Source organism: Mercurialis annua, linkage group LG2, assembly GCF_937616625.2.
Source record: "Mercurialis annua linkage group LG2, ddMerAnnu1.2, whole genome shotgun sequence".
Classification (NCBI taxonomy): domain Eukaryota; kingdom Viridiplantae; phylum Streptophyta; class Magnoliopsida; order Malpighiales; family Euphorbiaceae; genus Mercurialis; species Mercurialis annua.
Window position 1 is genome coordinate 7606200 of NC_065571.1, and position 63477 is coordinate 7669676.

Sequence of the window (63477 nt, forward strand, 5' to 3'; positions counted from 1 at the left end):
GACCCTCCAAGCTTCCGATCATCGGAAACATTCATCAACTCATCGGCTCTCTACCGCATCACCGGTTAACAGATTTAGCCAAGAAATATGGAAGCATTATGCATCTTCAGCTCGGTGAAATTTCGAATATCGTAATTTCATCGCCCGAAGCTGCGAAACAAGTGTTCAAAACTCACGACCTTGCTTTTGCTCAGAGACCATTTCTATTAGCTACGAGTATTTTTACTTACAACCTCACAGATATCGCGTTCTCTCCATATTCAGATTACTGGAGACAGCTACGTAAAATCTGCGTACTCGAATTGCTCAGCGCGAAACGAGTTCAATCTTTCAGATCAATCAGAGAACACGAGGTGTCGAATCTGATAGCTGCAATCTCCTCCATTTCTGGGGAGCCATTCAATTTGAGCAGGAAGTTATTGTCTTTAGGCTTTGGCATTTCTGCTCGAGCGAGTTTCGGTAAAAAATGTAAAGATCAAGAGGAGTTTATACCTCTTGCTGAAGAAATGACAAATGCAGCCGGAGGATTTGGTATAGCGGATCTGTTTCCTTCCATTAAACTATTACAGTTCGCTAGCGGAACGAAATCTAAACTTATGAGGGTACGAAATGCAGCAGATAAAATATTGGGTAATTGACATAAATGGTACCAAACCTTTGGGTCTTGTATCAAAATGGTACCAAACCTTTATTTTGTATCTTTTTGGTACCCAACTTTCTATCATTTGTTTCAGATTGGTTTTTCTTTACAAATTCACGCCATTTTTAATGACGTCGTGACCGGAAAAATATTTTATTTATTTATTTTAACCACATCAGATGCCATATCACATGACACATACCATAGTTTAGTGGTTCGGCTCTTCTCTTTCGCCTCTCCAATCATTAAAAATGGCCGGAATTTGTAGAAAAAACCAATTTGAAACAAATGATAAAAAGTTTGGTATCAAAAAGATACAAATTAAAGGTTTGGTACCATTTTGATACAAGGTCCAAAGGTTTGGTACCATTTATGTCAATAACCCTAAAATATTTGATAGCATTATCGAGGATCATAAAAGTAGAAGAAATAGAGGAGAGGTAAGAGGTAAAGGTGAAGAAGATGATCTTGTTGATGTTCTTTTGAGGCTTCAAGAAAATGGAAACTCTGAATTTTCATTGACGACCGACAACATTAAAGCAGTTATTCTGGTTAGTAATTTATTCATAAATATACTAATTTATCATATAAATAACTTTAGATGTTGAATTTTAAGTTAGTTTATCAATTGGATCCCTCCATCTTGATAATTTATTATTTTTAAATAATTGATCCATGGATTAAATTGATAAAATATTTTGTTCAAGATATATAACAATCCATTTTACTTCACAAAACTTTCATCGAATCAACGCGTTTTTGTGTTTCGACTCTACAAACTTTGGCCAGGCTTTGTTTTCTGTAAGTAACACATGATCTATTAATAAGTTGCAATGTTAATTCCATTCCATGAAACAGGACGTTTTCATAGGTGGCAGTGAGTCATCGGCAACAACAGTAGAATGGGCAATGTCTGAAATGCTGAGAGCTCCAAGAATTATGAAAAAGGCACAAGAAGAGGTAAGAAAATTGGTCGGCAAGAAAGAATTTGTCAATGAAACAGACATTCAAGAATTGAAATATTTAAAATTAATAATCAAAGAAACTTTGCGGTTACACCCTCCATCTCCGATATTCTCTAGAGAGGCTATAGAGAAATGTGAAATTAACGGATATAATATACCGGCTAAGTCTAACATCATCATTAATACGTATGCAATCGGAAGAGATCCAAATTACTGGGCAGACGCCGAGATATTTTATCCTGAAAGATTTCTTGAAAGTTCAATTGATTATAAAGGAAATAATTTCGAGTTTATACCATTTGGTTCTGGAAGAAGAATATGTCCTGGATTGTTGTTCGCCATAGCGAATGTTGAACTTATACTCGCAAGCTTTCTGTTCCATTTCGATTGGAAACTTCCTGAAGGATTGAAACCAGAAGATCTTGATATGACTGAAGCTTTTGGTGCTACGGTTAGAAGAAAAAATGATCTGAATTTAGTTGCCATGCCGCGCCAATATTAATTAATATCCTCATCCTGTTCATCATTCAGGTTTATTGATTAATTAATTATTAAGAAAAATTGTAGTATCAGCTAAAGCCTTTATATTTTTATGGATTGTTGTAATTTTATTCAAAGTTTTTAATTTATATAATAATATCCCGATTCTATAATTTTGTTGCAATTCTAGCCAATTTTTTTCTAATTAATTTAATCGATCAAATTTTTAGTTGAATTAATAAATTAACTCCGTAATTAGTAGAATCCATTTAATGTTTTAAAAATCAAATATAATGTTAGCAGCTAATTCTGAATTCTTTAACTTTTTCAGCAGTTGAAGAAAAACAAAAACAAATTTGAAGGTAGAAAGATTCAGAAAAGGCAAATAAAACTAATAGGTATTGTATTAAGGTGAAAACTTTTAAAAAATTAAGTGATTAAAAAAAGGCTAAAATTACAATGAAATGTCGAAATTATGATATTATTATAAAAAGGGCAATTCTTTTTTAATATAAAACCTTTTAGGATGTCCTCGCTTATAACCAAATCTTTCAAAATCGGTTAGATTGGCCATTTTGAGATATTCAAAACCTTATATAGTCAATCGCATACTAAACCAAAAAAATTGTCTGTAGGCGAGTGATATGACAATTTTTTCGGTTCGCTTCGCCGGTGACTACAAAAGATTTCGAATATCTTAAAATAGGCTAAGCCAGCCGATTTTGAAATATTTGGCTAAAACTGACGATACGAGCAAAGGTTTGATATTTAAAAAAGAATTGCCCTTATAAAAATTAAAATTGAATAAAATTACAACCCATATTTATTTTGCTAATGATAAAAAAATAGCAAATAACGTTTAATAATTTTAATCATATGGTTTTTTTTTTCATTTTGTATGTATATTATAAGTTTGATGAAGTGAAAATAAAAAACAATGGCCTAATGACCAAGAACATCCCGAATTTTGATGGTTGCTTGAATTTTGGTATAATACTTTAAATATTTTTAAATCTATGCCGCATATTGAAAAGTGAATTTATTCATCGAACAAAGGGTCAACGCGCCCTCTGAATTTATAACACGGGGTCATCTAATCCGATTTATACTTTTTTGCACAACTAACCCCAAAACTCTTCATTTTTGGGTCAAATAACCCCATAATTTATATTTTTATTCAAAAAATAGAATTAGAATAATTATATTGCAACAATTAGGGAAGTATCTAATTATTTTTTTGCATCCCTCACCTCCGATTTGTATTTTACGCGTTTTAAAATACAATTACGGGGTTATTTGACCCAAATATGAAGAGTTTTTGGGTTAGTTGGTCAAAAAAATATAAATTGGATTAGATGACCCCGTGTCACAAGTTTAGGGGGCGTGTTGACCCTTTATTCTTTATTCATCCTCAGCTTTGGTAAAGTAGGACAGTTTGGTCAAGAATAAAATCATTTGACGTCAATTATCTCCAATTGCCAAGTAAAAGATCTATAAAAATAATAAACTGAACAAAGGAACAGTTTACCCCCTCAACTTGATACAAAATATCAAATAAATACAAATTCGTGAAATCAGATTGATCTTATTCTATATTAGACAAAATCAGACCGGTTTAACCTTTTTGAAAAAAAAAGAGTAAAATTACCAAACTAAAAAAATTAATCATAATTAATCTTAATTAATTCTAATTATAATAATTAATAAATAGTTAGGGGCTTTTTCTACCTTCTTTTCCCCAATTATGTCGAACTTCTACGAGAATTCTTGTCAGTTTCCTTCTTTTTCTCCATCCATCTATAGCCTCCGTCCAGCCTCAGTCAACAACAATTTTGTTCGTCTGCAATCGACATTGATCTCTCATCGGTAGAGACGAACGGTAGCTGCATAAATTATGCACAGCTACAACGAGAAAAGGCAGCGGAGGAGCAACGGGCAATATCGGCGGAGGGGCAACGGTTATTAAGAGAATGAGGAGTTTCAGATCATAGATTTGGTTCATTTTGTTCGATTTGGAATTTAATTTTTTTTTTTTTTTGAATTTCATTTTGTTGGTGTTAATGGATGTTCTGCAATTTATAAAGAAGATGATTTTTGGGTGATGTGGGCGGTAAAAAATAAAAAAGATGAATTATAAGGATTTTAATTGGACTAGTTTCGTGTTACGCGCTATGCACGTGGCGCGTAATGTGACTCGTCAATTTATATATTAAGTAAATTTATTATAGTTATAGCAATTTATTTATTTTTATAATATTAATTAACGTCAATAATATTTAATTATAATTTGTATATATTAATTAAATTTATTATACTTATACTAATATATTTAATATTAAATATAATATTAAATTAGTTATAATTTTTTTTGATTGGAAAATATCGATATGAGTTGGTTTAAAACTATTAATTATACTAATAATGTATAGGATTATATTAATTAAATTTGTTATAATTATACTAATATATTTTAATATTATAATCGATGTTAAATTAGTCAGTGTTTTTTGCTGGATTATAGATATTTTATGACTTGAATTAAATTCATTATATTAATTAAATTTATTATATTAATTAAATGTATTTATTATAATAATATTAATGTTATTTATTTATAATTGATATTAATAATGTGTTCATTGATTTAAAAGAAACACATTATTTGTTTTCTAAGAACTCACAATTTGTTTTCGGAGACGGTAAATTTTATAGTGATAATTTTGCTCCAAAAGCTCTCCAATAGCACCGCGATGGCTGCAAACAGTACTTCAGCACAACAAATTGAACAAAAACATAACACATCGTACTTGAGTTACTACTGTCATCAATACCTAGGTTCACTAAATTCAAAATTTAGGTTCACTGAATTCAAGATTCCTAGAAGATTAGGGCAAAAAAATAGAGGAACTAGTGGCTTGAAAATAATGGGACGGTAAATTTTATAGCGATGGATATGATAGAGACTATAAAATAGATGAGATGTATTAAAAGTAATTTAAGTTAGCTAAAATTTAGTTAGAAAAATTATTGTTCAATGATAATTAAAATAGCAATAAGGACAATTCCGTAAAAGTGCCTGCCCCCCTCCCCCCAACCAATCCGTGCTTTTATATATAGTATAGATATAGAGATGATGAAATAGAAAGGAAAAAGTATATGAAGGTCCCTGAATTTTTTAATAAAAATATATATGATATATGAAGTTTTAAAATTAGAAGGATTAAATGATATTTTAAAATCATTAACCGGTCCTTTAAAGAATAAGAAAAATATTGAGGACCATCCAGACGTTTTACTATTTAATACCGAAGAGTGTGTTTAAGTCCTTGGATGAAGGTCGGGAAAGGGCGATTTAATATGATTTGGCCAAATTCAGCGTAAAAGTGATCCACATTTACGAATTTGGGTCTTTTTGATATTTCGTGCCAAGTTGAGAGGGTGAAGTGATCCTATGTTCAAAATAAAATAAAATTTCACCCTCTTAATTTATATTTTGATAAATCATAAGCAAAAACAACCGCAAGCATATATACAAATACGCACACATTCGCATACGCACACGCGCGTAGGGCTGTGCAAAAACCGAACCAAACCGAACCGTTTCACCGAACCAAACCGAAATTATAATTACGGTTCGGTTTTTTGGTGAATATGGTTTGGTTCGGTTTGTAATTAGGTGAAAGTTTGGTGTTCGGTTTTCGGTTCGGTTTGAGCATTTTAAAAACCGAAAAAACCGAAAAACCGAACAATTGAAATAAAAAATAAAAAAAATATTTAAATAAATGTAAATTTATATTTTTTGGTTTTAATATTTTAATTATAGTTGATATATAGGTTAATAAATTTCATACAACATATAATTATGTTAATAAATATATAAAACTATTTATTAGACATTTATTATTTAATATTAGAATTTATTTTACGATAACAAAATTTAAAAATGGAAAAATAAAAAAATTCGGTTTTTCACCGAACCGAACCAAACCGAACTTTTCGGTTCGGTTTGGTGTAATCCAAAATTAAAATTCGGTCCGGTTCGGTTTGTGATTTTTACCAAACTTCGATGTTCGGTTTATTCGGTTCGGTGACCGAACCGACCGAACTAACCGAACGCACAGCCCTACACGCGCGTACGCGCACACACGCCTGATTAGTAAGGGTATCCATATATACATCCACATTTCATTAGTATAACACATACACTCATATAGATCGCTAAGGGTGTTCATATATATATTATATAGAGTAAGAATCGACGTTAACAAGCTCTTAGCTCGGTGGAAGAGCACATTATGACTTAATAAAAGGTCACGCGATAGAAATAAAATGACATCTTAATAAATTATTTTAAAGTCCTACCATCACCGTCGGCCAACTCTGACAACTGTCGACCACCTCCAGCCAGCGCTGACCTGCTTCGTCTACATATGCAGTGGCGGAGCTTCACTATAATTTTTTTTTTGGGGGGGGGGGGAATTAATTGTTTAAGAATATAATCTAAACACAAATAAATAAAATTATAAATGCAAAAATTAAATGGATTTTTAGCATAAATTTTAATCTTTATTTTTTTTAAAAGACAAATAAAAATACAAACTTGCTCGTTTATATTGGTTCTGGATGGTAATTAGACTCAGTGTCAATAAAAGATTTTGGATGAATTAGGGCTAGTGAGAATGGAAGGTTTAGATTGTTTAGGTGTTTTATTAAGAGTTAAAAAGATAAGTCAAGTCCTTTTGCCAAGTGCACAAAGGTTTGATAAGACGGTACGAAGGACCTCTTCCCATCATAAGGCGGGTTGGCAAGGCTGCTTATCAAGTGCAACTCCCTCCTAAACTCAAGATTCATCCAGTTTTTCATGTGAGTCTTTTAAAGCCTTATCATGAAGACAAAGATGATCCGCAGAGAGGGGAGTCGAGGAGAGCTCCAACTGCTGTTGTCACAGAGTTTGATAAGGAGATTGATAGCATCCTAGCTGATCGTGTGATAAGAAGACGTGGAGTCCCTAACTACACCGAATACTTGGTGAAATGGAAAAATATGCCTGATAGTGAGATCAGTTGGGAACGAGAAGATCTATTATGGCAATTCCGTGACCATGTTCGACGTTACAAGAAAGAAGGCGCAACGAGGGCGTTGCGAGATTAAGTGGGGGAGAATGTCACGCGCTATATAATTTTTCGCACGTGATAGAGGTTATTGTCCCGAACCTCTCTAAAACACTCTAATCTAATGTTCCGGAATTCTCCAGAACGTTCTAGAAACTTTATATTCCGGAATTCTCTAGAACGTTCTAGAAACCTCTAGAACATTCTAGAATCATCTAGAACACTCTGGATCATTCTAGAATCCTCCAGAATATTCTAGAACCCTCTAGAACACCCTAGAATTCTCATGAATACTCTAGAATGTTCCAGAACATTCTAGAAGCTTCTTCACGAGACTATTCTGGAATTATCTAGAATCCTCTAGACTAATCCGGAATACTCTAGAACTCTCTAGAAGGTACTAGATGTATATAGTAGCTTCTTACATTGTATAGAATAATATAGATAGTTCTAGAATGTAGAATATAAACCATTGGATCAAATAGATCCTAACCATTCATTGAGGAGGTGGAAACCTTATAAATAGGCAATCCCCCTCATTTGTAACATACATGAATCATTGTAAAGCTCTCTATTTACTATCAATATAAAGTTGTATTTTTCAAGCTCTTATTGTCCCTATTTGCTACTAAGTTACTTTCGTACTAAAATTCAAGGCTTACTTAGCATCTTCACAAGCAAGATCGCCTAAGTGCCGCGCGGGTTAGTGTGTGAAATTCCTAACTCCGTGACAGGTGGTATCAGAGCAAAGGTTTATCCTAGGTACTCCTGTTTTTGCAAACTAGCAAACATGGCAAGTGAGGAAGCCGTTAATGTTAGTGTGGGTGTGCAACAAGAGCAAACTAGTGGGCAATCTGACCTTCGTGGACGACCTACTCAACGTATCAACACCAAACGTAGCAAATCTAAGGTTCCAACAGGTGATGCCACTGGGTTGACCCTTGAACCTAGAATTGTTATGTTGGAGAAACACGTTGAGGATGTTCAACATGTTGTTGGCAATATCTCGGATGACCTTGAAAACTTGGTCGAAGAGAATGCAGAAATTACTAGAGCTGCAAAATCCATGATGGATGAACTTGGTAAGACCCTAAGGGGTGAAATACAATCTTTTGCAAGAGAACTCACAAATCTTCGTGGATTTGTTGAGAGAGAGCTTCGCGGACTAAGAATGGAGGTGGATGAGATTCGTACGGATTTTGATTCTCATCGTAGAGCAAGTAGCCCTTGCTCAACCAATAATGTCCCTACTGCGCACAGTCTCAAGCTGCCTAAGCCAGCGATGTACAATGGTACTCGCAATGCGACTATGGTGGAAAACTTCCTTTTTGGCCTCGAACAATACTTTGATGCCATGGGAGTGTTGGATGATGCAACTAAGCTTAGCAATGCCCCTACATTCCTACGTGATGCTGCCCAACTTTGGTGGCGAAGGAAGTATTCTGACAAGGAAAAGGGCTTATGTGTTCTTAATACGTGGGAACAATTCAAAGTAGAGTTACGGAAGCATTTTATGCCGCATAATGCTGACAGTGAAGCAAGGGGAAAGTTGCGACGGTTGAGACAATCAGGTACCGTTTCTGACTATATTAAAGAATTTACTACTCTCATGCTTGAAATCGAGGATTTGTCCGATAAGGACTCCCTCTTCTACTTCAAAGACGGGTTAAAAGATTGGGCAAGAGTTGAGTTAGACCGACGCGGTGTTCAGTCTCTCGATGATGCTATCGCTGCGGCTGAATCTCTCGTTGACTACTCTTCCCAATTCAAAAGCAAGAAGCCTAATTTGTATATGAATGGGGGAGATAGAGATGGACAAAAAGGGGATAACTCCCACAAGGATGACAAGCACAAGCCTTCGAGTAGCTATAAAAATGATAAGCAATTCGGTACTAAACGCGATGCCTCGAAGCCGCCTAAACCCTGCTTCATATGTGATGGGCCGCATTGGACTCGAGATTGTCCTAACAAGAAAGCCATCAATGCTATGGCCGCAGAGTTCCAAAAGGACAAGCAACAAGAGGAATCCCAAGCTGGCATGGGATCTCTCCAACAATTGAATGCTATTAGCAAACTTTTCTCCTCAAAACCCTCGAAGGAGGAAGGCCTCTTATACGTCGACGCTGCGATTGAAGGAAAACATGTGAGTGTGATGCTCGACACGGGAGCCACTCACAACTTCATCGATGAAAAAGAAGCCAAACGATTGGGCCTAAAGATTAAAAAAGGGAATGGCACTATGAAGGCTGTAAACTCCGATGCGAAACCACTAATTGGCATTGCCGAAGGAGTAACTACTCAAATTGGCGATTGGAAAGGTACGCTAGACTTCTCTATTGTTCCTATGGACGATTTCAAAGTTGTGTTGGGTCTAGCTTTCTTCTACAAGGCATTGGCTTTCCCCGTTCCTGCATCATGCTCCCTTGTAATTTTGGATAACTCCAAAATACGGGTGGTCCCAACAAAATGCATGGAGAAATCATGCTTAAAAATGATTTATGCCTTACAATTTAAGAGGGCTGCCAAGAAGGAGCCATGTTATCTTGCCACCGTAAGGGAACTTAGCGACGGAGAAAGTCAATCTGGCCCCAAAGAAGTTCACCCATCTATCCAAGGTATCCTTGATGAATATAAGGATGTAATGCCTTCGGAGCTGCCTAAGAAACTTCCACCCAGACGTGAGGTGGACCATCAGATTGAGCTAGAGCCCGGTGCAAAACCCCCTGCCATGGCCCCTTATCGCATGGCACCACCGGAATTGGCAGAGTTAAGAAGGCAACTGCATGACCTTCTAGATTCTGGCTATATTCAACCTTCGAAAGCCCCGTATGGTGCACCTGTCCTCTTCCAAAAGAAGAAAGACGGCTCGTTGCGCATGTGCATCGACTATAGAGCATTGAATAAGATCACTATCAAGAATAAGTACCCCATTCCCTTGATAGCGGATCTCTTTGATCAATTGGGCAAAGCAAGATACTTCACCAAGCTCGATTTGCGGTCAGGCAACTATCAAGTTCGTATTGCTGCCGGAGATGAGCCAAAGACCACTTGTGTGACGCGTTATGGTGCATTTGAGTTCCTCGTTATGCCATTTGGTCTAACAAATGCACCCGCAACTTTTTGCACACTCATGAACAAGTTGTTCCATCCGTTCTTGGATCAATTCGTGGTTGTTTACTTGGACGACATTGTGGTGTATAGCCAGACGTTAGATGAACATGTGCAACACCTCAAGCAAGTCTTTCAAGTCCTCCGCGAAAACGAGCTATACATCAAAGTGGAGAAGTGTTCTTTTGCACAACAAGAGGTAGAATTCCTTGGTCACAAGATTAAGGAAGGAAAGCTCATGATGGACCCGACAAAAGTGCAAGCAATCCAAGAATGGAAACCTCCAACAAAAGTTCCCGAATTGAGATCTTTTCTCGGGTTGGTTAATTACTATCGTCGGTTCATCCAAGGGTACTCAAATCTAGCAGCCCCGTTGACTGACTTGCTTAAGAAAAATAAAGCATGGGACTGGTCTCAAGAGTGCTCAAAAGCTTTCGAGAAGTTGAAGCGAGCAATCTCTGAAGAACCTGTGATGGCATTGCCCGATTACTCAAAACCATTCGAGGTACACACAGACGCTTCTGATTTTGCGATTGGAGGTGTCCTAATGCAAGATCACCATGCCATCGCTTATGAGAGTCGCAAGCTAAACGACACAGAGCGGCGGTATACTGTGCAAGAAAAAGAAATGACTGCTATCATCCATTGTCTGCGTACATGGAGGCATTACTTGCTCGGGACCAAGTTCGTGGTGATGACAGATAACATTGCCACCAGTTATTTTCAAACGCAAAAGAAGCTAAGCCCGAAGCAGGCTCGTTGGCAAGACTTTCTTGCTGAGTTTGACTACAAGCTAGAGTATAAACCAGGGAAAGCAAACGTAGTAGCTGACGCACTAAGTAGAAAGGCCGAATTATCTTCCATAAGCATGAGCAGTCCCCACAGTGACCTCCTTGGTCGCATCAAAGAAGGTCTTGAACAAGATCCGATGGCCAAGAACTTGGTGAGATTAGCCAATGAAGGTAAAACACGACGCTTCTGGTTGGAGGATGGCACACTCCGTACGGTTGGAAACAGGTTATTCATTCCAAAATATGGGAGTCTACGGAAAGATATCCTCAAGGAGTGCCATGATTCATTATGGGCCGGGCACCCAGGTATGGCACGAACGCTAGCTCTCGTACAAAATTCTTATTTCTGGCCGCGAATGCAAGATGATGTTGAGGCATATGTTCGTACCTGCCTTGTTTGTCAACAAGACAAGGTAGAACAACAACACCCACCTGGCTTATTGGAACCCTTGCCCATTGCCGAAAGACCATGGGAGAGTGTTTCCATGGACTTTATTGTTGCGCTACCAAAATCTGAAGGTTGCGGTAGCATCATGGTGGTGGTTGATAGATTTAGCAAGTATGCTACTTTCATTGCATGTTCCCCAGACGTGAAAGTTGATGAAGCAGCACGCTTATTCTTCAAAAATGTTGTTAAATATTGGGGTATTCCACGAAGCATCATCAGCGATCGAGATCCCCGCTTCACCGGCAAGTTTTGGAGAGAACTATTCAAACTGATGGGGACAGACTTAAACTTTTCAACAAGTTTCCATCCGTAAAGTGATGTTCAGACGGAGCGCATCAATGCATTATTGGAGTTATATTTAAGGCACTATGTTAGTGCGCATCAACGAGACTGGGCTAAATTGCTTGATATCGCCCAATTCTCCTATAATCTCCAACGCAGCGAATCGACCGGCAAAAGTCCATTTGAGATTGTTATGGGACAACAACCCATAACTCCGAATGCCATTGCCACTAATTATGAAGGAAATAATCCTACAGCATATAAATTTGCTAAGGAGTGGCAAGAAGAAGCCGATATCACTCGAAGCTGCCTTGACAAAGCTGCTCGTAAAATGAAGAAGTGGGCCGATAATAAACGAAGACCATTAGAGTTTGCCGAGGGTGATCTAGTAATGGTAAAACTGCTGCCCAATCAATTCAAGTCCTTTCGCCAAGTGCACAAAGGTTTGATAAGACGGTACGAAGGACCTCTTCCCATCATAAGGCGGGTTGGCAAGGCTGCTTATCAAGTGCAACTCCCTCCTAAACTCAAGATTCACCCAGTTTTTCATGTGAGTCTTTTAAAGCCTTATCATGAAGACAAAGATGATCCGCAGAGAGGGGAGTCGAGGAGAGCTCCAACTGATGTTGTCACAGAGTTTGATAAGGAGATTGATAGCATCCTAGCTGATCGTGTGATAAGAAGACGTGGAGTCCCTAACTACACCGAATACTTGGTGAAATGGAAAAATATGCCTGATAGTGAGATCAGTTGGGAACGAGAAGATCTACTATGGCAATTCCGTGACCATGTTCGACGTTACAAGAAAGAAGGCGCAACGAGGGCGTTGCGAGATTAAGTGGGGGAGAATGTCACGCGCTATATAATTTTTCGCACGTGATAGAGGTTATTGTCCCGAACCTCTCTAAAACACTCTAATCTAATGTTCCAGAATTCTCCAGAACGTTCTAGAAAATTTATATTCCGGAATTCTCTAGAACGTTCTAGAAACCTCTAGAACATTCTAGAATCATCTAGAACACTCTAGATCATTCTAGAATCCTCCAGAATATTCTAGAACCCTCTAGAACACCCTAGAATTCTCATGAATACTCTAGAATGTTCCAGAACATTTTAGAAGCTTCTTCACGAGACTATTCTGGAATTATCTAGAATCCTCTAGACTAATCCGGAATACTCTAGAACTCTCTAGAAGGTACTAGATGTATATAGTAGCTTCTTACATTGTATAGAATAATATAGATAGTTCTAGAATGTAGAATATAAACCATTGGATCAAATAGATCCTAACCATTCATTGAGGAGGTGGAAACCTTATAAATAGGCAATTCCCCCTCATTTGTAACATACATGAATCATTGTAAAGCTCTCTATTTACTATCAATATAAAGTTGTATTTTTCAAGCTCTTATTGTCCCTATTTGCTACTAAGTTACTTTCGTACTAAAATTCAAGGCTTACTTAGCATCTTCACAAGTAAGATCGCCTAAGTGCCGCGCGGGTTAGTGTGTGAAATTCTCAACTCTGTGACATTTTGGTGGCTTTTTTTAGCTTTTGCAATATAGGTGCAGCCTTTTGATTTTCGAACAAAAAAAATAGTTAAGTACAGCACGTCAACTACACTGAATTAAAATCTAATTTAAATTTAAATTTTCATTTTTTTATAAATTACGACCAAATATTTTAATTTTACAATTATATTTAATTTGAAAACTTTTTTTTGCAATTGCAACCAAAATTTTTGAGTTTTATTATTTAAATTCAAATCTTTTAATATTTTTATCAATTACGATCAAGTTTTAAAAAAATTATCTAACTTTTAAAAAAAGTTAATACAAATATTTGGTCGCAATTAATAAAAAATTAAAAGTTTTGGATTTAAAAAAATAAAATTTTAGTCATAATTGCAAAAACAAAAAATTAAATTAGACATAATTATAAAAATTAAAAAAATATCATAATTAATAAAAAAATATAAAAGTTTAGATTTAAAAATTGTTAGAACTTGAATTAATACAGAAAAGGACTTAGAAATTAATTGTCGGAATATATCTTGTTAACTGTTAAGTAATTGACTTGTGCATAATTGCATATCATCATATAGATTGATCCTATATATCGTTATTTCTTTATTTTAATTCAATTGGTCCTATTCACATATTTTTCTTGAATATATTTCAACTAAATTATCCCTAAAATATGAAATTGACATCAAGCTAATTAATATTTTGCTCTCTCAATTGTGAAATAGTTACGTCCATCTACATTGAATTAATTATTTTTCTGATCAACTCATCCAAAACAATATTGAATTTACTTATTTTTATATCCGTGAAATAAAAAAAATTATGAATAAATATATATATTAAAACCATAAAAAATAGCAAAAACCGCCACACAAAAAGTGGCACACTAAAAGCTTAGACTTTGGACAGCTGATAAAACACAAAGTCACTGATCCGAAAATAAAATACAGTAAGAATTTTGGAAAAAAATTTAAATCCGAAAAATAAAAACTCCTATTAAAGTACAAATTTATTTTAATTTTCAGACTCAGTTTTTATTTAGAAGAGAAGAATTTCCAACTTAAAAATTTGAATTTGTACACAAATATTTACATTATACTAAAATAGTTATTAAAAGTTTATATTTTGCTGTCACTTTAATATATTTTTTAATATCTAAATTATATTATATTTTAATGAATTTAAGCCAGAACAATTCATAAGTGATGGATACCGAATCCTACAATAAATACAGTGGAGCCGAATCATAGGAGATCCACTCTCTGGTGATACCGGACTCCCCACGAAGACCTGAATGTATGAAGAAGACACCGAATCCCTTGAGATTCGGTAATATACCGACATAGACCGAATCCCATAAGATCCGCCTAAAGCGCGTTAATCCGGGATTCGGGTAGATCGTCATATCTAGAAGTATCTTCCTATTTGGACACAAACTCCGAATATGGAAGGATAATCTCTATCTGAGGAAGATGAGACTATTTAGGAAAACGTTCCTAATTAGGACTCATGTCTGAATAAGGTAGATCTCGACAAATCAGGGTGAATCCCTACAACGTAGCCTGATCCCTACAAAGTAGGATTGACTTACCTATTACGACTCTACAAGGTATATTCGGCTACTATAAAAGGAGCATGAGGTATGCCTAGAATCAGAATTACATTCATATACTCTAAACGCTGCTCAAAGCTCTAAACTGACTTTAGCATCGGAGAGTTAATCGGACAACCACCGTCCGGTTAGCTTCTACCTTGTTTTGCAGGTCTTACTCACCGGTTCAGAAGACAGACTCCATCAATAAGTATTAAATATTAATTTTTTATGAATATAAATATTTTTAAAAACTTACGCACAGAATATAGCGCATTTAAAGTGGCTCACTTGAGGTTACGGAACTAAAAAGAAAGAAAAACAAACAAGGATTTTAAAATTTTTTAATGGGAGAAAAAGTTGAAGTTAATAAAAGATAAAAAATTAAATGAAAGTCAATATTAATATTTTAAATTAACTAACCAATGAGTTATACTCCAAATGTTATAAATTTAGTTAACAAATTGTTAGGTTGTTTTTTATTTTTCCTATAAATATTTTTCTTTTTTAATTATCAAAAGAAAAAAAGTAACTACACAAACTAAAACAATAATATGTATAAAAATTTGGAAGTCCAAAATAGAATATTTTCTAATTTTATAGAATAAAAAGAATATATAATAAATTTGTTCATTAATTTATATTTATTAACAACACTTGCAATGTAAAATTGATTTAATACGATTTCATATGAATGTTTTTTTTAATAGAGATAGAGATAAGAATACTACTCTACAAATAAAGCTACAAACAAATTACATATATACTACTGTTTATAAAGGAGTAATATTAAATAAACTCATAAATTATACATATTTTTTTAATTTAATCACGAACTTTAAAATGTCTCAATTGTATGCATAAACTTTTATTTTTTTCTCAATTTGGTGCATATGTTGACGTGACGCTCATTTATTGGTGTAATTTTATTGAGGTGGACATCAGTTTTGGCAGTCACATCAACATATTATGACCCCGTGTATAGAATTGAGAAAAAAAATGAAAGTTCATAATTGAGACAATTTAAAGTTCGTGATTAAATTGAAAAACATGTATAGTTTATGCATTTTTATAATGATACCCCATTTATAAATATGTGCAAATTTAAACGTCAAACACGCCATCTAGACCGTTTATGTTGAATGCATCGCTATTACGAATCGCCAACATATGAGAAACGATGCCGCATTCGCTGTTTCTGACACATCTGACGCTGTGAGCCTTCCCCAAACGAGATTTCAGATGAATTGAGACGCAAAAGACTTTGAAAGGAAGAAAATGCAAGGAAAAACCAGGTCAATGCAATAAATGTTTTCCTCATCATATAAATTTTTGTCGTAAGTCAAATTCTCTTCTATTGACTTATATAATCTCTTCTTAACATAACCAAAAAAAAGTGATATTATTGCTAAAGTAATAAATGATAATGTCGCGACTTCCTCTTCTTCTTTGCCTTTGCATTTTTCATTTCTCATTTTTCTGCCGTACTATATGTTTTTGGTTGAACTAATATATCTATCGCTTGTCAAAAACAATATATATCAAATTAAATTAAATGTGACGATTTTAAAAATATTAGTTATAGTTGATTCATCCGTAAAAATTTACCCTTTTTAGGATATAGCCTTTATTTTTACGACTATCATCCCCTATTGTTATTTTTAATTTTTAACGCATATTTTAACTACTATTTAGGTTTATTAATTTCTAAAAAACTCGGAGTTCCTTTTCTCCACATTTACATTAGTAAATTCCGAGCTATGGTGCTCTATGGCACATGCCACATGGTCAAAAGAATTAATGCTCTATGGTCCCTTTCCTTTGTAGTAGGGCAGTGCTATTTAGCCCCAATTTATATGGACACAAAATGGCCCGAAATAAATTTTAATTGCAAATCTGTCTCTTGTTTGTTCCATAATTGCCTTTTCTTTTTATAGAAACAGTGAATGAAGCTAATAAATACTAGTAAAGTAAATGCTCCAGTTTAATAGCACTTTAATTTGGTTAAATAATATTTATCCAAAAAAAATTGGTTAAATAATATTCCGGCATACCTATGTTAGGATTCGTCCAAGAAAGACGAACAAACCCACCGCCACCAGCTTATTCGCCAGCGGTGGCCGAAAAAAAAAGGCGGCGGCAGTGGAAAAGTTAAAAAAATTAAAATGGATTTTATCTCCGGACAAATATAAAATTTTGAGATAAATTTATAAATTTATTTTTCATCAATATATATTACAGTTTTTTAATTTATTTAATTTTTAATGAAATTTAAAATTAATTATATATTTATCAAATATATTTAAGATAAATTTATTAGATTTAAGATTAAATTAATTAGTATAATTTTACATTAGTTTAAGTTAATATTAATTAGAAAATATTTATTATTTTAAATATACATATTTTATAATAATATAATATATATTTTTTTATGAATAAAAATATATTAAAAGCCACAAGGAGTGGCAAAATACCCTTTCTCAAAGTTTTCGCACAAGAAGTGGACACATTAGGTGACACACTAGAAGCTACGACTAAGAAAAAAAGTCAAAGATACAAAGTTATACGCCGGGAAACAAGATACAATAAGGATTCCGAAAGAAATCCAAACCCGAATAAGAAAACTCCCTATTACATAATCTGAAAAGAAAAACAGCCTTCGAGAAGTAATTATAGATCACAAACTCTGTGATTTGACAATGTTAGCTAGCTATTCGTTAAGCAGGCAATGACATAGCACACATGTTGGGGAAAAAAATTAATTCAAACAAATGACGACAGAAGACACTTGAAATGCTAAAATGGGCTAATTTTACGGAGTTTTAAAAATGAGAAAATTAAGAAAAATACTCCAATTTTTAAAATATTTATAAATTTTACCTCACGCTGAAAAAGTTAAAGAAAATACTTTCCGTTTCCTAACGTTTTATGTTTCTACTCTAATATTTATTTTATTTATTTATTTACCTCTTTAAATAAAAACAAATACCTTGTGTCTATTAAAACTATCTTTTTTACTCTGTTTCTGTTTTACCTATCTCCTCTCTCTTTCTTCTTTATTTGCTTTAATGTCAAAGAGAAGGAGAGGCTCACTGTTGCCAAATCGTTGGAAGCATTAGTCCGATCTTTGGCGGCGGAGGCGATCTTCAAAGGCGGTAGTGGTACGGGAAGCGGTGGATGGATGGTAGATTCAGTTACGTTGGCAGTAGGATTCTTTTTTAGGTTTTATTGTGTGGGTTTGTGATTTCCAATTAATTTCATGTAAAATTGATGGAGAATGGAAATTGAGATTCAATGACCAAAAAATGAATAGATATTGGTTTGCAGGTTAGTCTTTTCATATTTCTCCAAGTTAATATTTTATCACATTTGCATCTTCTTGTTTTTTAAAATCGGTAATCATAATTATAGCAGGTCAAGTCTCTTTTTCATGAAAGAGTTATTTTATTTTAGTTATTTTTATATGTAAAGATGTAAGCTTTTTGCCTTGATTTGTTAGATTTGTGATGAATTAATTTCTCTCGTTTTTAAATTTTAAATCTAGTAAATTTTTTAAATGATTGTAGAAGTGATTAACTACTAGTTGTATTGTTCATCGTTTATATTGCCTTCGGAGATGAGGATATTAAAGCCAAAGTGGATTTGAGAGGTTCATGAGCAGCATCAGTGCATCACAAATTCATTTGTAATACTTTTCCTTATTTCTTTTTTTATTTCAATTGATATTTTAATTTTTTTTTAAACCAATGCTATGTTGGTTGCTGTATGTTGAAATGAATGTGCATATATGCCTTTGAAGAGAGAGTTGTGTCCGCTTGATTTGGCTCCTGTAACTTCTACTTCTATTCAAATGGTTCTTGGTGACACAGTCGTTATTGCGCTTATTGATGATAGGAATTTGAGTAAAGATGAGTATGCAGCTAATCACCATGCTGCTAGAATTGGTAAAAGCTTGATTTTAAAAGTACAAATTCAGTTTGATAGATGTAATTTTCAATTGCATTTAAAGGGACTAATTACAGTTAAAATTTCAGTATATTCATAAAGAGGATATGCAAGACTTGCCTTTGCATTATTCTCAAGCAGCCAAAGAGAACATTATGGGTTTGGTAGTTTTATAAGTATATTTTAGTGCAAGAATTTGGGTTTATTCGTGCGTGTGTATTGGGACAATTTCAGATATTTGTATAGAAAGAGTATTGTTGTACCAGAAATGTAATTGTTTTATTTTTTATTATTGTAATTGTGACTTATATAAATCTTTGTGAAAAAAATAAAATACCGTTATGAAAATATTAATCTAATTTATAGTAAATTACGTAAAATAATTTATACAAAAAAGTTATGAGAAAGGTTATGTAAAAATTATAATAAGATTATCATGATAATATTATGATAAATCTATGATAATAATATGATAATACCATGATAAACCTATGATAATATTATGATAACACTATGATAATATTATGATAAATCTATGGATAAGACTGTGATAATACTATAGTAAGACTATGATATTATTGATCAGGCTATGATAATTTTATGATAATATTATGGTAAGACTATGATAATACTATGATAAGTATATGATAATATTATGATAAGCATATGATAATATTATGACATTGTTATGAAAATATTATTTAATTCTGCATAAATTCTATAAAAAAACTATCATAAAGTTATGATAATATTATAATAAAAATATGCTAAGATTATGATAAAGCTTTTTTCTTCTTTTCAATCCGAAGCATACGTTCTCCTTAAACACCGTAAAATAATTTTGCGTAATAAATTTACAATAATTTTATGACAAAATTATGATTTTATCGTGAATATGTTATGTAATTTAACATAAATTATGTAAAATAATTTATGCAAAAATTATGATAATACTATGATAATATTACGATAAGACTATAATTATATTATGATAACCTTATGATAATATTTAAGATAAGATAATATTATCAATGATAGTGGCATGATAACCAGATGATAATTAAATAATAAAATTATGATAACAATATGATAATATGATAACAAGATGATAATGTGAAGAAATTAATATGATAAGGTTCTTATTGATAACAAGATGATAATAATATGCTACAATACTGATAGTGGCATGATAATAAGATGCCAATGCAATATTATACACTGATAATTACATGATAAGGTGAAGCTGTGATAATCATATGACAAGGGTGATACAGTGATAATCATATGATAATGTGTCACTGTGATTTTGTCTAATATTATCCAGCAGTATCATCACATTATCATATAATAATTTGTTACATACGATACTGATAATGACATGATAACATAATAATAATATTATGATAATGTGATAATATGTATGATAAGTTTATGATAATATTTATGATCAATTTGAGTCTAATATATAAGTTGAGGGATTACAATGATCATTTGCTCAATGAATAATATCAACAACATAAAAAACGGCGTCGTCTCAATGAATAATATCAACAACACAATTTTTAATATTTGGAACTGAAATAAATTAATTTTAAGTTGAAATTGATATTAAATCACGATTTATTTATAGAAAAACTATTCATTATAATAATAGTTTTAATATTTTTTATTACTTATACACTGTTAAAGCAAAATAAAACAAATTTATATTGTTAAATTAATTTATTGTTAACCATGCTTGATGCACTATTTAAGCAAAATAAATTTAATTTGTTTAATTGATTTATTGTCAACCATAAAATTAAATGAGCTGTCATCCATAAAGCAAAATGAGCAAGAGTTATGGAATGGTAGTTGTCAGGGTGTAGGTCTTATGCGCGTGAAAGAAAAAGAGAGAGTGGGAAAAAAGTGACATTTGGAGTGTGTGTCAAATTGCATGTGTTATGCGGTGGAGTAAAATTATAAATATCTAAATGCGGAGAGTAAAAAAATAAAAAAGGTAAAATCTTGATGTATTTTTTATATCTTTTCTATGTTGACGTAATATATCCTATTATTTTACTATATTAGGTAAATACCTAATTTTCCCTTTAAAAATCTGGCTATAATTAACTTGATCCGGAAAAAAAAAACAAAATTTGAGATTAAGCCTATAATTTCTTATTCATAAAAAATGTTCTCATCTATTTTATAAAGTAAAATTTTGTGAACGAGATTAATTCTAAGTATTATAATCATTATTACATGTAGCATAATTCCATTTAGGGTGGCGATTTTCGCACTCCCTCTGTTGATAAATGGGCTCCAAATCTTTTATTTTGAATGGCTATTGACTTATGTGTCCTCCATTAATAATTGTCACTTTCTTTATATTTTAACATCCCGTAAATCTATTTTTATCAACATGGACAAATTTGATCAACTCTTCAGATGAATTATTGTTTAACCAAACTTGGCAGCAATTTAAATTACTACATGAAAGGTATGTCTAATTTTTTTATTTGTTAGCACAACATGAAAAATTAGTTTATTTATCTTTAATAAAAGTGTCATTTAAGACTTATAAAATAATACATATGATATAAATACATTAATATATATTTTTTAACTGTAATAGGTATGTTCCAATTCTCAATTATATAAGAGGAACTTGGCTTCCATACAAAGAGTACTTTGTTGATGCATGGACAGAAAAGTATCCACATTTTGGAAATCGTGTTAGTTCAAGAGCTGAAAGTGCACATGCCATGCTAAAGAGGTATCTTCAAGTCTCTACAGGTGATTTTCGTAGTGTGAAAGATAAAATGTGTCATGCCATCGACAATCAATTTCAAGAGATTAAAGCAAAACTTCATAGTGAAAAGATTCGTATATCACGTCAATTTTGCATCCCTTTCTTTAAAGAACTTGTCAATCATATTTCTATGTTTGCGCTAGAGAAGCTTCTTCAACAATATAATTTAGTTGCATCCAACTCTTTATCACCTGTATGTAAGGGGCACTTCATGAAGACAATGGGTCTTCCTTGTGCACATAAGATGAAAGGCATGAAAGATGGAGTGTTACAACTTCATGACATACATACACAATGGAGAATTGATAATGTAGTATTTTCTATTGCTGCTAGAGCTGATGGTGAGAAAGATTCGATTGACAAAATGTTACAAGGATTACAAACCAAATATCAACAGTTACCCCTCAATAAAAAGGAAAATGTTCAAAGACAGATCTCTCATTTTATGAATGATTCAACTCCTTTAATTCTTGAGCCTACAGTTATATCTCATAAAGGTCATCCTTTAAGTTCAAGTAAGAGAAGAAAAACATCATCTACGCAACGTGATTCTTCATTATTTGAAATAGTTACAAAGGTGAGAAAATGTAGCATTTGTCAAAATGGAGGCCATGACTGCCGCACGTGTCCGAAAAAATCCGAAGAGATTAATCCAAGTTCTAATATTGTATATCATAGTCAAGTAGAAGATGAAAACGCAACGCTTGCGATTGACTTGAATATGCCATATTGCTCTTCTGACTCTTTTATGAATTGAACTTTTGGTATGATATTTTCTTTTATATATTAATTAGTTTTTCGTTTAATTTTTCTATGGCCATATTATTTAAATAATCAATCTGTTTCAATATCTTTTTTCAGGCTATTGGGTGAATCTTGGTGTTCTTGTTTCCAGGACAAGTTAGGCATGGATTGTCCACGGTTCAAGATTGCCGAATTTTAGTTTGGTTAAAGATTGTAGAATTTTAGTTTTTTTTAATTGTTAATTTATACTTATATAAGATTTATAATACTTATGGGTTAAGAATTTGTTAGGATTTATGTTTTTTTTATAATGTTTGTGATTTTTATAATTTTTTTATTTTTCTATTTTGTTAGTTTTTTATTTTTTTTCAATTTACAGTTTGTCTAAAATTATCAATACACAGTAGAAAAAATATATTGTTTTTGAAAAAAGTAATGAAGTAATACATAGTATAAAAATGAATATTTGTACAAAATTGTTGCTATAGAATTTTTAATATGTTTAATTAAATTTATATAATTAGGATTTAAGATACCACTTAATAAGATCAAAAAATAACAATTGAATTATTTGGAATAAATAATTAGCCTTTTATTAAAATGATGAAGTCTTTGATTTTAAGCTGCAATATACAAAAATAAAAAGTTTAGTTAGAGTAGAGGAGGGTACTTACGGGATGTCAAAATATAAAAAAAGAGGCAATTATTAATGGAGGACACATAAGTCAATAGCCATTTAAAATAAAAGATTTGGAGCCCATTTATCAACAGAGGGAGTGCGAAAATCGCCACCCATTTAATATTTATCATGTTAATTATAGTTATTTTTAAATGAAACTCGCGTTGGTATGTCACTTAAATGAACTGAACCATTTCTCACCTTTAGTCCAAAACAAATCTGACCAAATCGAATTTTTCTTTACACAGCGCAAAATGTTGAGTTAAATGACATGTCAGTATATTTGATTAAAAAAGGAAAAATATTTTTATATCTACAATTTAATTATTTTATTAAATATATTTTTAAAAAATAATTTGTATATTATGATCCGTCAATTTTGTAAATTGAACAAATTAATATGTCCAACCTTCAATTTAAACCTATTTTCGTACACATATTTTTCATTTTTTTAATCAAAATGACTCTTTTTAAACTGAAATTAAATGTCAATTGTGTATAATAATCATTCATAAAATCAAAAACTTACAAAAATAAATATAAAAAATTGTATAATTTTTTTGAGGTTTCAATATATTTGTCCCAATCTAAAAAATTGACGGATTAGAATATCTGAATTATATTTTAGAGATATATTTGAGAAAATAATTAAGGTTATGTATATAAAAATATTTTCATTAAAAGATATGCAATCATATGTGATATGGCTGACATGTTCTGAAATTTTAAATTATTTTTAAAAATGGTTATAATGGACACAGCAAATATTATATTGATATTAAATGAGATGATTTTGAAAGTATTAGTTACTATTAACTTTACCGAAAAGTTTTAACTTTTTTAAGATATTAAGCCTATAAACAATAAACTTTTATCTATTTGGATGAAGTAATTATTCTATATACCGGTTGTGTCATATTGTTTTTATAACAATTCAATGAGTATGATATCAAAATAGTTAATTATTTTTTATTATTAAATATCCTGACACTGCAAATATCTCATAGTTTATTGCAAGAATGACGTCATGATAGAGCTATTCCGTTGATTAATTATTCATATAGATGAATGTAATTATCTATAGACTCTAACTCGAGACCTCTATAACTCTCACAAAACATAAATACCTATGAGTGTGTGATATTAAAATGTAATTATCATTTATTTAATAACATTGCAAATATATCATTAGTTTGTTAGAATAATGATGTAGTACGACTATTGCGTTCAATAGTTATTCATATAGATGAATATAATTATTTATAAACTCTAACTGGAGACCTCCATAATTTTCACAAAATGTAAATACCAATCAATGTCTAATTTATTGTTGATATCTTTTTCTTAATATGTTTAACTTTACAAAGAATGATTATTTTTTCAAAAAGAAAATAAACAAGTGGAAATTTCCAACATATTTGCATAGAAAATAAGTAAGTTTGAAATTTCCAACATAACATTATTAGCAATAACCTTTAGGCTTATCCCCTTAAAAACCCCTCACCTTTTACCCCCAATTCGTTTGCACCCTCACGTTGCAAAACCACCAAATATACCCAAATTATGACCTTTCACTTTCAATTGCACCCTCAAGCATTAAATTGATCTCTTTTCACTTGAAAAAATAGATTTATTTTTGTTTTAAATAAATTATTAAGTCCTATTTTAAAATATATGCTAAAATTTAAAGTATTGATTTGAACATTTTTCAAATAAAAAGAGGTCAATTTAATGCTTGAGGGTACAATTGAAAGTGAAAGGTCGTAATTTGGGTATATTTGGTGGTTTTACAACGTGAGGGTGCAAATGAAATGGGGGTAAAAGGTGGGGGGATTTTAAGGGGATAAGCCTAACCTTTATAAAAACCAAAGACGCAAGCTTTCCATTTAGCATAAAAAAAACAACAATGGATCTTCAATTCTCTTCATTTCTTCTTCTTCCTCCATTCCTCCTTACCTCCATGATAATTCTATTCTTGATGATCATGAAAACATCAAGAATCACAAAAAAATTGCCACCAGGTCCATGGAAATTACCCATAATAGGAAACATTCACAACTTACTCGGTTCTCTACCGCACCATCGTCTCCATGCCCTAGCTCAGCAATTCGGACCGATCATGCATCTTCAACTCGGTGAAGTTACCACCATCGTCGTTTCTTCTCCGAAACTCGCGAAAGAAATCATGAAAATCCATGACGTTAATTTCGCCAGCAGACCCTTTAACGTCGCAGCGAATATCATCTCTTATAACTCTTCAGACATTGCTTTCGCCCCGTATGGCGCGGTTTGGAGACAGATGAGGAAAATTTGCGTTATGGAGCTGTTTACTGCTAAACGAGTTCAATCGTTCCAACTCATTAGACAAGAAGAGATTCTGAATGTTATGAAATCAATTTCTTGGTCCGAAGGGCTTAAGGTTAATCTGAGTACGTTGTTGTTTGGTTACACGTATAAGGTTGTCTCGAGGGCAGCTTTTGGTAAGATGAGAAAAGAACAGGAAGAATTTATTCCGTATGTAAAGGACATAATTGAAGTTATTTCAAGTTTTAGTGTTGCTAATTTGTTTCCTTCTGTTAAATTGCTGCATAATATTGGTGGTTTGAGAGCTAAAATGGAAATGTTACATCAAGAATCTGATAAGATACTTGAAAGTATCATTAATGATCATAAATTAAAACGAAAAGGTTTGCGGAAAACGATGAACGATGAAGAAGAAGGTGATGATCTTGTCGATGTTCTTTTGAATCTTCAGGAGAAAGAAAATTTTGATTTCACTTTGACAACAGAAAACATCAAGGGAGTCATCTTGGTAAGTTTCTCTTCAATTTACGATATTCTTTGGGGGTTTGTGGGGTTTGGTTAAATTCCTAAATGGTACTTAAACTTTAAGGTATGTTTTAAATTGATACCTAAACTTCAGTTTATATCTTTTTAATCAGATTTTTGATTTCTAGTTTAGATGAAATATCTTATTAACTTGACAACAGATGCGATAGTGTATTCAAAAATATATATACTTCCTCTATTTTCACACATCAAAATTAATTTGTTCAAAAAATATTGAAGTACTTTCTTGAAATACAAATTAAAGATCAGATATATAATACTAGAAAGATACAAATTAAAGGATTTTGATACTAATTTGAAATATGTGATAAAATTTAGATACTATTGAAATATTTAACTTTATGAATTCGGACTCAAAACCTAATGGTCTCTTTATAAAATTGTTAATTGTAACTTAAATGATATTCAATTTTATATTTTTCAGGACATGTTCATTGCGGGGAGTGAAACTTCATCGACGGCTACAGAATGGGCAATGTCGGAACTGATGAGAAATCCAATAGTGATGGAAAAAGCACAAGAAGAAATAAGAAAAGTGTTTGGCAAGAAAGGATATGTAGACGAAGAAGATCTTGGAGAACTAAAGTACCTAAAATTAGTAATTAAAGAAACTCTAAGACTACACCCTCCACTTCCATTAGGGCTACCAAAAGAATCCCATGAAGAATGTGAACTCAATGGATATTGCATACCAAATAAATCTAAAGTGATTATTAATACATGGGCAATCGGAAGAGATCCAAATTATTGGAGTGAAGCTGAACGTTTTATTCCCGAAAGATTTATAGATAGCAAAATAGATTTCAAAGGAACTAATTTCGAGTTCATACCATTTGGCGGTGGAAGAAGAATGTGTCCGGGCATGACGTTTGGGATAGCTAATGTAGAGCTTCCCCTGGCGAATTTACTATACTATTTTGATTGGAAACTTCCTCATGAAATTAAGCCAAATGATTTGGACATGACTGAGGCTATTGGGGCTTCACTTAGAAGGAAAATTGATTTGAGTTTAATTCCTATTGTACATCATCCTCTGCCTATTGTACCATAAAAATCTCAATTTTTTTATAAGATATGTAATGATACTATAGTGATATTTATGTAATATATTTATGATTTTATAAAGATGGGTGAATTAAAAAAGAATTAAAATATATACAATTACAATATTAAATTATTACATTTTATAACTATAGTTATTTAAAAATGTGTCCATGAGTTTAGTTATGTGGGAAAACATAAGTCATCACGGACCAGATATTTTGAGTATTTAAGAAATTTAAAAGTATGTATATATATTTATGGTCCCAGGAGATGTATTGTTTATGAGCTTGTCATCGCAACATTGGTCATTCAAAATCTTAATAAATATATATGTTTGGTTGTGAATTTGAATTTAAGCATAAAATTTTCGAAAAATATCTTATCATTGTATTATGGTATTTTTATTTACTGATGTATCTCGTGACTAGTTTATATTTATTTCAACAAAATATTACTATTATATTTTTGGTTTGATGATAAAAATATACGAGTTATGAGAGTAGAACTAAAAAAACTCACAGAAATGAGTCCATTCGAATTTAAAATTTCTCAATTTTTCAAATCTATTTAAGTTAATGTTATTTAAATAAATTTTAATTTACTGTAAGAAATTTTTTATCACTTTACTTGGATGTCATTCATCTAAAAAGGGAATTTTAAACATGATAAGTTAGGATTTATCATATACTAGCAACTGTCATTCATTTTTTTTTTTTTTTGATAATTTGAAGAAGGGGGAACACTTGTAGGAGGGTAGCAATTTGATGCTTAGCGCTTATACCTTTGAGCTATAGCTCATTGGTACTGTAATTCATTTTTATATACTGATGAGTCTAGTTATATTTATTTCTACTGTCGTCATATTTATTTTTGGGTCATTTGAAACGTGACGGAATGATAGACAAGTCAAAAATAATCTAATATAAAACCGTATTAGTAAATCCATAGGTGAGACCACATTTCTAATATGTACACGTCATTGACAATATAAGGTGAGACCATATTTCTAATGATACAAAATTATATAAAATATGATATCACACGCCACATTATTCTTATATATATATAACATAAATAATCAACCTAACAATTTAATTTTTCATATTTTTACATTGCATAACTATTACACACGGGAATAAAAAGTTCATTTAGTCTCTCTATGTTAATTATTTCTTCTTCCTCATCTCTGATTTCAATTTCTCTCTCTAAAATCATCAATGTCTTCTTCCTCCGTTGTTTTACCTCTGTCTCGCTGTCAAAGCCATTATTTTTATTCATTATTACCGTGATCTTTGTGATCGTTATTATCTCCATTCGTCTTTAACATCGGCGCCGTCGTCTTTTCGTTATCGTTAATCTATTTTAATTTCAGATATGAAATTAATTGTCACGCCGCCGCATCCATGATCACTATTCGTTATTATCGATGATATCGTTGTCATCCGAGCCCTTGGATAATAGCTAAAAAAGGCTTGTTACTATCTGAATCTGAATGACTAAACATTCTCGTATTGTCACTGTTTGTTATCGTTCTTCTTCTTCTTCTTAGTTTTCATATCTATAATTCATTTTATTTGTTTTATTATTTTTACATAACATCAATTTTCCCCATCAAACATGTATAAAAACATCTTTAAAAATAATAATACTAGTTTTTCATATTACATATAACAATTTCGTGATTTTATAGAGTTATATTGTGTTAGTTTTGCATTTTTACTGTGTTTATTTGTATTTTTACATTTTTTTTAACTTGCAACACGATTTGTTGAGGATGGTTGATCGTAAAATTATTGTAATGTTACAGCATTGATCTTGAGTTGATACTTGGTAGACTTTAGCATTAGTGAAGAAGACGATATTGTAGGTGAAATAAACTAAAAATAAATAAATTAAATTGAGACAGAACAACGATATATTAATTTTCAGTTGATATTTGGTTAATTTTTAATTGATCTTAAATTTGATTTTTGGTTGATCTTGAAATTGACAAAAAAGATAACGTCGTACATGAAAGAAATTTAAAACTAAATATATGGTAAATAACTTGTGTAGATTAATTATGAGCAAAAGATAATAAAAAAATATAAAAAAAATAAAAATTAGTGTAAAAAAAAGATTTAAAATTATAAATTACCCAGTTTATTACATGTTGTTGATTTTTAGTTAATATTGGATTAATTTTTTATTGATTTTAAAACTGATGAAAAACGTTAAAAAATAAAAAAAAAGTCAAAGTCAAAAATATTAAAAATTAAATATGTAATAAATAATAAGTGTAAGAATACAATGATAAAAAAATTAAAAAAAATCAAAAAATGCTGAAAAATGAAAAGTTAATATGTAAATTAAAATTTTAAAAAGAATAATCCAAAACATAAAAATAGTAAATTCTGTAAAATACCCTTGTTTTTTTTCCTTATATCTTGTTCTTTCTTCACATCGAGAAATTCTTACGTGAATCTAGTTCATCATGTAGGATTATGAACCATCCATTAAATACATGACATGTGGTGTAATTAAATGTTATAGCCAATTAATAGATAGCATTTAATTCTAATTAAAAGATCACTAATGAATATATTAATTGATTGGATATGACATTTAATTACGCCACGTGTCATGTATTAAATGGATGGTTCATAATCCTACGTGGCGAATTAGGTTCACACAAGTATTTCTCATCGACATCTCTAACCCAAAACAGAATAGAGGTTTAATTTATCTAAAAGTAGTCTATTTTTTTGACCGTTTTATTTATATTTTAAGCTTTTAAATTTTTAAATTTTATTTAATTTTTAAATTTTTCATTATTTTTTATACTCATCTTTTCAACTTATTTTTTTTTTTTACTTTTAACAATATTCAAATATGTCCTCACATGTACTCTTGTTAAGTTTTTAATATTTTAAATAGTAATGAAACTTGAGATTGTATGTTATGATGGACAAAACTGTTTCAATCTTTCAAATTGTTTATTTTATTTTTCAATTTTTAATAACATTTGTATCCATTTATTTAAATTATGGTTTTATTTATTTTATAAAAAAGTTTAAATATATCTTTCATATTTGACAAGTAGTCTAAATAAGATTTAATATTTTTAACAGTATTAAAAATTGAAATTGTATGTTAAATATGAAGGACATAACTAAAAAAATATAATTAAAATTAAAAAATAAAACATAAAATAAAATAAAATAAATTGATGAATAAAAATTTGAAATTTAAAAAAAAAATTAACAAGGATGATTAAGCTTATAAAAAAAACAGAAATCAAAATTTTTAATCACTGAGGAGACCAACCAACAACCATCACAAAGCTATCCGCAACAACCAGGAAAGGGACCGAGAGCACATTTTTCTCTCAGCCTCTCCTCCTCTATGTCTTTGCAACAACCCACCATCATTATCACAAAATTATGTTGCATAATCTCTTCTTTTTATTGAGCCGGCTATTCATATATGTAGTAGAATTATGAATAGAAATTATTTGATTAATTGAAAGTAGGATTGATTAATTGGAATAATGAGAATATTTACAATATAAAATGATAAATTACTCAGTATCAAATTGTTGCTTAAAGGTAAAGAAAAAACAAATGTCAAAGAAACACTACAAGTGTTTTCTGATTGTTAATAAATGATCGGATCGTCCATAACGGATTGACGCGAACCCAATTATATATTTGGCTTTGCATGGAAAAGTGCTGCAACTTTTAATAAAACACTCATTATATGTTTATATATATGTGTAGTTTTTTTGGTACATGATACATGAGGTTTTCTTAACGGATTCCAACTATAAGATGGCACCTTTAAACCTTTCACATTCAGATGAATCCCTACTCGAGCCGGGTAGATTTTTGCGTTAGTCAAAACTCCAGTCTCAAATTTTAAACGGCTGCATACATGAGTATGTTTCGAATAACCTCGCTTAAATTAATAGAACGCCTTATCAAGGGTTATATATATATATATATATATATATATATATATATATATATATATATATATATATATGTGTATTGATACGCATAAAACTAACTTTTGAATCATAAGTAAATCTTCCTCAAAATATGCACAATTAAGAGTATATTATTAGGTAGTGGATATAGATATTTTCATTGTGAAAATACTTGAAACTTAATTCGATCACACTTGTGTAATCAACAAGAGATATGTGTAAAACGATTCTATTTATTTTCCGCATATTCCAACATTGGTATCAAATTGCAAAAATAAGAAAGGTTTGCATTTGTTTTGTAACGTTTTAAACGTTAGAATTAAATTGCTACAAAAGTGAAATTTTGAGATTTGTTTTGCCAATACCTAAAATAAACTGTGGCTTTTCATGTACACAGGGGCCAGAAGTTCCTGGACTGTTTGGACTGCCAAGACCACGACATTCCAACTTAGGTTTGTCATAAGGAAAAGTTGAATTGCAAAAGGCAGTGTCAGCTAGGAATTTCATCAAACACCCCTGTAGTGCAATTTCCTTTGGTCAAACTTATAATGCAAAAAGTAGCTGAGACCCAACCTTTTGAACTAAAAAATAATCTGTAGTGCAATTTCCATTACAAAATTTTACAGCATTAACATACACTACAATTTACTGCAACTGGTAACTTAGCTACTCTATTGATGTTTGCGTGGTCATCAAGAAACTTATCCGGGCGAATTGCTTGGTCTATGAAGGTTTCTCATTCAATTCGTTTAACTTGTCAAAACTGGTGTTTGACCTTGATGTGTATTCTGCTACAAGTTGTGCAAATGCAGATGACTTGTTTTCTAATAATCTTGTTGGAGAATCATACTCTTTGATTAGCCCTGCATTATGATTATAAATCATCAAGAACAATGTGTTAAAAACAGAATTTGATCGGATACTCTCTGCAGTAATATGCTCACCATGATCCAGAAGCAGAACCATGTCACTGTCGAGAACAGAAGTAATTCGATGTGCAATGGTTATATCAGTACAGTCGGAGAAATGTTGCCGAATGGTTTGCTGAATTAAATTGTCTGTAGCTGTATCGACCGAGGCTGTAGCTTCATCTAGGACTAAGATCTTACTCTTCTTGAGTAGCACGCGCCCAAGACACACCAGTTGCCTTTGACCCATACTCCAGTTCTCTCCATTTTCAGTTACTGCACAATCAGGATGATCATCGAGTCTAAAATTTGCATAGTTTACTATTGTAATAGAGAACAACAACAAAAAAACCTGTAGAGTCTAGTTTTTTCTCCTTCTTCCTAACTTCATCTCCAAGCTGGCATTTATCAAGAGCCTGAGTCCATCAAAAAATTTGTTAGCATGGTCCTTTTATAGAAGTTAACAGTCATAGAAGCATTGCATGTCAAATGCGAACGGAAAAGAAACTACCCACCTCCCAGATTTGTTCGTGGGTGAACTCTTCAAGAGGGTCCAGGTTACTCTTTATAGTTCCTTCAAACATGGTGGGATCCTGAGGAATAATGCTAAGTTTTGACCGCAGATCATGCAAACCAATCGATGAAATATTAATGCCATCAATCACAATCTGGCCGGCTGCAGGATCAACAATGCGGAAAAGAGTTTGTACAAGAGTAGTCTTTCCACTGCCTGTTCTCCCAACAATACCAGTTCTCTTCCCACCTTGGAAAGTACATGTAATACCTTGTAACACGAGTGGCGAGTGAGGGGTATATCGAACCTACATTCATGTCATTATCGTTAATGACATCTATACCTTGTAAGAAACAAGTGTCAAACAACCAAATAAATAAAACAAATTACCTGCAGGTTATCAATAAGAACCTCTCCATGTGAAGGCCAAGAATGGTCTGGCTTGTTTTCTGCAATTACAAGTGGAGGCTCACTGGGAATAGACATGTATTGAAGTATTCTCTCTACTGATATAATTTTGTCCTCCAGATCGCTGATACTCCATATCACCCAAGATTGTAGCGAGCTTAGATTGAGTCCATATGCCACAGCTAAACCAGCAATGGCTAAAGAAAAACAAGGAATAGATGTATGTTAGGCTACAAAATTAGTGAAACGGAACTGTAACCAGTAATAGACAAGAAAAAAGAAACAACAAACCTGGATTGATTTCTTCAGGAAAAGAGATCACAAAGAACAAAAAGAAGCCGAAAGTAATAGTTGAGAACATATCTATCCGGATGTGAAGCCATTGTATTGCAGCAGTAATATGGAACTTGGGCCGAGAATACGCATCCACTAGTTTCACCATTGTTTCTAGGAATCTTGACTGATGATCAAAGCTCCTGATTATTGTTGTTCCTGAGATAGTTTCAGTTAAATGTTGAATAATTGGAGATTTGCAAAGTCCAACCAATCGTGAAAGTTCTCTAGCAGAAGGGGTGTAAAATTGCTGCATAAGCAACAAAATTGTGAGCGCGCTTTTATTTATTGTAAATAAAGTAAGTGTTTGAAGATTGTGAGGAATACCTGATGCCAAACGGAGGCTACAATCATAGGAATAAAAACTTGCCATGCCACCCGAGACATCACTGCAATGATTCCCAGAAGCTGGATCAATGAGAATGCAACTGCCTTGAGCAAATTTGGAATTTGAGTATCAAGTGCACTTTGGTCTGCAGAAGCCTATTAGAGAAGAAAACATATCCATGAAATGTAAACAAGATTTTAAAGACTCTTGTAAGAACCATAAGAAGAGAAAAAAGGGATGGAGATGTATACAGACCTAACTGAAGAGCCTAAAGACTCTGCTTCAAATTCCTCCACTTGGGTTTGCATATTTCTCCAGTTTTGGAATATTAACCCTCCCTCTTTTGGTTCCATCAATTAAGGACACTCTCACACTTACTCAAAGCAATTTTGGTTCACATTTGGAACCAAAACTTCTTTGAGGAAGAGTGAGAGTCTCCTTAGTTTTTTTTTATGGAACCAGTATTTCAAACTGGAGGATGCAAATGAGGCTGGAACAAAGCATAGTTACCAGATTCGCTCCACCCCCTAGTACCGCGTATTGGTTCGTACGTATCAATTCGCGGTTCTCCGGCGATTTGATTACACTTGGAACGCGAATTGATTCGCCGGAGAAATGGTCAGATTCGGCGCCATTGTTTTGTTGGAATTGCAGGTTTTAGGGTTTACAGTGGAAGAAGAAGAAGAAAGTTGTTGACGTACTAAAAAGAATTTTGGACTTCAATTTTATAAAATGGGAAGCTTTTGGGCCCATTACTTTAAAAGATAAAATGGGCTTTCTAAATAAGAAAAAGAGTAAATAACAAAACTATACACAAAACTACAAAACATTCTCTATTTCCTCTCCCCTCTCTCTCAAATAGAAAACCCTAGCCGTCAAGCGTTTTTCCTTTGCTTTTCGCTTCGGCTGCCGTCAATGGTTTATTTTTGCCGTTGGCGGTAGCCATTTCTTTTTTATTACTTTAGAATAAAATAAATGACCGACTCCTTTTCATCTTTTTCATTTTGGTTGGTAAATCTATCGACGAGGCGCATCAATTTCAATAGATATACAAATAAAAAAAATCAGAGATGGATCAAGCCCTTTCAAGATTGAAGATGAAATCGTTATAGGTTATATTAATTTTTTTTTTTTTTTGATAACTATTTTACAGCGATTGTCTTTCTTTTTTGAAAGTTTTGCTGTTCTTTCTATATGAAAGATTTGTTGTTTTTTATGAAGAGTTTGTGAGTCTTCTGTTAGACAGAAAAGGATTGGATCTTATTGTGTTAGAGCGGTTATGTAATTTTGATTTTGTTTTGTAAGGCGATCTGCGAATTAAGGTTTATATCTTGTTCCATGTCAGGTCATTAGAAACGGTTATACCTTTTCTGAATTCTTACACCTGTAACTGCTCTTTATTATTTATGAAAGATTATTCGATTGTCAAAAAAAAAAACAAAACTATACACAAAAGAAACGATATTACAAAAATGCTAAGTCATCTCTATTATTACATCACCATTTAAAAAAGCTAAAACTTTACATTTAATACCTTCTCAATGAGAATGCAACACATGGCACACATAAACTAATAAAAAAAAAGTCAAAAACGCGTCAGAATGGGTCAAAAACGCGGCAGAAAACGCGTCTAACTTGCGTCAGTCACGCGTCAGTTTGTCAAAATTATTCAGATGTATCATTTATGTATCCCCCGATTTATCAGTAATGTATCAGAAACATATTTAATTATCATTTTCTCTTATTTTTAAAACAAATATATATGTATACATATACACCGAAACACACATACCATTTATATTTATTATTTATATCCCTATAAAGTGTATGTATAGCATATTTTAAATTGAAAGATACATGTATCACATACTTTAAAAATACATAAATTATGTTACAAAAAAAGTATCCATAAAAAATGTTCTTGCTACATGTTTGATGCGTGCCTTGTTCTTTTATTAATTACGAATATATATATATATATATATATTCATACACACACTATCATATATATATATTGATAATGTGTCTTTAATGTGTATGTATAACATATTTTAAATTAAAACTACATGTATGATATATTTTAATTAAAATTTACGCATCAATAACATTTTAATTTGTTACTCGATATAAACATCTTTATAATTTGGTTGCATTTTTTTAGCTCAGTTGCCTAACATTTAAAAATTATGTGTATCTTGTATGTATGTACAAGATATTTCTAACATATTTTAAGCATTATTGTTTCCGATATATCTATCAAAATATATGACGTGTATCTGAAATGTATTTATAACATATATCATATTAAAAAAATATGTGTTCCATATATATATATATATATATATATATATATATATATATATATATATATATATATATATATATAAAAATTAAATATTAGAGATTTATCTAACAAATACAAGTAAGAAACATGTCAAAATACGTTTAATTAATTAATATATATTTAAAATGTATACATTTGAACTGTTTTTTGATATGTATAATTTATATATTAAATAGAAAAACACAAATATATCTAAAATACATTTCAGATACGTCATATATACATCTCATTTTTTTAAGGTGCGACTGAATAAACTTAGTTTATAAATTCATAAAATGGCCGAGAAAAAAGTGATGCTAAAAAGTTCTAACTATCGCTCAGATAAGCATTTCCTTATATCTTCAATTATTGTAAACCATATACCAACAATTACTCTACAATTATAATGATTCACTAGTTTAAAAATCGATCAATGTATCGGTAATGTATTATTGATGTATCTGTAATGTATCTACAATGTATTAGTGGTACATCTATAACGTATCATGTGATGTATCTATAATGTATCATTGATGTATCCAATATGTATATACATGATATATAAATAAAAAAAGATGAACTAGTAACAATATAATGTCGTCATAAAATTTTATTCAATAATTATTTAAATATTTTTTTAGTTTTGTGAGATATATATTTTAATTTATATAAAATATTTCTTTTTTTCTTTTGTAAGTTCCTTTTTTTTCAAATGTACTTCATTTGCTATTTTACACAAAAAATAAGAAAAGAGAAGGGTTGAATTTACTAAAAATATATAATTATAGTTATATAATTAAATTTGACATATTCTATTATTATTTTTCTGTAAAATTAATATGTCATGTAATATTTGTGTAAAATAATTATTTAATTTTGTAAACACTATTTCCACTTTATTTTTTAACTAATTTACGCTTCATAATTTTATATTTGTTTTCCTATCAACTATTTCGATTAATTTTGTAGAGACAACTATTGTGCTATTTATATAGTGCTATACTTTATTTATACAAAGCGAATTTAACAGTTAAGAGTAAGAAAATAATAAAAAAAATTCAAAATTTTAAAGTAAAAGTAGTGAAAAATAAAAAAAACAATGATAGTTTGTGAAAAATTAAAAAAAATAAAAGTACTCTCTGTTTCTGTCCACCGCTCAGATTGATACCCCTCTCGCCTATAAGAGTTTGGTCCCCATATGACAGCATTTCCAGGTGCTTTTTTAACGAGCAGGCGCCCAGAATCCTGTCATACCGTTCTCTATCCATCTCTTTACCAAACCGTATGTTCTCTTCAATGGTGCAGCACTGTATCCATGGAATCTGTGCAACATAGGCCTTTACACCGCACAGCTTAATTGTCCCTGAGATTTTGGGGACCTCTCCCAAAATGCAAGAAAGTAAGCTCGACTTGCCTGAACCAACTGTACCACATACAGCGACGCTCATACCATGAAATGCATTGAAATTTATGTCTTTTAATGTAGGGATAGGGGCAGACAAATCCCAAGAGAAATTACCATCTAGTATCTCAATTGCTGTATCTGAACTACCCTTTGGAATTTTCTCTATGATATCAGATTTTAAGTCATCAAATTGAAGAAAAGATGCAATTCTATCAAGGGAAACCTTGGTCTGAACCATCATAGAAACTGTTTCAGGAAGCTTACAAATTGGTTCTTTAAGAATCTCGAATGTTGCTAGAGCAGATAAGACCTTTCCCGACTCAAATGAGATTCCTATAAACATACATGTAGCGAAGGTAATCACAGACACAAAAATTGGAGCAGCAGAGGAGAAAAAACTAACTACTGATGAAGTGTAAACAAATTTTTTCAACCATCCTGTTTCTATCTCTCGCACTCAACAATCTTGGACAAAAACTTCATCTCCCATGCCTGAAGCTTGAGAATTCTCATGTTCCTTAAGATTTCAGATGTTGTTTTCATTCTTTCATCTTTAGACTTCATCAACTTCTGCTGAAAGATTTTCTGGAGTCTTCCTAATGGGTAGTTCAGAGACATGAAAGTAATGATTGCCATAAAAGTAGCAAGCGATGCAAGCCCAAGAGTTTTGTAAAATATGAACAAGGCCAAACCAACTTGGAAGATGACTAGCCATGGATCAAGCATGCTCAAGGTATAATCACTAATACGCTTTGCATCAAGGGATAATAAATTGATGATCTCCCCACTAGTGTTTCCCTGTTTCGACTGGCATGAAAGTGTCATACACTTGCAGTAAATCATCGTCACAAGTACTGCATGTATCCTAATACCCATTGCTCTCAACTGAAAATACCAGTGTATCTCAGACAAGCAAGCTAAAAGCTTTCCGACCAAAAAGGCAGTAACCAAAAGATATCCCTGCTGTTTAAACTCTCCTTGCCCATTCAGGCATTGGACAAATGAATTTATAAGGTATGGACCGACAAAAGAAGCTGATACATACACTAGTGCAAGAAAGAAAGTCAGCATAATTTCTTTCCAAGCTGAGAGGAACAATGCCTTCACGAGCATAACTGTGGTAACATCTCTAGAAGCAACACTATCTGACTTAAGCCTACTGCAGAAGACAGGATATCCTGCCAAAACACTATCCCCGCCGTAAAGTTGAGGGACATCCTCAAGGTCTAAAGTTCTCTTGTTGCCATCGGCAATTAGAGAACTTATCCAAGAGAAGGTTAGAGTACTAAAAAGACCAGCATTTGAATAAGGAGTTATAGTGTTACTTCCTATTGACTTAGTTGACTCTACATTATCAATTGAATTACCATCCAAGAGAGGTTCTTTGAGAATGGTATCTTCACTATTGGTTTTCAAGAACCCGACATAACAGAGAAACAAAGCATTGATCACAGAGATTGCATCCATTACCAAATACTGAACCTCTGCGGACAATTGTTTTCCATAAGAAACAAGGTCTGCAACAAGACAATAACATGAAATTATAATATAAAATCCCCAGAAAACTCTCAATAAAATTGGGAACTTGGTTTTAGTTGAATTACAAAATTGGATGTGTAAATAAAAAGCTCCCCAAGATAGTGTTCTAAGCAATGAATCTAGAAGGCTAACCAGTTCATTGTCAGAATAGTACCAATAAAAGTAACTCAACAAACACAAAACAAGATTAAACACTGAAACAGTCAAACAACGTAACACAGTTTGTTTATAGCACAAGAGCCTCTTGTTAATATGCAACCGCTCTTTTGAATCATCGCTATTACCTCCCGCACAAAATATGTTATAGACAAACAAGACAAGCAATACAAATGACAAAAGTACGTGTAATGTTTGTGCCTAATCAATAAAAGAAGATGCTACCAATTGCAGCCATGTTTCTTATTGATTTCAAAAAAATCTGCACATCCACCAAATAAAATGACAAATTTATATTAATGCAATACCATGACAGTAAAAAGGTCAAATACCCAATAACACAAGTTTACGAAAATAACTTCAATTATTGTAATGCCAAAAGCACAGGGTAATTACAACCAGTGTTTTAACAATTAAATCGAACTGGATAGTTCAACCGATTCGACTGCAAAGAGATCCACCAATCTGTTTTGGTGCTTTTTTAAAACTCAGGAAAATATAATTCAACCTTTTGAACCGGAGAAACCTTAAATATCAAAAATTATTGAACCAGATAAATCTTTAAAAACCCTTTGGTTCTTTAATTACTTATTAGAGTGTTAAACCTTAAAAAAATGTGTGGTTCAAGGAAGCTCAAAGGAAACATAGATCGCCATTTAATTAGCTAAGCTTCAATTCTTAGTCCATTTCAAAATTTTACATCATTAACATACACTACAACTGACTGCAACTGGTAACTTAGTTACCTTATTGATGTTATCGTCCTCATCAAGAAACTTATCCCGGCGAATTGTCTGGTTTATGAAGGTTTCTCTTTCAATTCGTTTAACTAGTCAAAACTGGTATTTGACCTAGCGGTGTATTCTGCTACAAGTTGCGAAAATGATGATGACTTATTTTCTAGTAATCTTGTGGGAGAGTCGTATTCGTCAATGAGCCCTGCATCACGGTTATAAATATCAAGAAAATTGCATATCAATAACATTTGCTAAGGTACTACTGGATTTAAATAACACCCTCACCGTGACTTAAAAGCAGAACCATGTCGCTGTCAAGAACAGAAGTTATTCGATGGGCGATGGTTATAACAGTACAGTTGGTGAAATGTTGCTTAATGGTTTGCTGAATTAAACTGTCTGTAGCTGTATCAACTGAAGCTGTAGCTTCATCAAGGACTAAGACCTTACTCTTCTTCAGTAGTACTCGTCCGAGGCATACTAGTTGCCTCTGACCCATACTCCAGTTATCTCCATTTTCAGCCACTGCAGCAACAGGATCATTGTTCATAGTTCATACCATGAACTATATGCCATAAAGTGTTAAAATTTGCATACAACTAGGGATAGGCAAAAACTGAGCCAAACTGAACCGACAAATTCAGTTTGGTTTAGTTTGACAATATAAAAAAAATTGGTTGTTTAGCTCAGTTTTGGACGTAAAAGATTTTCAGTTCAGTTTAAATTTAAACCGAAATTGAGAATCAAATGGACCGACTGATTTGATTTGGTTCAGATTGAACAAAGTTACATACAAAAATTATGCTCGGTTTTGAGAGAAAAAAGAAAGAGTACATTTTTAATTTGATTTGAACTATAAAACAAGAGTGGAAAAACAAACCAGTGGAGTCTAGCTTTTTCTCCTTCTTTCTAACTTCATCTCCAAGTTGACACTTATCAAGAGCCTGGAACCGTTAAAATATATGTTAGTATGCACCTTCAATGAAATTAACAATCCTAAAAACGCTCCATTTCAAGTGAAAGGATAATTCTATCAATAAACAGAACAAAGACGACAGAGACAGACCTCCCAGATTTGCTTGTCTGTGTATTCTTCAAGAGGGTCCAGGTTACTCCGTACAGTCCCTTCAAACATGGTGGGATCCTGAGGAATAATGCTAATTCTTGACCGCAAATCGTGCAAACCAATTGATGCTATATTGATGTCGTCAATCATGATCTGACCAACTGCAGGATCGACAATGCGGAAAAGAGTTTGTATGAGGGTCGATTTCCCACTGCCTGTTCTTCCTACTATACCAGTTTTGTTGCCTCCTCGGAAAGTGCAAGTCAGACCTTGCAACACAAGCGGCATGTGAGGGGCATACCGGACCTGCATCATGTCATATTGTCATTGTCATCAATCTCACGTATGCCAGTAAGAAAGAAAAAAACTGGAGCTGTGAGTCGAGCAAAACAAGTAAACTACCTGCAGATGATCAATATCAACTTCACCATGTGCTGGCCAAGAACGGTCTGGCCTATTTTCTTCGATTACAAGAGGAGGCTCATTAGGAATAGACATGTATTGATGTATTCTTTCTACTGATATGATTGAATTCTCTGCTTTGCAGATATGCAATATGACCACAGCTTGTAAAGTGTTCAGGTTCAGTCCATATATCACAGCTAAACCAGCAATGGCTATAAAATGTAAAAAGAATAAGCACAGGCTTGTTTTAGTCTTACAAACAACAGCAAAAAGGAGATAGCTATCGTCCACGACAGGAATAAATCATTAATGGCAGCTTACTAGACAAAAAAATTAAGCCTACTTTCTTATGCAACTAAAAACTCGATTCCAATTTTGAATATTCATGGTATTGCCAAGTTAGAGAATAAATTCTTGTTGTTTGACTAAAGATTAGAATTCTATCCGTTGATCTTGTTAAATAAATCTACATTATTCTTACAAACTAACTAAAATCACTGTTCTTATCAAAAAAAAAAAAAAACTAAAATCATTGTGAAAAATTTAAACTACATTTCATATTGTTAGGACAGAAGTAGATTCAGAAAATAAGAACTGTCATGTTCAATCAGACTCAATCATTTGAAGAATAATGAAGCAGGTCTAGCATATTACTTACAAGAAGATCAGCAAATTTATAGCTAAATTCAAATTATTTATAGCTTAAAAGCTAGATAGATTGTCAACAAAATTGGATGAAGCCATGAAGGAAATTATCGATTTAAATTTAATTTCGATAAAAGATCTTTCTTGATAAAATAATTCCACATTCTCCACTGATCCTAAATTAGAAAGAAGATCCATAACTAACTCTCGATCAATATTTGATATTTCCATACCATGACATTGGCAGATTAAGGAAACCTACAGAGTTCCATATAAAGATTAATCATAGAGTAGCTCTAATATTTTTTCATAACGTAGCAGCCTTAAGAATAAGTATCAGAGTTAAATGATACTCAATATTTAGCCTATATATGTGTGTGTGTATATATATATTAATTTAATACCAAATCATTAATTTGTTTTAAAGTACAATAAAAATTTAATCTCAAAACTTTAAATTCTTCAATAAAATTAGCTATGTATGTACATGTGCATTAACAATACGTGTAGCTTTAGATTCATGTGAAGCAAACTGCTTGCAGCCATTATCTATTATTTCTAACAAAAACATAAGTTGGAGTATGGGTCAGGACAGGAACAACTAACCTGGATCAATTCCTTCCGGAAAGGAGATTAAGAAAAACAAAGAGAAGGCAAACATAATAGCAGAGAACATATCCAGGCGGAAGCAAAGCCATTCCATTGCAGCAGCACTATGAAACTTGGGCCGAGAATGTGCATCTGTCAGCTTCATGATTATTTCCTGGAATCGTTGTTCATGATCAAAGCTCCTGATAGTTGTCGCTCCTGATATACTTTCAGCAAAATGCTGGATGACAGGGGCTTTGCAAACTCCAATCAGCCGTGAAAGTTCTCTTGCAGAAGCAATGTAGTATCGCTGCATAACAAAAGAACAATTGCGAAGAAGCGAAAAAAGAGTTAATGATGTACAATTGTGAAGCATGTGGTGAAGCATTGTTTCAAGAATACAAGTGTTTGAAGATCTGAAAGATTACCTGGTACCAGATGCAGGCAGCGATCACAGGAATAAAAACAATAAACACTTGCCATGCTACTTGAGACATTACTGCCACGATTCCCAGTAGCTGGATCATTGAGAATGCAACTAACCCGACTTGATTTGGAATCTGCATGTCAACTTCACTTTGGTCCGTAGAAGCCTATCAGAGTAAAAATAGATCCACTAAGAGAGAATGAGGTTCAGATTATCTCTCACGGGAATAAAGAAGAAAAAACATAAAACCACAGGCAATGAAAATATTAATAGACACAAGGAAGAGCATAAAAAAGACGTAAACTTACTCTGTTCAGAATCCGTCCACTTGGAGTTGCATCAAAGAAGGACATAGGTGCTCGGAAAATGCACAAATGCATTTTATCGAACAGCAGAGTTGCTGTCTTATACCCTGCTGTTACAAGAAGAGTGGAACGAATGAGGATGCAAAATGAACTTCCAATTGCCAAAGCTACATAAACGAGTATTAGTGTGGATCCGCTCACAAGAGGTTTCACATCCACTGATACAGGAGTAGCCCAAGTCATCCAGTAGTTGCTACCAATTTGAAGAACCTGAAAAAGAATCTGCGCCACCAAAATAAAGGGCACCAGAGCTCCTCCATATGCCATGGTAAGATATTTCCAGTAGACCAGATATCCAACTCGACCTTTTTGTCTTTCTTCTTCTTGAACAAGCTGTGCCTTTGGATCAGCTATCTCGTCAGCTTTACTATCTTTTATATCCTTGTTTCCTTCTTTCAAGGAAACCTCGTTGGTACTACTCGTGCCATCACCATCTTTTTTGGTACTTATATTTTCAGAATCTGGTCCTACTTGATTTGATTTAAGACCTGATAAAGCTGACTCATGTGCACCTACAAGTTCCATAAAATCAGAGCCCGAACTGAGAATGTCGTTATACTTTCCAGCTTGTGTAATCCTTCCTTCTTTCATGACCTAACCCGAGCATACAAAATAAATGCATTGATTCGATAGTCGAGATAATAAATTCCAAAAAGCACAAAAGAAAAGAAATGTACTCTCACCAATATTAGATCAGCTGCAGGTAAGAACTCAACCTGATGAGTAACAAAAATAACCGTTTTCGAACTCAAGAAGCCTAGCAAAACTTCCTATCAATGATCAAACAAATCAGCTTAAGAGAAACATCAGGTTTTCTGCTATACATAAAACAAGTTGTAATTTAAATTAAATTATCTGAACACAAGTTAAATAAATGAGATAACCAAAACATTCAACAAATGATATTGAGAAATACAAATTGACTCGCCTTAAATAAATGAGATCCAGTATGTGCATCAACAGCGCTAAAAGGATCATCAAAAAGATAGATATCAGCATCTTGGTAGAGAGCTCGAGCAATTTGTATTCTTTGTTTTTGTCCGCCACTCAGATTGATGCCCCGTTCACCTATAATAGTCTGGTCGCCAAATGACAGGATTTCAAGGTCCTTCTTCAGGGAACAATCCTCCAAAATTCTCTCATACATTTCCCTGTCCATTTCCTTACCAAATAAAATATTCTCTTCAATTCTGCCACTTTGTATCCATGGTGACTGTGCAACATAGGCCTTTGAACCGCACAGTTTAAGTGTCCCTGATATCTTAGGTACCTCGCCCAAGATGCAGGAAAGTAAGCTCGACTTGCCAGAACCAGCTGTACCACATACCGCAACTCGCATACCATGGAATACTTTCAAGTTTATATCCTTCAATGTCGGGTTAGGAGTTGATAATTCCCAAGAGAAAATGCCATCTGCTATCTCAATTGCTGTATCAGAACTGCCTCTTGTTAACCTCTCAACAGCATTAGACTGTAAATCGTCAAGTCGAAGAAAAGACGAAATTCTATCAAGGGAAACCTTGGTTTGAACGATCATAGAAACTGTATCAGGAAGATTATAGATTGCCTTTTGAAGGATCCCGAATGTAGCCAGTGCAGATAATATCTTCCCCGAGTCGAGGGGAATTCCCATAAGCATACAAGAACCAAATGTGACCACAGATACAAAAGTAGGGGAACCCCAGAAGACAAAACTTACAATTGCTGAAGTATAAACAAATTTCCTCAACCATCCTGTTTCTGTCTTCCGAAGCTTGACAATCTTAGACAAAAACTTCATTTCCCACGCCTGAAGCTTGAGAATTCTCATATTCCTTAAAACCTCAGATGTTGCTTTCATTCGTTTATCTTTAGATTCCATCAACCTTTCTTGAAAGTTCTCCATTAGCCTTCCCAATGGATAGTTCAATAACATGACAACAATAGTTGAAAGCAAAGTAGCAACAGCTGCGAGCCCAAGATTTTTATATAAAATGAACAAGGCCAGACCAACTTGGATTATAACTAGCCAAGGATCATGCATATACCAGCTAAATTCACGGATTCGCTCTACATCAACAGTCATAATATTGATGATCTCCCCACTAGTCTGGCCCTGCTTCGACTGGCAAGAAAGTGTCAACCCTTTGTTGTAGATCATTGCCACAAGTATGGCACACATCCTAATTCCTACTTGCTGCAACATAAAGTACCAATGCCTTTTCGAAAGACATTCTACAAGCTTTCCAACCAGGAAGGCAGAAGCTAAAACATAGCCCTGATTTTTGAATGTTCCTTGTCCATTTAGACACTGAACAAATGAATCTATAAGGTATGGACCAACATAAGAAGCAGTTGTGCATAGTACTGCAAGAAAGGCTGTCCATAATATTTCTTTCCGGGCTGAAAAGAACAATGCCTTCACAAGCTTTAATGTCGTAACTCCACCATCACCGCTACCTAACTCGAGTCGATTCCTAAACACCGTAAATGCACCAACTACACTATTCCCACTATCAAGTTGAGGAACATCCTCAAGGTCTAAAGCTTTCTTATTGCCATCAGAAATTAGAGAACCAACCCAAGAAAATGTAAGAATACTAAAAAGACTAGCATATGAATAAGGAGTGACAGAATCACTCCCTCTTAACTTAGTTACCTCTAAATCAATTGAATTACCATTCAAAAGGGGTTCCTCCAATAGAGTATCTTCACTCCTAATTCTCAAGAAACCAACATAACACAGAAACAAACCAGTAAAGACAGAGAAACCATCCCAAACTACATACTGAACTTGAGAAGGCAAATGTTTTCCATAAAGAAGAACATCCACTACAAGACCATAACAAGAAATGAAAAAATAAAATCCCCACCAAACTCTCAACAAAAATGGGAACTTAATTCGAGCTGAATTTAAAAACTGAGTGTGCAAATAGAAAGAAAGTGCAGCCCAAGAGAGTGTTCTAAGAGCAAAATCCAAAAGGGTTACCAGTTCATCATCAGACCAACGATTTGTATACCAGTAAAAGTAACTCAACAGACATAACACAAGATTAAGAAGTGAAACACTCAAGCAACAGAACACGGTCAGTTTAAACCACAAGACCCTAGTATACTTCTCTTTGGAACCTTCAGTACTGCTGACTCTGAGTTTGTTATACACAAAGAATACCAATAATACGAGAATTAAAAGTAAGTGCAATGAAGCAGAAACCCCACGAAGAAAAATGGGTTTAAGAATAACAAGAGTACCTGTTAAAACATTACCGAGTTCCATTCTTGAGGAGGTTTTTTTGGAGGTTTAGAAGTTGAGTGAAATGTTAGATTTTATATCTTGTGATTTTATATCTTGTGATTTTATATCTGTTGCCATAATGTATTTGATTGAGCAATAATGAAGACGTACATGAGTATTTGTTCTTCTTCTTTGGTTTATATACATACAGGCCACACAAATCGATCATAAGTCAGCAGCCTAAAGATTTCAATGAAAAATGTGATCTCTTATGAGGTACTCATAACTAAATAAAATCTTTCCTTTACATAAAAAAAACGGCTTAATGGCGTAAAAAATTATAAACTTTACCGTGTTTTGCAAATTTAACATAAACTTTCAATTTTGGTAAATTAATACACAAACTTTTGATTTTTTGCAATTTTAGCACCGATCAATTTTCCTTCAATAAAATAGAGAAAAATGCTGATGTGGACGCCGGAATAGTGGTTATTCCGGTGTACACATTAGCATTTTTTTTCACAAAAAATTGATCGGTGCTAAAATTGCTATTAATTTGCCCAAATTGAAAGTTTATGTTAAATTTGCAAAACACGCTAAAGTTTGTGATTTTTTAAGCAATTAAGCCTAAAAAAAGTGGTAATTTCCCAAAATACATGTTTCGGCATTTTAATTATAACTTTATATTGCAAGTTTTGACTTTTCTTTTCTGAATTTTTTTATTTACAAAAGGCTTATTCCCTTAAAAAACCCTCACCTTTTATCCCCAATTCGTTTGCACCCTCACGTTGCAAAACCACCAAATATACCCAAATTACGACCTTTCACTTTCAATTGCACCCTCAAGCATTAAATTGATCTCTTTTCACTTGAAAAAATAGGTTTATTTTTGTTTTAAATAAAATATTAAGTCCTATTTTAAAATATATGCTAAAATTTAAAGTATTGATTTGAATATTTTTCAAGTGAAAAGAGGTCAATTTAATGCTTAAGGGTACAATTGAAAGTGAAAGGTCGTAATTTGGGTATATTTGGTGGTTTTACAACGTGAGGGTGCAAACGAATTGGGGGTAAAAGGTGGGGGATTTTAAGGGAATAAGCCTTTACAAAAAATATCTTTTTTTCTTTTTAATTTCAAAAATACCTTTTTCGGTTTTCAATTTCGGTTTTTGGTTTTTTCGGTTCGGTCGACCGAACTGATCAAACCGACCCGCAGTTTTTTATATAGTGTATATATAGTGTTAATTTTTATTTTTTATAAAAAAAAATAATTTTTTTATTTATTTTTTATAGTGTAACAGTAGTGTATATATAGTGTTTTTATGGTGTTTATATAGTGTAAAATTAGTGTATAAGTAGTGTATAAGTAGTGTATTTATGGCATTTTGTAGTGTTTTTTGTGGTTTATACCATGAAACACTGCAAATAAATCATAAACACTGCAAATACACCTTAAACACTGCAAATACACCATAAACAATGTAAATGCACCATAAATATACTAAAAACGGTAGAAATACACTATAAATACACCAAAAATACACTAAAACGTAAAGATATTATAAAGTACTACAAATGCACCATAAATCAATTTTTTCTTTACAAAATCAGTAGCAATAAACAAATCTATGAATAAGAGAAGACAAAATAGATAATTATATGAATAATAGAAGAATTTTATAAACAAAAAATTATAGATCTACAATAATTTATTTACAAAATATTTAAATCATTACAAAAACCTAAAAATTACATAAATTTAAAAACGAGTTGAGAAATCCATAGCGCGAACGGAATAGACGAACGAACTAGTGCGAACGGAAAAGACGAACAGAAAAACGACCGGAAACGACGAGAAATCCATCGGAAGTAGACGAACGGAAGCGCGACCGGAAAGACAAACGGAAAAGACGAACAAAAAAGTAAACGGAGGAGATAAACTGAAAATTAAATGAAAAAGAAGAAGAAAAGAATAAAGAACTTTGAGAGAGAAGAGAGAAAAAAAAGTGGTTATGAAAAAGTTTAACGTAAAATGAGATAAGACTTCTTTATATAGTGGGTATTTTGGTAAATAAGTTGGCGAATTAGGTAGCCTTGGATAAGAGGAAAAGATGGGCAAAAATGGTGTAAATATTTTGCCAAAAATAGATATTTAGAAAATAATTCTTAAAAAAAACTCTAGCTGTCCGGAGTTATTTTTTATTTTTCGCTTTATTTGTCCTCCATAATTTTATTTTACTATTAATGGTAAGCTTTTTTTTTCCCTTTTTATTATGGTTTTTTTTCATAAAATAAAATAAATAGCTGATTTTTTTTATTTTTTTGTTTTCGTTGGTTAAATTTATTAACGAAGCACTTTAATTTCTATATATATATATGTAAATCAAGAATAGATCAAAATATTTTAAAATTGAAGATGAAATCATATTAGTTTTTTTTAATAAAAAAAGTATTATGATGGTTGTCTTTATTTATAAAAAAAAAATTTCATTTCTCTATTAAAAGTTTGTCTGTCGCTTTTTTTTATAAAGGATTGGTGAGTTTTTTGTAGACAGTTAAGGATTAAATTTTTGTTATGATTAGCATTTACATAATTTTTATTTTCATTTTATAAAATGACATGCGAACAAATTTTTACATCTTGTTTTATGTTAGCTTATTAGAAACAGTTATTATTCTTTTTAAATTCTAAATTCTTATACATATAATTGTTTGATATTAATACAAAATTATTTTTATGTCAAAAAGAAAAGTTAGCAGTGTAAAAATGAACAAATCTAGTTAAATAAAAATGGATAACACTGATAACATTTTTGACCTAAAACGACACCGTTTTTAAAAGATACAAATGTGGTTTTATATACAAAAATTAGATAGATCATCTATTTATATGTCAAAATTAAAAGTTCGTGTTAAATACCAAAAACACGCGAAAGTTGATAATTTTTTGTGTATTTAACCCTAAATATTAACCCATTAGCATTATTTTAAGGTTAATAATTTACAAACATTGAAACAACAGATTACTCTCAACTTTAAATTACTTTTATTTGTTGTATTTTGGAGTAAGCTTGTAAATCTTAATCATTTTAAGTTAGAGTTTAGTTTTTAAAAAACTCAACCCTTATAAGTAAGATATTTAGATTTGGAAAATATCATAGTAAGTGTAAAGCACTAACTTTGAAATTAACTTAGAAAACTTCTTATAAATCTCATTTAGTGGATTCTAAATTTCAATTTTTGATTGAATAGTGGAGTAAAATAAATTTATGATTTGAACCATTTTAAACCCTTGTGTTCATGTTCCCGACCTTTAAACTCTCTTTAATCCATTAAAAAAATTAATTCTTTCATTCACGATCAAGCACTAAAAAATTATCATACTGTATAGAGAATTTAAAATCCTTTTACCGCTGAATAATACCAAATTACGGACCATACCAAAACCTCATCATGGTTTGAAGAACAGCTACCTTAGAAGTTGTGTGGGGAACCACTAGTGGATCGAAGAAGCAATTTTCGTGTTAATTTTTGGAGCAGCGGTTGTCGGATCTAAAAAAGGAGATACTGATGTGGGTTTCAAACTGCCGGAGATGGGGAGTTCAGAGGCTTTCATGGACGAAGAAAAAGGAAGGTCGTAGGATCTGCTATTGAGGCCACCCCCATCGCTGAGGTTGGGAAGGATCCTAAAGGCGTTGTCCTTAAAAGATTTGCAGCAGTCGTGAATCGTGGGAACGGGCACTGATTCTTATGGTGGTGGATAGTGATGATTTGGATTCAGTAATCAAAATTTTAACTGAGCCTCGATTGGAATCATCTATCGATAACAACAATTTGGATCCTAATATTATGGTTGAATCCCTAACTAAATTAACCGATGATCCATCAACTTTTACAAAGCTCCCAACGGATGGTGCGGAGTGGGTAGATATGGTCGTTATTAGGTGCTAATTATGGCATTTGTTGTTTGTAGTTTTGGCTAATCTTAGACAGGAGCTAATCAATTATATTATTCCTTAGTTTTACCAATGATTTACTTAGGTATTTTAATAGTTTACTAAACGTTAATTAACTGCTTTTTTTTTTGTTTATGATTATGGTGAATGGTTCATTTTATTTATTTTTTGGTTTAATGCTAGTAACAATTATAGACTTTGTTTGTTGTTGTAGACCTTTGTTTTTATTTTATTTTAAATTATTAATGGATTGCGTGTAAACTATTGGTTTATGAATGGTTTAACGATCGTTTGTTAAATATTTGATCCAAAAGAGACAAGTTCCATCAGATCTGAGTAATGGTTTACCATTTAGGTGCCAAACGTCTAAGTGGACTTGAGAAAAATTGAGAGAATTTGAATTTGAGGGAAGCCAATTCTTTTAGTATTTGTCAAAAAAAATCACTTGTTTGTTATAAGTTGTACTCATGGATATTATTAAGAAATAAATTAACCTTTATTCGAAGAAAAATATGGGATGGAGAAAGTCTTCTTCTCTTGGTGATTACGGTCCAATCAAATAATATGCAAATCGACAAAGTAAAGATCGGACGAAAGTGGAGTGAAGCCACCATGCGAGTTAATTAGCCATTTGGACAAAACGTCCTTGCACTGCAAGAAACTAAGAAATTTTCAATTATGATACTTAAATTTATTTATTTTTTCCATAAAAGTACCTAAATTTTAGTTTATAATAATGTTATACATAAGTTCTAATCTTATAGCTGTAAAGTATCTTTTGTTGACAAAGTTAATCAATTTTGTCGATATTTACTTTTATAAAGGTAAGGCTCGCAATTTCCAACACAACTAGTTACACGACATAAATCGACACAAAATTAAATGGATTTAGATTGAATTTATACGATTTCGGATCATAAACGTATCAATTTATTGTACGTGACCAATATACTCGTATAATACGTACATAATTACTAATAAATTATAACTCAAATGATATAAGCGATTGGCAACAAACTGCTAAGGTCGTGTTCAATTCATCCTACAAACGCTCTCTTTTCTCTAATTATATATATATATATATATATATATATATATATATATATATATATATATATATATATATATATATATATATAATTAAGGTTTATTTTTTGATTAAGAAAATGTGTTAAATGTATCAAATATGTTATTAATTAGAATATTAAAGAGGTTAAATATGTGATCTATTATGACATATTTTAATAAGTGGGTTAAATAATTCGACTCATGTTAACCCGTTAAACGTGTCGTGTTTTGTTTTGACATTTTGATACAGTTAGTTTTTATCGTATTTGAACTAGAAAAGTCTACTTATTTTGAAATTGATACACAACACGTTTATGACACGGTGACACGAATTGTAAATTCTATATAAAAGTAGACATTTACACGACACGTTTAACCGCTAGTCCAACAACTAAAATGAAATTTTTTTGCTCTTACTGTAAAAAAAACATTTATCTATCTAAAAATTATACTAAAAATGAACACTAAAATAATATAATTTTGTATATTTAATTAAAAAAACTATACAGAACTAGGAATAAAATTAATTAGTGGAATCACTTATCATATTTTATCATAGATTCCGATTTCATTTTATACTCAACTAAACGATATACAAAATAATTTATTTTTATTATTAGTATTTCAATTCTTATTTGTATTTCAATTTTTCTTCAATTTCTAGTATTGAACCAATTTGAACTTTTAATATTTTAATAAATCAATTTTATATAATTATGTCGTTAAAATCTCCAACTATTAGAAATGGAAACTTTAATTTTTAGTTCTAAAATATTCTCTAAAATTAGTTTATATATTATATATGAAATATGTACAATAACTTTTTTAAAAACATATTAATATTTTTTTAACTTTTAATGTATTGTAAACACGGCGATATGTTTAATATTACTGTACCGAGGAGTATTTTTTTTTGTAAGTAAAGGTTGAGACTATAAATGTATTCAACATGATAAAATGCACCAAAAATTACCAACTTTCGCGTGTTTTCGGTTTTTAACATAATTTTTTAATTTTGGCAAAAAGGTACGTGAACTTTTAAAATTTTGCAATTAAAGACACATGCACTATTTTGGATGTAAAACGGCACCGTTTTGCAAATAAAGTGACACTATTTTTTAAAAGAAACACATACATGGTCTTAATGCAAAAAATTAGAAAGTTCGTGTTGAATAATGTCAAAATTAAAAAATTATATTAAACACCAAAAACACGCGAAAGTTGGTGATATTTTGTGCATTTAAGCCTGAAATTAATATTCAAATCTCTAATGCACGCCTGCAAATCTTTACTTGAATAATGTAACTATAAATATTGTTATGTTTGTAATGAGACTCAGAAAATGTACATGTTCTTCAATTTTCAAGTCTCTATAGCTAGTATTTTTTAAACATTAACATATTCTTTTTTTGGAGGGCAAGAAATTAAAGAATAGTCAACAACGCTTGTAATGAGATATGACCAAATATAAAATGGCATATTGTTTTTTTTTTAATCACAAATAGGAGGGGGTTAGTAGTTACTGGTTGGTTTAAACTGAACCAATTTGTTTTTTTTATATCAACATAGTATTAACTCTACAATAAAAACAGTTATAATATAAAAACCAGACCAGTAAATGTGTAAATCTAAAAAGAATGGCCCATAATAAGATCATAAGCAATTTGATCGTAGATCTGTCTTCTAAACCTTTAAAAATATAAATTAAATAGTTATGATAGAGTTAAATACAAGTTTAAAATTTCAAAAAAAATTACAACTGAAAACTTGAAACCAATTAAACCAAATTATTCTTTTTCTTTTAAAATCAAACCGAATATAAATTTTAAAAAAGTATAATTTTAAAATCAAACCAAACCAAATTGGTTGATTTTTGGTTTGATTTACGTTAAAACATAATAGAAACTTTTTTATAAATAAAACTAAACTGAACCGAATATCAAATGTTAATGATCATATGAAATCGAAACAAAATCTTTATTGTCTAGGAATTGACTTGCGAGTTGAATTGAGACCACAACTAATTAAAATATTTTTAAATAGGATAAAAAAATACAATAATGCAACCATATCTTAAGTATCTCGGACCAATTTTATGCAACCCATTTCTCAAGCAAATGGACCACTAGCTCCAATTCTTATCAATTCTTCTCAAAATATTAATGAAATAAAATAATCTAAATTGACAAATAGATTATCATGTCTATCAGTGATTTATACTATATTAAATTTCCTTTAATTCAAGGTAAATAATGAAAATGTCATTATTTAAATTAATTTTTTTCAATTAGTTAAACACGTCATCAAATGAGCTATCAAATTAAATGCCACATCATTAAATAACAACGGTGCCAAAGAAAAATTGACGGTAAAAATAATTGAGATAGTATTAAATTGAAATTTGAGGACGGCCGGGATACAAATTTAAATTTAGGGACAGTTGGGAGAGAAAGAAGAAAATTTGGGGATTGTTGATAAAAATTAGCCGTGCAGATGATTCTTTCAGGTGGGACTCTTTTGAGGTAAATAACATAAACCCTTCCTTATATATTCATCCAATATTTTAATGCACAAATTTCAAAAAGTCACGTCTTTCTTGGAAAGACACTGACAATTTGTTAACTTTTATGTGTTTGTCTCACTCTGTTAGTTTTGGGCAATCTCCGTCTCCTCAGCCTTGCTCTCCACGTTTGCATCGTTGACTATATCTCTCTATACAATTGCACTAAAAGCATTAGATATAAAATCCAAACAATTTCACTCTACTTTTCACACCAAATTGCCCAATACCCATTGGTTTTAAACCTCCCAAATTATGGAACTCGCTACAGTTTTCACAGGTACTCATTTTATTCTTGAACCCATTTTTCTTCGTGGGGTTTCTGCTTCATTGCACTTAGTTTTATTTCTCGTATTATTGGTATTCTTTGTGTATAACAAACTCAGAGTCAGCGGTGCCCAAGGATCCAAAGAGGGGTTGTGGTTTAAACTGACTGTGTTCTGTTGCTCGAGTGTTTCAGCTCTTAATCTTGTGTTATGTTTGTTGAGTTACTTTTATTGGTATAGAAGTGGTTGGTCTGATGATGAACTAGTTACCCTTTTGGATTTAGCTCTTAGAACACTCTCTTGGGCTGCACTTTCTTTCTATTTGCACGCCCAGTTTTTAAATTCAGCTCGAGTTAAGTTCCCATTTTTGTTGAGAGTTTGGTGGGGATTTTATTTTTCGATTTCTTGTTATTGTCTTACAGTGGATGTTGTTCTTTATGGAAAACATTTGCCTTCTCAAGTTCAGTATGTAGTTTGGGATGGTTTCTCTGTGTTTACTGGTTTGTTTATGTGTTATGTGGGTTTCTTGAGAATTAGGAGTGAAGATGCTCTTTTGGAGGAACCCCTTTTGAACGGTAATTCAATTGATTTAGAGGTAACCAAGTTAAGAGGGAGTGATTCTGTTACTCCTTACTCATATGCTGGTCTTTTTAGTATTCTTACATTTTCTTGGGTTGGTTCTCTAATTGCTGATGGCAATAAGAAAGCTTTAGACCTCGAGGATGTTCCTCAACTTCATAGTGGGGATAGCGTAGTTGGGGCGTTTCCTGTGTTTAGGAATCGAATTGAGTTAGATAGTGGGGATGGTGAGGGTGGAGTTACGACGTTAAAGCTTGTGAAGGTGTTGTTCTTCTCAGCTCGGAAAGAAATATTATGGACAGCCTTGCTTGCAATACTGTACACAGCAGCTTCTTATGTCGGTCCATACCTTATAGATTCATTTGTTCAATGCCTAAATGGACAAGGAACATTCAAGAATCAGGGGTATGTTTTAGCTTCTGCATTCCTGGTTGGAAAGCTTGTGGAATGCCTTTCGCAAAGGCATTGGTTCTTTATGTTGCAGCAAATCGGAATTAGGATGCGTGGAGTACTTGTGGCAATGATCTACAACAAAGGGTTGACACTTTCTTGCCAGTCGAAGCAGGGCCAGACTAGTGGGGAGATCATCAATATCATGACTGTTGATGCAGAGCGAATCGGTGATTTCAGCTGGTATATGCATGACCCTTGGCTGGTTATAATCCAAGTTGGTCTGGCCTTGTTCATATTGTATAAAAATCTTGGGCTCGCAGCAGTTGCTACTTTGCTTTCAACTATCGTTGTCATGTTATTGAACTATCCATTGGGAAGGCTAATGGAGAACTTTCAACAAAAGTTGATGGAATCTAAAGATAAACGAATGAAAGCAACATCTGAGGTTTTAAGGAATATGAGAATTCTCAAGCTTCAGGCGTGGGAAATGAAGTTTTTGTCTAAGATTGTCGAGCTTCGGAAGACAGAAACAGGATGGCTGAGAAAATTTGTTTATACTTCAGCAATTGTCAGTTTTGTATTCTGGGGCTCCCCTACTTTTGTATCTGTGGTCACATTTGGTTCTTGTATGCTTATGGGAATTCCCCTCGACTCTGGAAAGATATTATCTGCACTGGCTACTTTCAGGATCCTTCAAGAGCCAATCTATAATCTTCCAGATACAATCTCGATGATCGTTCAAACCAAGGTTTCGCTTGATAGAATTTCGGCTTTTCTTGGACTTGATGATTTACAGTCTGATGTTGTGGAGAAGTTAACTAGAGATAGCTCTGATACAGCAATTGAGATTGCAAATGGAAATTTCTCTTGGGAATTATCAGCTCCTAACCCGACATTGAAGGATATAAACTTGAAAGTATTCCATGGTATGCGGGTTGCTGTATGTGGTACAGTTGGCTCTGGCAAGTCGAGTTTACTTTCCTGCATTTTGGGAGAGGTACCTAAGATATCAGGGACTCTTAAATTGTGTGGTACAAAGGCCTATGTTGCACAGTCACCATGGATACAGAGTGGAAAAATTGAAGAGAATATTTTATTTGGTAAGGAAATGGACAGGGAAAGGTATGAGAGGATTTTGGAGGATTGTTCCCTGAAGAAGGACCTTGAAATCCTGTCATTTGGCGACCAGACTATTATAGGTGAACGGGGCATTAATCTGAGTGGTGGACAAAAACAAAGAATACAAATTGCTCGAGCTCTCTACCAAGATGCTGATATCTATCTTTTTGATGATCCTTTCAGTGCTGTTGATGCACATACTGGATCTCATTTATTTAAGGTGAGCTAATTTTTATCTCTCCATCTCATTTGTTGATGCTGTCTTTCCATTTTAATATTCATTTTCCAGTTTGTTTTATGTATAGCAGAAAACCTGATGTTTCTCTTAAGCTAATTTGTTTGACCATTGACAGGAAGTTTTGCTAGGCTTCTTGAGTTCGAAAACGGTTATTTTTGTTACTCATCAGGTTGAGTTCTTACCTGCTGCTGATCTAATATTGGTGAGTGTACTGAAACAGTTCTTTTTGGGATTTATTGTCTCAACCAACCAAATTAATGGATTCAACTTGTATGCTCTTGTTAGGTCATGAAGGAAGGAAGGATCACACAGGCTGGAAAATATAACGAAATTCTCAGTTCGGGTTCTGATTTTATGGAACTTGTAGGTGCACATGAGTCAGCTTTATCATCTCTTGATTCTAATCAAGTAGGAGGAAATGGAAGTACCAGAAAAGACGGTGATGGCATGAGCAGTACCAACGGGGTTTCTTTGAAAGAAGGAAACAAAGATTTAAAAGATAGTAAAGTTGATGAGATAGCTGAGCCAAAGGCACAACTTGTTCAAGAAGAAGAAAGAGAAAAAGGTCGAGTAGGATTTCCGGTCTACTGGAAATATCTTACAACAGCATATGGAGGAGCTCTGGTGCCCTTTATTTTGCTGGCACAGATTCTTTTTCAGGTGCTTCAAATTGGTAGCAACTACTGGATGGCTTGGGCAACTCCTGTATCACTGGATGAGAAACCTACTGTCAGCGGATCCACACTAATACTCGTTTATGTAGCTTTGGCAATTGGAAGTTCTTTTTGCATCCTGGCTCGTTCCACCCTTCTTGTAACAGCGGGGTATAAGACGGCAACCCTGCTGTTCAATAAAATGCATATGTGCATTTTCCGAGCCCCCATGTCCTTTTTTGATGCAACTCCAAGTGGACGAATTCTGAACAGAGTACGTGTACGCTTTTTTATGCTTTCTTCTGTTACATCTATAAACATTTTCATTGCATGTGGTTTGTAGTCTGCATAACCTAGCTCATACTTAATGAGTTCATCGATCTATTTCTGCTCTGATAGGCTTCTACAGACCAAAGTGCAGTTGATATGCAGATTCCATATCAAGTTGGGGCAGTTGCGTTCTCAGTGATCCAGCTGCTCGGAATCATTGCAGTAATGTCTCAAGTAGCATGGCAAGTGTTTATTGTTTTTATTCCTGTGATCACTGCCTGCATCTGGTACCAGGTAATCTTTCTGATCTTCAAACATTACTATTCTAAATAAATGCTTCAGCACATGCTTTGCAATGGTACATCGTTAACTCGTATTTTGCTGCTTTGCAATTGTTCTTTTGTTATGCAGCAATACTACATCGGTTCTGCAAGAGAACTTTCACGGTTGATTGGAGTTTGCAAAGCCCCTGTTATCCAGCATTTTGCTGAAACTATATCAGGAGCAACAACTATCAGGAGCTTCGGTCATGAACAAAGATTCCAGGAAATAATTATGAAGCTGACGGATGCATATTCTCGGCCCAGGTTTTACAGTTGTGCTGCAATGGAATGGCTTTGCTTCCGCCTGGATGTGTTCTCTGCTATTACGTTTGCATTCTCTTTGTTTTTCTTAATCTCTTTTCCGAAAGGAATTGATCCAGGTTAGTTGTTCTTGTCTTGTATTTTTGTTTATCATTCCTTGCAAATAACAAATTCTTAAAAATAAAATATCCTCTGCATATGTTTTTCCATTTTATAGCCATTGCGGGTTTAGCTGTGACATATGGACTGAACCTCAACATGTTACAAGCTTGGGTCATATGGAATATCTGCAATACGGAGAACAAAATCATATCAGTAGAGAGAATACTTCAATACATGTCTAGTACTTGTGAGCCTCCTCTTGTAATCGAAGAAAATAGGCCAGACCGTTCTTGGCCAGCACATGGCGAAGTCGATATTGATAATCTGCAGGTAATTACTTGTTTGCTTGACTAGTTACTCTAGTTCTATTTTTTCGATATAAATGAGATTAATGACGTTGACATGATGTAGGTACGGTATGCCCCTCACATGCCGCTTGTGTTGCAAGGTCTCACTTGCACTTTCCAAGGAGGCAAGAAAACTGGTATAGTAGGAAGAACAGGCAGTGGTAAATCAACCCTGATACAAACTCTTTTCCGCATTGTTGATCCTGCAGCTGGTCAGATCATGATTGACGGCATCAATATATCATCAATTGGCTTGCATGATTTGCGGTCAAAACTCAGCATTATTCCTCAGGATCCCACCATGTTTGAAGGAACTGTGCGGAGTAACTTGGATCCTCTTGAAGAATACACAGATGAACAAATTTGGGAGGTCTGTTTCTGTCGTCTTTGTTCTGTTTATCGATAGCATAATTCTTTCACTCGAAATGGAGCTTTTTTAGGATTGTTAATTTCAAGGAAGGTGCATACTGATATATATTTTGATGGTTCCAGGCTCTCGATAAGTGTCAACTTGGTGATGAAGTTAGGAAGAAGGAGAAGAAGCTAGACTCCACAGGTTTCTTTTTGTACTCTAGTTTTATAGTTGTGCATATGGGTGTACATTTGGTTGGAATTGAACCAAAAATTGAATCTCTTTTTTTTTTTTTTTTTTAAAACCGAACCTAATATACAAGGTCGTAAAAAATTTCAAACTGAACTTATTTTTTTCCTGAGCAGCACAACCAAATTTTTGTAAATTGTCAAACATAACCAAATCAAATGTGTCGGTTTAGTTTGATTCGTTTTTTGACATCCCTTGTTGTATGCAAATCTTTTACGCTTTATGTCATATAATTCACGGTACGAATGATCATCCTGTTGCTGCAGTGGCTGAAAATGGAGATAACTGGAGTATGGGTCAGAGACAACTAGTATGCCTCGGACGTGTACTACTCAAGAGGAGTAAGGTCTTAGTCCTAGATGAAGCTACAGCTTCAGTCGATACAGCTACAGACAATTTAATTCAGCAAACCATCAGGCAACAATTCACCGACTGTACTGTTATAACCATCGCCCATCGAATAACTTCCGTTCTTGACAGCGACATGGTTCTGCTTCTAAGTCACGGTGAGCATGTCACTATAATCCAGTAGTACCTTAGCAAATGTTATCGATATGCAATTTTCTTGATAATTTATAACTGTGATGCAGGGCTCATTGACGAATACGACTCTCCAACAAGATTACTAGAAAATAAGTCGTCGTCATTTTCGCAACTTGTAGCAGAATACACGGCAAGGTCAAATACCAGTTTTGACAGGTTAAATGAATTGGATGAGAAACCTTTATAACTGGCCAAATTCGCCGGGATAAGTTTCTTGATGACGACGAAAATGTCAGATAGGGTAACTAACTAAGTTACCAGTTGCAGTAAATTGTAGTGTATGTCAATGATGTAAAATTTTGAAACGGACTTAAGCTTTTAGAATTGAAGCTTACAGTTTTGGTAGCTAGTTAATGTTGTTCTATGTTTTCTTTGAGCATAGGCATGTTCTAATAGAGAAAGGGAACTTTGTGGGGAAAAAAATATAGTATTATTAAAGTAACTTTGTTATTGTTCCCCTCATTCTTTTTCAAGATAAAAACATTTAGAAAATTTTCGTCTCTTAATTTTTTCGTCAGGGTTTCGTTGCCGATTCTCCTTTGATTGATCCAATTAATCATGGCGAGGAATTGGTTTGTTTCTATTAGGGTTTGTAAATCATTAGTGTGCTTTTTTTTTTGCACCTTTTTGATTGTTTAGTATTGATTGAGATCATTTTAAGAGTACCCAATACAAATTAATCCTCCGAAGAACTAATTATTTCTTCTGGGTATTAATTTTTTTTCAATTGGGAGTTCTTGGTTCCGTAAGGATGTTTTTTTAGGAAATTAGCTGTTTGTTTGATTAGGATTTTTTTTCCATTTTATTGGTCTTTATGCTGGTGTGATTATGAGTGAGAGAGGATGGAAAAAGAAATTGTGTGTGTTGAGGGGGCTAAATTATGTATGGGTGATGAGGTTAATTCTGAAAACTCAATTTGTGCTGAAATGGAGATTGAAGAGAATGAGAGTGGTAGTTCCAAGAGTGAAATTCAGCTTATAGCGTCGGAAAACGGAGAGGGGAGTAATGTGGTATTCTCTAGAGAAGGGCCGATTATTAGTAATGAGTCGAGAAGGTGCGGTTTGTACCATCGTGGTAGGAAGAAACTTAAGTCTCATGCGGTTCTAACGGAGTCTGGTGTTGGTAAGAATGAGAGTATTGGTCATGACAAGAAACGGAATAAACAAGATAGGACTGAGTTAGGTCGGATGTTTCAGGGAGCGGTGAGTTCACATGATTGGGAGCTTGCGGAGAGTTTGATTTTATTGGCGGATCGGCATACTCTGAATGATGCCTTGTGCATTACTTTGGACTCGATTTGGTTTTTAAGCACGCAACAAGAGCTTAGCGGGATAACTGGATTGATTAAGAAGATTATTTCTAATGGTGCTCATGACTTCACTAGAGCTGCTCTTAGAACTTCATTTTTAGCTTCATGTGTTTCTGCCTGCCAGAGCAGAACAATGAGCCTGGCAGATACAGTAACTGTGATGGCTCACAGGTTGCACGAGCGTCTTCAAGAATGCAATGGGGATTAAGTGCTACAAAAGTTTACTGAATGGCCTTCGACGCTGCTTGTTTTCCTCTTACTCTTTTTTCTAGCTCATTTGAAATCATGAACATATACCATGGTTGTTTTCATCCGTGTGACTTCATATTAGCTCATTTTTTAGTTTTTTTATATGAGCTCATAGCTCAATATCATATGCAGACTGGAAAAAAGTTGCAGTCACAAAAAACAATCCAGTCCTTTCCTTTTTTAAACTAGACCCAGATTTAATCATGCTTCATTATACAATTATAATCATCATTGAGAAATTTTATTGTAGACTATTGACCATAAGATTTTCAAAGTAAAAAAAAAAGGTTCTAAACTGCAAATTTTTTCTTCAAATTTGTAAAGAATTGTTCATAATTGTTTAGGTCTTTTGTTCAAAATTGTAAGATTTTCCAAGGCCAAAAAACAGATTTTGATTGGAGTTGATATCCAATTCTAATCTCTAGCCTAATTCATGTTAATTTATAAATTAATTGAAGTTGACAGAATTTATTGAAGTTTTTTTTTATCTGTTAATTGAAGTTGACAAAAAGAATTAGAAGAAGATTGATCTTCGTAAAAATAAGAAAAAAGTGGTGAGAGGTGAAAAGTTGTAAGAACACGTGTATATTTTCAAATATAAAGAGTTAATTTGACTCTCTAGATGTGGAGAGCCAAATTGACTCTTTATTTTTATTTTTTAAAATAAAGAGTCCATTGGAGCACTTTTTCAGTGATTATGCTCTCTATAATAAAGAATTTTAAATTATAAAGAGTCCATTGTAGATGCTCTAAAGGGTTGATGTATCATGCCAATGTACATTTTAGCTGATATAATCTCTTTCACTATTTTCTAGAAAAAAAAAGATAAAAACTTTTAGTAACTAGGTCGATGCCCGCGCGTTGCGCGGGTGAGATTAAATAGTTTTATAGTTTTTAAAATTGACATGTACTTTTAGAATAAAATTATTACTAATTTACTATAATTAAATTAAATTTTAAATAATAAAACTCTTTAATTGACCGGTTATAAAATTTATTTCTACTTATTAATATAAATTAAATTAAATTATTTATTTGAATTTATTGATTAGAACATCATAATTTTGATTGTTAATCGGTATATAACTAAATTTATTCATATAATTGTAATAAAATTCTCATAACAAAATAAAACCTAGCAAGTAAAAACCAGCACGATTTGCCCAATAATACATGCATTTGAAAAATCATCCTACATTGACAAAGTTCATAAAGATCATGTTTTTCTTTAATAACCGATACATGGAATTTGATAATATCAATAGAAAAGAAATTGGAGACCTCTAATTGTCAAAATGTTAATTCCTTTTCCATTGATACAAATGTTAAAAGCCAATTTCATATTCAAAAGTGTTGGTAAAAAACCACCAAAAAATCAACATTAAAAGTCTAGTCATATGACATGCAGAATTTAGGCAACAAATAATTTTTAAAATATGACAATTTTTAAGATTGAAATACAAGATTGATGATAATTTTTACCACTTTTTTATAGTAGGCCAACTTTTAAAAGGCAAAACCATCAAGAAAGTGTGATTGAACATGTAGTGTCCATGTCATTTTATCGAACAGCTTATGTGCAAAAGATTTAAGAGTGTCAATAATAAATTTATAACAGCTGCGCAGTCAAATTAAGCAAAAGAAACACATAGGAGATCAGCATTACATGAACATTTTTGTATGACATTGTTTCATAAATAAACATGTGAAATTAAACCTAAACATGTGAACATTTTTGTATGACATTGAGATGATTTTTAACGGTTTTGAAGTAATTATTAGTATTAAAGAAATGCTCAATACTTTTTGATTTAACTTGTGGAAGATGGAGAGTTTGAAAGGTATTGGAAATTGAAGAGTTGTGCAAATAAAGGAGTGTAACTGAAAAAAAATTAAAAGACAATAATTAATGAAATAGAAGTTACTAATTAAATATGAGTCCACTTGGCATAAGTATACAACTCCACTTGGCGGAATGATGTTAAATTTTTTGTTAGAGCTCAAAATTATAGTATAGAATAGATTTTTGTTAGAGCTCAAAATTATACTCCCTCCGTCCCCCGTAAAGATAGAAAAAACACCCATTTTACAAGAATTAAGAAAGTAGTTATTTATAGGTAACTTGTGATAATTTGTCTAAATTACCCTTTATAATCAATTAGTTATATACATTTTGCAAAGCCACTTTACTAATTATAGCACTTACAACTCATTTATTTATCTTTTCAAAATATGCATTTAATGTTTTATGATAATCATGTAGGGGTATTTTGATAATTTTTAACTTAACTAACTCCACTTTTTCTATTTT

General features: G+C 32.5%; 3 protein-coding genes and 2 pseudogenes across 6 annotated transcripts; 3 read left to right on the plus strand and 2 right to left on the minus strand.

The window, feature by feature from the left end:
* LOC126670297 (premnaspirodiene oxygenase-like) overlaps nucleotides 1-2174 on the plus strand; it is a 2319-nt pseudogene extending 145 nt beyond the window's left edge.
* A 22811-nt stretch (nucleotides 2175-24985) lies between these two features.
* LOC126667255 (premnaspirodiene oxygenase-like) lies at nucleotides 24986-27064 on the plus strand. The gene is made up of 2 exons (XM_050360225.2): nucleotides 24986-25919; nucleotides 26382-27064. Exons 1-2 carry the CDS (start codon nucleotides 25014-25016, stop codon nucleotides 27006-27008), a joined length of 1533 nt encoding a protein of 510 aa, XP_050216182.1. The 5' UTR covers nucleotides 24986-25013; the 3' UTR covers nucleotides 27009-27064.
* Nucleotides 27065-31530: 4466 nt separating this feature from the next.
* On the minus strand, nucleotides 31531-39719 carry LOC126670281 (ABC transporter C family member 3-like; annotated as a pseudogene).
* Nucleotides 38890-46554, minus strand: LOC126670280 (ABC transporter C family member 3-like). Of its 4 annotated transcripts, XR_007638704.2 has the most exons (11): nucleotides 44044-46549; nucleotides 43799-43885; nucleotides 43059-43709; nucleotides 42752-42916; nucleotides 42342-42633; nucleotides 41088-41302; nucleotides 40686-40991; nucleotides 40500-40563; nucleotides 39905-40144; nucleotides 39629-39821; nucleotides 38890-39144 (listed from the first exon to the last, which is right to left on the minus strand). XR_007638704.2 is itself a non-coding variant. In XM_050363972.2 (10 exons), the coding sequence occupies exons 1-10, from the start codon at nucleotides 46369-46371 to the stop codon at nucleotides 39712-39714; spliced, it is 4458 nt and encodes a 1485-aa protein (XP_050219929.1). In that variant the 5' UTR covers nucleotides 46372-46549; the 3' UTR covers nucleotides 39228-39711. The 4 variants fall into 4 exon arrangements, 3 of the variants coding, with proteins under 3 accessions (XP_050219929.1, XP_050219930.1, XP_050219931.1); XM_050363972.2 differs by lacking the exon at nucleotides 38890-39144 and having other exon boundaries at nucleotides 39228-39821; XM_050363973.2 differs by lacking the exons at nucleotides 38890-39144; nucleotides 39629-39821 and having other exon boundaries at nucleotides 40052-40184; nucleotides 44044-46551.
* A 7458-nt stretch (nucleotides 46555-54012) lies between these two features.
* LOC126667867 (ABC transporter C family member 3-like) lies at nucleotides 54013-59957 on the plus strand. Its single transcript, XM_050360978.2, has 10 exons — nucleotides 54013-56490; nucleotides 56624-56710; nucleotides 56794-57435; nucleotides 57561-57725; nucleotides 57843-58134; nucleotides 58233-58447; nucleotides 58529-58834; nucleotides 58957-59020; nucleotides 59332-59571; nucleotides 59656-59957. The coding sequence occupies exons 1-10, from the start codon at nucleotides 54169-54171 to the stop codon at nucleotides 59793-59795; spliced, it is 4473 nt and encodes a 1490-aa protein (XP_050216935.1). The 5' UTR covers nucleotides 54013-54168; the 3' UTR covers nucleotides 59796-59957.
* Nucleotides 59958-63477: the final 3520 nt, after the last annotated feature.

Coding starts and splice junctions, on each gene's coding strand:
- LOC126667255 (XM_050360225.2), top strand. CDS start 25,014: ATGGATCTTCAATTCTCTTCATTTCTTCTTCTTCCTCCATTCCTCCTT. Junction 25,920..26,381: donor ACATCAAGGGAGTCATCTTG/GTAAGTTTCTCT, acceptor TATATTTTTCAG/GACATGTTCATTGCGGGGAG.
- LOC126670280 (XM_050363972.2), bottom strand. CDS start 46,371: ATGGAACTCGGTAATGTTTTAACAGGTACTCTTGTTATTCTTAAACCC. Junction 40,145..40,499: donor GAAAAAGCTAGACTCCACTG/GTTTGTTTTTCC, acceptor CTGTTGCTGCAG/TGGCTGAAAATGGAGATAAC. Junction 39,822..39,904: donor GGTTCTGCTTTTAAGTCACG/GTGAGGGTGTTA, acceptor ACCGTGATGCAG/GGCTCATTGACGAATACGAC.
- LOC126667867 (XM_050360978.2), top strand. CDS start 54,169: ATGGAACTCGCTACAGTTTTCACAGGTACTCATTTTATTCTTGAACCC. Junction 57,726..57,842: donor CTGCCTGCATCTGGTACCAG/GTAATCTTTCTG, acceptor TTTGTTATGCAG/CAATACTACATCGGTTCTGC. Junction 59,572..59,655: donor GGTTCTGCTTCTAAGTCACG/GTGAGCATGTCA, acceptor ACTGTGATGCAG/GGCTCATTGACGAATACGAC.